Source organism: Stegodyphus dumicola, chromosome 12 (assembly GCF_044657685.1).
Source record: "Stegodyphus dumicola isolate Sdum_Otavi_A_Nest chromosome 12, ASM4465768v1".
Classification (NCBI taxonomy): Eukaryota; Metazoa; Arthropoda; class Arachnida; order Araneae; family Eresidae; genus Stegodyphus; species Stegodyphus dumicola.
This window is the reverse complement of record NC_140779.1, coordinates 9891632-9963720: the sequence shown is the minus strand read 5'-3', so window position 1 is coordinate 9963720 and position 72089 is coordinate 9891632. Positions and strand designations below refer to the sequence as shown.

At 32.3% G+C, this 72089-nt stretch overlaps 1 protein-coding gene across 1 annotated transcript; it reads left to right on the top strand.

Annotated features, from left to right (window-relative positions):
• Positions 1 to 18692: 18692 nt before the first annotated feature.
• On the top strand, positions 18693 to 50124 carry LOC146993497 (uncharacterized). Its single transcript, XM_085806917.1, has 3 exons — positions 18693 to 18990; positions 19237 to 19302; positions 49992 to 50124. Exons 1-3 carry the CDS (start codon positions 18866 to 18868, stop codon positions 50122 to 50124), a joined length of 324 nt encoding a protein of 107 aa, XP_085663043.1. The 5' UTR covers positions 18693 to 18865.
• Positions 50125 to 72089: the final 21965 nt, after the last annotated feature.

Below are 72089 nucleotides of genomic sequence, written 5' to 3'. Positions count from 1 at the left end.
ATCAACTTACAGCTTCATTATTAATTATATTCCTTTAAAGAAGCCAAATAAAGTGACAAAGTATCTAAGAAATAAGGAAAATTAAAGAAATCGTATGGCTTAGCACTCTTGGCTATCGATGCCCAAACAACCTTTCGTAAAACAACTTTTTATTTCCAGTGTACAAAAAAGCTTTGGAAACTTATCCTTAGGCTATTAGATACAAGTAAAATTCAGTATATAATCATACAGATAGATTTTATATAACAAAATTTAAAATACTATGAAAAAAGTCTCATGTGATCTCGAGCTTCCCGAAATAGAATGCAATTAAATTTTCCTATTTCTGGAGCAGAATTGAATTATGAAAAAAAAAGTAAAAGATGGTAGAACTAAAAACAAAACTATTTTATTAATTTTATAAAACTTATGCTCTTGAAAAATAATGACTATATTTAAAATTATTAACTAAAAATTAAAATTCTTGTAAATATAGAAGCTTTCAAAGATATCAAATTAGGAAAGCTAGGGTAGTCTTTTGTTACTCTCAGAAAAGAAAACGATTATCATCAAGAAACTATGCTAATTAAAGATGGAAGGTTTATAAGGTGTTTCTCCCGCCTTCTTAGCATGCCTTCGTAGTGTAGTGGTCAGCACGTTCGACGTGCATTCGAAAGGCCCGTCGTTCGAGTCCCGATGAAGACGTTGCTCATTTTTCATTTCTCCTGCTTCGAAACAACCTAATGTCTCTAATGTCTCTAGTGGCGCCTGGACTTAAAAATAAGGTTTGGAATTAAAAAAGGTGGTGAATGATAATCCTTCACCAGGGCAACTGCCTCTCAAAAAGACACTGCGAAATTACAAATTGTTCAAAATAAATATCTCAGGCTCATTACTGATGCCCACTTCTTCGTCAGCAACGACACGCTTCACAAGGATCTTAAAGTGGAAAGAGTGGAGGAGTTCTTAAATCGCACGAATTAAAAACTCTTCAGTAAAGCCCTTAACTTTAACCATCTTTCTAAGCTCCAAGTGCTTCAAGAAGACAAAAAATATCCGCTTTTGCGGCTCATCTCACCTGAGACTCTGACTTCTGTACATGACACACCTAAATCTTTGACTTGCTGTACGTTACAATTACCACCTTCTCATTCAAATGTACTCATTTTACTTTCAGAGGTATTCTCTCACTAGTTCGTCTCGTTTATATCTATAATGACGCGATTCTTTGTTATTGATCTTACGTGCTACCGTTACGCTTCGCTCTGTCCCACTATGCCTCTCCGTTGGTCTCGCGTCTCCTTGCATGTGCTACTTCATTAGCCTGGATCTCATCTGTTATGACCTTGCTACGTTACGTGACCATGTGGCTCCATCTGACTGAGAAACTTCACTTATTACTGATTACTTCAGTCTTATGATTAAATTTACGGGGATCCTAAACGCTTGCCTTGAAAATTCATATTTTCCTAAACGTTGGAAGCAAGCTAAACTTATTTCAATAGCGAAACCTGGGAAAGACCGAAGCCTGATGGATATCGCTCGATTAGTCTTTTTTAAGCGGACTTAGTAAAATTTATGAACGTGTCATACTCTACAGAATGATTCCTTGCCTGCATTTATTACCCTCTGAGCAATTCAGGTTCAGGCGTGGATTATCAGCTACGAAACAGCTGGTAAGGCTAACTGAGTTTATCGCAGCACTGTGGAGTCCGTACGAAAAATGACCGACTCCGACTCCAGAAATTTTAAATACTCCGACTCCCTCATATACACTCATGTCCATAAATTAAGGATAACGCAAAGTCAGGCAAAGGAAGAGTTAGAATCAAAACAAATTTGACTTATTTGTAAAGCTTATTTATTAAACAAAAGGTAAAGAGCAAAAAAAGATGCTATATGTTTGATATTATTAAAAAAACTAGTGATTTTTTCTCCCCGGAGCAAATTACAAAAAAAAAAAAAAAAAAAAACCTATTTACAAAAAACCAATATTACGTGGATGGTATGATTGTTAATACATTGTATGTCTCTCAGACGTCGTAATACAGTCCGTACAACGCTTAGGCATGCTCAGTATCAAATTATAGATCTGATCTTGGGGGATATTACACCACTCAAAAAGCAGTGCTCTCCGAAGTTCCGGTAGACATGTAGGAGGAGGTTGACGGGCTGCAACTCGTCGGCCAACCATGTCCCACACGTGTTCTACTGGATTCAAGTCTAGTGAGAATGCTAGCCAGTCCATACGGGTGATATCCTACGATTGAAGGCTTTCGCTTACGATGTTTGCGCGGTGAGGACGGGCGTTGTCATTCATAAACACAAATTGTGCACCATGGCGCCCCAAAACAAACGTACATGTTGTTCCAGAATGACGTCCGGATAGATTTGGCTTGTCATGGTTCCAATTTGAACATGCAGGTGAGTTCTGGAACCCAGAATAATTCCACCCCAAAGGAGAACTCCTGCACCACCGTAACGGTGTCGTTCAATGATGTTTTCTTGGTGGTGACGGGCACCTGGAGCTCTCCATATGAAAGTCCGGCGAGAATCAGACTGCAAGCTAAACCTGGACTCGTCGGAAAACATCACATAAGCCCAATGTTGCGGTGTCCACTATGCATGCTCTCTACTCCAGGCTAACCGCAGGCGACAGTGAGTTGCAGTAAGTGGAACACATCTGACAGGTCTACGAGCATATAGACCAATCTGCCCTAAGCGTCTGTACACGGTCTGCCTTGAAATTTTTCGTACCAGTGGCTGAAGAGAGCTGACGAGACAGGTCTGAGGCTGTGCTCCGCCTGTTTCTTTTGCAGTAACTGCCAAATACCGGTCCTCATTCGGCGTTGTAACTCTGGGGCGACCTGTGCTGTAACGTCTACTCACATTACCATCATCTTGGAATCGTTGCCAAAGCCTGGAGATGACACTCTGGGCAACACCAAGTTCGTCTGATACTTCCAGTTGGGTACGCCCACATTCCAGACGGCCGATAATTCTACCACTTAAAAATCATCCAAATGCTTCCTTTGTGTCATAACTATTCGGTTATTGCACTGAAATGTTTATATAGCGTCTGCGAACAATTTTACTTCTTTGCCTGTATTCCTTATATATCACTCTCCTACACTCTCGTCATTGTGACGTACCATCGGGGTCATCTGGTTACTTTCTGAAATTTGCATATGATTCTTGAAGATGTGTGTAATGATTTTACAGGCGATACATTTATTTTAGAGTTCGATTTCCGCGTGACTTCGAATTATCGTTAATTTATGGACATGAGTGTATATTAATGATTTTAAATTCCCTTAATTAAGTTTTTCTAATACTTGCGCAATAGCTTCAAAGTAAGATAATAATAATTTATTTACTAAAGAAATATTGATTATATTATTTCCTAATATAAATTTAGTAGAAGTATCAAAAAACAGGGAACACGTATGTAGGAAGTTTAATTCCGAAAATTGTGTTTTTAAGTAACTTGAATGTAAATTATGGAAAAAAGTTTTACGGGGACTTGAATTTAAACCATGAATAACAAAATTTCAAACTTTGAAAAATAAATTAAGAATTAAAAGCAAGTAATTATCGCTATTGATTCGAAAATTAGTTGACTTTTCAAAGGGAACAAACCAACTCCCGTTCAGTGAACAATAATTAATAAATGCGAAGGTTTCGTCTTTTGCTCAAGTAAGAATGATGAAAGCTCAAAGCTATATTACGCTCGGCCGTACTTTGGGCCCTTAATAGCCTCACAGTCTATTAACGTTAAGGTGGTCTACTACAGCAGCATTACAATACTAAAAATTTGTTTACACGCAGAATCGCTAATTAAGAAACTACGTTGCGTGAAATTTGGCAGAAATATAAAGCAATAGGTCAGTTTTGGAATCAAAATGTTAGAATCAGATTTGGAATGAAATTTGCTTAAATATTATATTTTAAAAAAATTAGTTTGAAATACGTAATTTTAATGTGTAGTTTGGAAAGCCATCAATAGATGGCGCTACGAGTTCAAATTTAGCATTGTAATCTTATTTCTGCAAAAATTCACGAAGTAATTGATTTTGATATCAGTTATAAATAATATTTTTTCTAAATAATATTTAGAAGCGTTTCATATATTCCTTTATACACAGTTTTCACTAAACAGTGTCAGCTGTCAGCGGAATGACGTTTACGGCAACCCTATTGCATTGCTATTCCGCACTCGTTTTGTTTACATTTATTTGTACTGTGGTCAGTTAGCAAAAAATATGCGAAAATATCAAGGACGACTGAAAAAACATCCTAGTTTTAATAAAAGATCCAGAATTTAGCGAAAACGTCGAGCTCAAGAAAAAAATATGAATAAGGCACAGCTTTAGTATTAGTCCTTTTTGGCGAGAAATTTGTTTGGCGACATTTTAGAGCGATAAATGAAAAATTATGATAACCTTGGTAACCAAAACACTGAGCTTAAAACATGCCGCCATTTCTGTCCACGCATATTTAACGAATTTGGTAGGTATCGGAGCTTTGATGGCAGGAGGGATTAATTGCATGTTTTTCTTAAAGTTACTATGTAACGAAAGTTCTATATCAAAGTCGAATCACTCATAATCCAAAAGACGAGATGCATGGCCTGGAGGGTTTTCCATAAATTTTAATTAAACTTAATATTTACATATATACAATGTAGGCTAAAATGCCTGAATCGAATATTTAATGCTCAAGAGGCAAGAAATGAATAGTTCCAGCTTAAATCGAAATCGAATTCTATTGCGTAGTGCATCGAAATTCTACCTTCAAGAAGAAGAATATTTTTTCAAGTCACGTGTTCAGAAGGGGAAAGGTCAAGTAAGCCAATAGATGGACTCCTAACGCCATCTCTTGGCGATATCAAAGAATATTCCTTAACACACTCCCCACCTGAACTCTGACAAGAGTTCATCTAACTCAGTTATACATACAATCAAGTACATAAATCACTATTCTATAAAAATATTAAAAAATACTAATTAGTCAAACACTCCAATTCCAATACAGGTATCACTTCATGTATCAAATAATAAATGTTATAACTAATAAATGAACTAAATTTTAAAATATTTTCCACTTAACTGAACAAACTTAATTAAGGATATTCAATTTAATCATTAATAGACAAAAAAAGAAAAAAGCATAACTAAATCGTTAAAGTTCAAAATATCTAAAGTTCAAGAGGATATAGATGTTGAACAGTACGTTTTAAAGTCCCATTACCAGTTTTTAATTCGAATGATCGGACTTTACCATCACGTCCAGGAATAATTTTTATGATTCTACCAAGTTTCCATAAGAGTTTGTTTTTATTATCTCCTTCGACTAAAACAACATCTCCTACTTTTAGTTCTGGTTGAAGTTGCGGATTCTTCAAGAAATGGGCAGTTCTAAGATCTAATAAATATTGTTGCTTCCATTTCCACCACAACTGTTTTAACAGCAATTCTTGATAACGCTTTCTTTTTAACAGCGTTTCTCTTGTCGTTTCGCTACCGATGATTCTAGCAAAAGTCAAAGGATACTTCAAATCAGTTTGTCCAATGTTTAAGAAGTGCATTGGAGTCAACGGTTGTGGCTCGTCATTGTCGTTGTAAACGTAACTTAGAGGTCGTGAATTAAGAACTGACTCCACTTCGACAAGTAGTATAGACATTTCTTCGAAAGTCAACAATGCTTTTCCTACGATTTTTCTTAAACATTCTTTAACAGATCTAACAAGTCTCTCATAAAACCCTCCCCACCATGGGGCTCGTTCGATTATAAATTTCCAATGGATTCTTTCTTTGGCAATGAAATTCTTGAATTTGTCATCTTTTAAAACTTTCGAAAAATTCTCAAGTTCTTTCTTTGCCCTCTTAAAGGTCTTGGCGTTGTCAGAGTAGATGATTACGCAGTTTCCTCTTCTGCTCAAAAATCTGCGAAATGCAAGTAAAAAGGATTCTGTTGACATATCTGATACAAGTTCTAAGTGTACAGCTCGGGTTACTGCACAAACGAACAAAACAATATAGGATTTTCGAATGTCTTTGGAACTCATTACGTAAACTGGTCCGGCGAAATCAATTCCACAGACTGCAAATGGAGGCGATTCTTGGATTCTATCCTTTGGTAAGGGTGCTGTCATCTGGTCTGCTGGTTTAGCTAAATATTTTTGGCAAATTGTACAACCTTTTAATGCTTTTTTGACTAACTGTCGTCCTTTAGGAATCCAGAAGCGTGATCTGACTTTAGCTAAAGTTGCAGCAATTCCTCCATGCATTATCTTCTCATGTTCTTTGCATACAATCAGAATCGTTAGTCGAGAATTTTTAGGTAAGATTATTGGATGTTTATTATCTAGTGAGAAGTCAGAAAATTCCAGTCTTCCTCTCAACCTCATGATTTCATTTTCATCAATGTAAGGAAGAAAATTATACAAAGGAGAATTTTTTCCAACCGAATTACCTTCTTTGAGGGATTTATATTCTTCGGCAAAAAACTTCTTTTGCTCTGATCTTATCCAGAAATTTTCTGCTTCTTGTAACTCTTCAGCTGTGAGAGTTCCTTGAATGTCGCTAGTTTTTCTTAATTTTCTAATGAAACGTGTTGTGCAAGCAGTGACTCTTAACACCTTCTCTAATTTGCTATATTTTGATATGTCGAAAAGATCATCTGCACTTTTTTCGATTGTACATTCAAGTTGATGTATATCACCGGATCTCTTTCGGTATTCCAGCTTGTTTTCATCTATTGTTTCTTTAATATCTAATCTTGGCCAAAGTTCGTGAGGGAGTTGAAGCCATTGGGGACCTTGCGTCCAAATGGTCTCATTTATTAACTTGGAAATCGTCGTTCCCCGAGATACGAGATCGGCAGGGTTGTCGACACCTGGGCAATAATGCCAATCTTGAGGTGAACTCAATTTTTGTATTTCTTCGACACGATTCCTGACAAAGGGTTTGAAGGCTTCAGGTTGTTTCTGGATCCAAAAATAAGTAATTGTTGAGTCTGTCCAAAAATAGCACGGAATTCTCAATTTCAGTGCTTTCAGAATATTGCTGACTAACTTAACTGATAACAATGCCCCCATTAATTCTAACCTCGGTAAAGTAAGGGATTTTAGTGGGGCTACCCTATTTTTAGAAGAGACAAAGGCCGTTTTGATTTCTTTATTTTCTGTCGTGAAACGTAAATATGCGACTGTACCATAGGCTTTGACGCTTGCATCTGAAAAGCAATGTAGTTCGAGATTTTCGACATTAATGTTCGAGTGCATGAAAAGGTAACGAGAGATGGAGAATTCAGCCATTTGAGGTAGCTCTTCACACCACCTTCTCCATTCAGAGGACAAATCTTCAGGTAACGGTTCATCCCAACCTATTTGTGACAACCAAATCTTCTGTATTAAGCACTTTATTCTAACAGTGAAAGGTCCTAAAATTCCAATCGGATCGAATATCCGACCCAACACTTGGAGAAGAAATCGTTTTGTTTCTATTGGTTTAGATGTGAAAGACAATAAGTTCCGAACATCAAAATACAATAAGTCCTTTGAATTATCCCATGCCATACCTAAGACTTTAAATGGGAAATTTTCTTTATTAAAATCTTCAGGATTTTCATCTAGAACGATACCCTTTTTTACCCACAATTCATGTAATTGTCTCGAGTTACTATGCCATTTGTGAAGCTGCATGCTTGCTTCCTTAAATATTTGGACCGATTCTAGACTCGTAGTTAATGCTTCATTGATCGTTGGTTGGCTTCCAATCACATCATCTACATATACGTTCTCATTCAAAAAGTTAACCGTTGTAGGATAAAGTTTATTATATTTTTTCAGATGATGTTTAATGGTAGCGGCTAGTAGAAATGGACTACTATTTATTCCGAATAAAACTCTAGTGAACCTATATATGTCAGGAGAAATGGTTTCATCATTAGGGAAATCGGAAAACAGAAACCTGGTTGCGTCTCGATCCTTTTCATGTATGAGAATCTGTAAAAAGGCTTGTTTTATATCTGCGGTGAAGGCTATTAGATTATACCGAAATCTTAACAATATTTCGAATATTTCAGGGTATAAATTTGGCCCAACATGTAGACAGTCATTTAAAGAAATGGATCCTGGGGCATGCGATGATGCATCATAAACAATACGTAATTTACTTGTAGCTCGATACTCGCGTATAACTTCCCTATGTGGCAAGTAAAACACGACATCCTCTTCATTTGAAATTTCTGAAACTGGTTCGATAATATTTTGTTTTAACTGATCTCTTAATACGTTCCTGTACTCGGAAAATAGATTAGGATCTTTTTTAAATCGTTTTCTAAGTCGATGAAATCTTTGTTCTGCGATTTCCCTATTATTATTTAGATTTGATGTGTCATGTTTCCAAGGCAATCTAACTTTATAGCGAGAATTTTCATATGTTATATTTGATTCGAAATATTCGACGACTTCATTTTCAGTTGAATCGAAGTTTTCCCTCTTATCAATAAGTCCTGAGTTTTCCAAGTCCCAAAATTTTGTTATTTGTTTGGAAATCAAATCTTCCCCTACAACTACATTGAAAGCTAAAGAGACATCATCATCACCTTTTCGTCCATGTAGGCACCACCCGAAAATAGTTTCCACTGCAACAAGATTTTTGCTTAAGTATTTAACGTGTCCCATTACTATGTTGTAATAATAATCTGCACCAATTAGAATGGCAATGGGTTTTTTACAGTCGGGAAAATCTGCGAGCAGCAAATTTTTTAATTGTCTGTTTTGCTTAATTTCTTCTGATTTAGGAGGTGGAATATCTGCACCTGATATATGATCAGTTACTAATAATTCAACTTCTATTCTAGAATCGGGAGAACTTCTATGTTCTAAAGTTAATTTAACTACGTCATAATTTTTTTGGATGGGAGAAGTATTCCCAAAAGTGTAGACAGTCAATTTTTCTTTTCTTATGACTTCGAGGTTTAACCTATCCGCTAACTCGCGAGCACAAAAACTTTTCATACTTCCACTATCCAAGAGAAGTCTGGCAAACACCTTTTCCTTAGCTGTTTTAACTTTTATCGTGCAAGTCTGTAAAAGAATTGTATTATTTGCATTATGTGAAACGGCCGAAACAATTTCTTCTTTCAGTTCCTTAGTTTGTGTATCATTTTTCGAAATTAATATACTATCCTTTTTATCACTTGGTGTATTTTTAACTATCGAACTGGATTTAAAACATATGGCTTCTGAATGTTTACCTTTGCAAATTTTACAAACTTTAGTTTGGCGTTGCCGGCACTGTGAGATTTTGTGTTTAGGGGCCAGGCAAAGAAGACAACGCGCTTGTTTTTTTAAAATATCTCTCTTCTCATTAACTGTAAGGCATAAACAGGACTCTGAGTCATGCTTTTGAAAACAAATAATGCAGTTTCGATTTGATGACGCGGCTGCCATAAATTCATGTGTGGTGACAGTTTGTTTATGTTTCGGCGTCGATGGATATCTGTTAATACATTTCATTTCCGGGTTTGACTTGCGTGGAAAGGATAACGAATTAATCTTTTCTCGCGATTCTATTTCTAATCGGAGAAAGTCCAGAAATTTGTTTAAATCATAGGTTGAAGGATTTTCAGTATTTGTACGATGAAATTCTAAAGTTATATCGTTCGGGACAATTTTCATCAAAATTGGAATAAACATGTTGGAATATGTTTCTGGTTTCACACCGAATGCTAAAAGGCTTCTGACTTGAACGTTAATTGTATCATAAAGTTTTCGCAATTTTGCCACTTCACTTGAACTTTGAACGGGATTTAAATTTAAGAGATTAGAAATGTGTGTATTGATAATAAGGTCACTTTGGCCGAATCTATTTTTAAGAATGTCTATAGCAGAGTCATAATTAGCCTCTGAGATTGAGAGACCTTCTATGGCTGATGCTGCGTTTCCACATAAATAAGTTCTCAAATAATTAAATTTTTCTATCTTCGAAAGTGTAACATTGTCATGAATAGTGACCTTGAATGAATTCCAAAAATTCATCCAATCGTTATAATCTCCGGAAAATTTGTGAATTAACAGTTTGGGTAATTTTACATTGCCTTCAATCTGTCTTTTGGTTTCAACTTCTGTAGATGAATTATTTAAATTCGTGTTGATATTTTGAGTATTGTATTTCCTTAAATAACGGTTGATTTTAGACTTCGCTATTATTATTTTATCGTTATATTCCATAGAAGTGTTAATATCTGAATCTAATTTTGATTCATCTTCAATCAAATTTTGTATTTTTTCATTTAAATCATGTAGTTCCGTTTCTTTACTATTTAACAATTCCAAACAATTTTCTAACTCTTCTTGTTTTTCTTCTTTTAAATACTCATCTACATTTTTAATAATTTGAGTTACAGAAACACGTATATGTGCTCGATTCTTAATTAGTGTCTTCTGTTCCATTTTAATAAATTATCAAAGGAGACTTACCGTGAGAAGTCTTCGCTTACAAAGCTAATCCAAAAGGCGAAAAACACAAATTTTCAAATTAATCAGATTCTTTTCTGGGGCCGATGCACCATTATGTAACGAAAGTTCTATATCAAAGTCGAATCACTCATAATCCAAAAGACGAGATGCATGGCCTGGAGGGTTTTCCATAAATTTTAATTAAACTTAATATTTACATATATACAATGTAGGCTAAAATGCCTGAATCGAATATTTAATGCTCAAGAGGCAAGAACTGAATAGTTCCAGCTTAAATCGAAATCGAATTCTATTGCGTAGTGCATCGAAATTCTACCTTCAAGAAGAAGAATATTTTTTCAAGTCACGTGTTCAGAAGGGGAAAGGTCAAGTAAGCCAATAGATGGACTCCTAACGCAATCTCTTGGCGATATCAAAGAATATTCCTTAACATTACTTTTGTGTTAGGAAAGCACAATATTTAAAATATTTTTTAAAAAGCCAAAATTTTAATAGTTAAAACTGGTGCTTTTAATATTACATCGCATGAGTCTTGACATTTTTTCATACGTCAACTCTGCATATTATAAACTCCCCCCCCCCCCAAGGAAAAAAAAAACACATTTTCAGTAGCATGAGGTAAACTTTTGGTGTTTCGTTTGCTAAGAAGATCAAAATTACCATGGTCTAAAAATACTTATTTGCCTCATATTACAACTATAGGGATGTGTAATTGCATGAATTCATAGGTTCAAATCAGGACCAAAATCAGGTTTCATTATTGCTTTTATAACAGACTATAAAAAATATAATGTTGCTTAGATTATGGAATATATTGCTTATAATTTAGAGTTCTCAAATTTTGTAAATCTTACAACCTAACAGCTGTATATGAATAACCTTCACTGGGTATTATTACTTTTATTAATAGTATGTTGACATAACAGTCGACTTTTTATTTTAAATTTTATGCAAATTTTCTACATTACTTAAACATTTTATCTAACAGAAATCTTCATTTTTTATAATAAAAACTCTATAATAAAAGTAAGAGTACAATTTATACATAAAAATTTGACTACATGGCAAGCACTTAGATACTGATTTCAATGTCTTTAAATGTTATTATTATAAAGTTTAGATATATTCTTATTAAGTTAGGATATACTTTTATTCTATTATAAAGTTTAGATGTACAGAACAGAAGGCACACTTTGTGCTTACGACTCAGTCAACCACTTGTGGCAAGATAACTTATGATAACAATTAAGTTCAAATGTAAAATTTAAATTCAAATAAATGTGTAGCCAAAGGCTACACAAATCAATTTAATGCAAAGTTGGTTAAAAACTTAACCAGCATGGAATTCAACTATCAGCAATTATAATGCAAGCCTGAAGACTGCAAATCTTATCTTATCTAGCAACCTAGTAATATGGCCTCGAAAGGCAAAACATGGTTTGTTTTGAAACTAAAGTAACAAACTAAAAACTTCATTTAGATTCTAGTGAGAAAACGGATGGAGGAAATTGACAGTAAAGATCCCAAGCATAAAATAACTCTGGTTACAAAAAGGAATGCTACAATATACTTTGTTCCCTGATTAATTAATTATTCACTACATGAAATAGTGTAATGCATTTTTGTTTGCATCATATACAAATTATTTATTTTATTTAAATGCTTTCCAAAACTGAACAGGTTTTTTTCAAACATATTGACCATATTTTTCGACCTATAGATGCAACACTTCTTCACTTCAGAAGTAAGATTTAGAATTAAGAAATAAGAAAATAAGAGAGAATCATGAATAGAAAATAAATACATGTGCTGGCTAGCAGAAGAAGGATACCTTCACAAAGTACTTTTTAAGAGAAACTGGCTCATATTCACATTACATGTACGGAAAACTACAAAAACTCCCATAGCCAGCCTGAACTACCACTGTTCAGTGGCTATCACTCCACCACTAGTGGATTCCAATGACTGTTCGAATTTTTCACAGAAATCATCATCATTCATGATGATTGTTGTATTATTACCATTGGTACAAAATTTACTCATTATAATAATTTAATTTTAGCTTTTAAATTATAATCATAAATTACTTCTAATAAATTAAGAGATTAAAAAATGCACACTTCTTAATATTTTTACCATTTACAAAATTTAATCATAAAAAATATTTCTAACACTGGTACAAAACTTGCCCATTATAATTTAATTTGATTTTCTTCATTTTGAAATATTTTTTTATTTTCTTTTAATAACAGAATCTAAGAAACTAAAGTAACTAAAGTAACATTAGTTTGAAATGCATTTATTAACCTTTTGTAAATTTCATTATTCATAAACATAAAAATTAACCTTTTGTAAATTTCAAATATTAGCTAAGTACTAATATAATAAAATATAAATATTAACTAACTACTTAAAATATTAATGTTTAATACATTAATATTATATTCTGTAATTTACAATATTAACCTTTTGTAAATTTCATTACTCATAACATAATAATTGCTATAAATTCATTTACAGTAGTGTTTCAAGAATTTATCATAGCAGTTCTAGAAATGTTGAAAATTAGAGAAAGACTGTTTATTCTGATTAAGAGTTTATTTTTTAGGATTGTTATTTAGTCTAGATCGGGTTTTGTTGACAATCCGCCATTTTTTTTCCGATCTTCAAAGCCGGGTCTACCTTGGCGACCAACGTTTGTCGCCAAATCAAAAAATCGCTAAAAGGACCAATACTAAAGCTGTTCCGAATAGTGCTGTAGAAGTAACGAGAAATTGTGTACCCGTATGTATTCGTTACTCGGTGAACCAGTACTCGTTACTATCGTATCGTGACTCGTTACTTTCGGTAAAATCCATCGGTATTCGTATCCTGAGCCGATTTTATCGGTATACGGCTCTAGGGATCGGTATACGGCCCTATGCGATAGGGAGTTTTACGTCGTATTTTTGGATGGAAATAATTCACCTCTTTTTGTTGTGTCACAAAAGTCAGAAGTCAGAAGCGCCTACGGAAGGCCGTCAGGAAAATAGGAAAAAATAAAATAAAAAATAAATAAATAAAATAAATATTACAATAATAACATTAATTAGTAATTAAAATACTAAAAAATTACTTAGTAAAAAACTTATTAATTAAAATAATAAAAAATAGTGATTAAAATAATGAATAATTAAAGTAACATAATAATTAGCAACTGAAATATAAAATACTTATAAGTAAAATTTAACAAAAATGTAAAGACAAATAAAAATTAAAATAATTCTTAAATTTATGATGAATAGTTAAATTATAAAGTAAAATACCAGACCTTGTCTTATTGGCTTAGTACCTTTTTGTCCTTTCTCATTTCATTCCAGCTCCAAAAAGTGTCATTTCGTTCGCTGCCTTTCCCCCACCAATTTCCTCTTTCCCGTTTTATCCGCTGTTTGAAAAATAGGTGTTTACTTTACGATAAGACGAACGTCTGTTTACTTCAATTAAAATGGCTTAGAAGAGATGACTGTTTCTACTTCGACTTAGCTTTTGATTTCTAATACTATTTATTATTTTATGCAGACGAATTATGCTGAGCAGAAGAATGAATTTCAGACGTGTTCAGAAGGTGTTGTATCTAAATTTAACAACATTTTTGTTATATTGTATCCATTTTTTTTAATTTCACACATTTCTAAAGCAACAGAACCACGGTATCACTATTTTGGCACACACACACCAAAAACATGTATAATTAACATTAATGTTACATTCTTTATTAAAAGCAATGGGTCCTCTTTAAATGCAACCATTCATGCTTTTTAGAGGATTTTACATGGCGTGGTCTTAAAAAGGTGATGTTCACTACTAGTGTTTGTTTATGTTCACAAGAATACAGATCTCTTAGAAAGTGACCTCTTAGAGATGTCGTAATTAGATGATTTGCTATAATTATTTTCTAATAGATAACGGAATTAATGTAATTTAATGTCAATAACTCGAAGAAGCAAGTTTAAATACGGTGCAACAAAACTACAGAAGTATTTTAAATGACGAAAATATTCATATTTTGTCAATGTCAAATTTTAAAAAGAATTAATTTTGGACAAATTATGAAATCTAACTTTTAATGTTGTCTTCTGGTTCCTATATTTATATCTGGCAAAGTTTTATACTCGTTATGAAAAATAAAAATACAAGAAGTTTGAGTCTCGTAGACAGAGATTGACCGGGAAATTTAATTTCAAAATTTGCAGTATTTGATGCCATTTGTAACTTGCCTTCGGGTATCGCTTAATTAAGTTAGAATAATTCGAGGAAATAAGTTTAAATGAAGTGCAGCAAAAATAAGCATAATTTAAAAAGTTATGCGGTATCCATATCAAATTTCACTATGACAATAAAACTTTCCCAAATACAAATAAAGAAACTAGGTTGGTGTTGGTGTATTTAATTATGGCAAAGCACACTAGGGCTATCTGCCTAAAGGGAGGGACGCCTTCGTGGAGGACTTTCTAAGGGAAATGGCTGATATACACTTTACACAGGGGGAAAACCACGAAAACACCCATGCAGCCAGCCCGTTCGCGGGATTCGAACCTCAGACCGAACTACCAGTGCTCAACGACGTTACCGCTGGACCGCTGGTGGGCTAAAGAAACTGGGAGGCGGCATTAAAGATTAGATTTCGTTATTTGTTGGTTATTCGTTACTTCGTTTGCTGCTTCTCTCCATTCCTTTCATCAGAACCGCTAATGACGAAAGGGTGAATTTCTAGTAAAGCATGTATATTAATGTTCATTATACATTTGTCACATTTTTGCTTTCTTTCAAAACAGCGATAATGTGTTTCTAAACAGCGATAATCTTGTTTTATAAATTAATAAAATGGACCGTATGTTATAAAAACCTAATTATATTCAGATAAACACCTTTTGCACATGTTTGAAATCCATTATTCTAATCAGAATGTCTACAGAAAATATTGAACAAATATTAGAAATCAAAAGCTAAGTGAGAATGAAGTAGTAAGAGTCATATCGTCTAACCTGTTTTAATTGAAGAAAACAGGTGCTTGCTTTATCGTAAAGTGAACACCTATTTTGCAAACAGCGAAGAGCCCATCAGCGCTCGAGTGGTAAAGTCGCTGAAAACTAATAGTGCGTTCCGGAGTTCAATTCCCGGCTAACGGCTGGCTGCACAGGCGTTTTCGTGGCTTTCCCCATGTGTAAATTGCATATAAGCAAGTTTTCTTTAAAATTCCTCCACGAAGGCATCCCTTCCCTTAGGCAATAGCTCTACTGTGCATTGCCGTAACCAAATAATCCGAAACCGAAAAAAAAAAGGGAATTGGTGGGGGGAGGCAGCGACGAAACGTCGTTTTAGAAGAATAGGCTACATAACCAAATTTCTATCTATACTCTGGTAAAATAATAAAAGCCAAGTAACTTACTTAGTGATAAATAAGTAAAATAAAAACCAAGGCTTTTATTTTCGCCTTACTTGGCTTTTATTTTATATTTATATATATATATATATGTGTACTTTACATTTAATTATAAGGATATATATATATATATATATGTATTTTACATTTAATTATAATTTCTTTAAAATATACATATTTACGTTTTGTAGTATTACCGATTGCAATAAAAAGGGAGGTGCACATCTAGATGTTATAACAGGCCCATATACAAAATTTCAACGTTCTAGAACTAATCGTTTTTGAGTTATGCGAAATGCATATATACGTACTTACACATCACGAAAAAATCCCTTTCAAGTATCAACTTAGAGTCATAATCATTAGTCATAAATATCAGCTTAGAGTAAATGGGATTACATTTAACAATCCGTTTCTGGGGGAAAAAAAAAAAAAAAAATTGTGTTTGTACGTACAGACGTCATCCAAAAAAAATAATTCACATGGATTCTGTAATCGTCAAAAATGGATATTTCCGTTGAAATATGATACCCAAAAATTTTTCTCGATTACAATACTTACTTCCTTTTTATTTCGTACAAGGAAGTAAAGAACTTATATTAACCTACATATTCTTATTTAAACAATACCTAAGTGCAGTATATAAACATTTCAACTCAATAAAATCTCCCAATGGCACGCTCAAGAAAGAAATCAATAATCATCTAAATTTTCAAATTACAAACATAATATGCACTATAAATCTAAACGTGAAAAGCAAATACAAAATAACGCTTCACGCTATCAAAATTGATCATTTTCTTAAATATCAACAACTAAACAATATTTCAGCTAAAACACATAATGTAAACAAGAGTTTGCCCGATGAGTTAACCAAAAAAATTCGAAATTATCAATGAAAAATGTGGCACACGGGTATTGTTAGCAAATGTATTATTCGTATTCGAACAGCAACCGCATCATTCGTATTCGCATAGCAACCGCATCATTCGTACTCGAATAAACCGCATCATACGACAGATGCGAGTAACGAAATGAATTTGTGAGTACCGAAACGGTACTTCGAGTCAACCGATGTACCCGTTACTCGGTAACGAATACATGCGATTTGCTCCACCTCTAGTTCCAAAATTAAATTCCCGAGATGTGGAAGATTCCGAACAAGCGGATGTTTTCAAAAGGTGAGAAATAATTTATTCTTTATATCGACTACCTCGTGTTTATGATTTCGTAGTAAGTTAATTCCGAAGTAAAATATGCGTATTTTTTTAATTGAAGGTCAGAAATTATTGATACAACTGCATCTGTGTCAAAGAAGAATCATTGCCCGGATGATTTTTTTTACAAAGTAAGGTTTTTTTTTTTTTTTTGTATGTGTATGTTTGTGTGTGTGTGTATGAGGGGATGCTAATAATTGTTCAATTCTGTTATAACAATTTATTCCTCCATTCACACTAAATTGTTGGGAAATATTGAAAGGGTAAATTCCAATTCACAAGGAATTGCTGAAATAATTGAATCTTTTCAAAAGTATGAGCATGTTCTTGCGATCTAAATTGAATTCACCGTCATTACATGGTATTATTGGAAATTTTATAGTCATATGTTTGCTACGAAATGCTTTGTCAGTTACCTATGGTATATTTTTACAGGTGTATGCACATTTCATTCATGTGCTCGCTGTTCAACTTGCTTTTTTTTATTATGTCATTTACTTGGATGTTAAAACTTTCTTTTAGCGTTGGAACATTTTGTGATCATTTAGTAAAATTTATATATAAATATATATTATTGCTTGTTTATTTATGGTTCTGTGTATTTGTCATGTATGCATGTTGTGAAGTGTAGTTTTTGAAAAATATGTCACAAATGGTAAATTCCACCAAAAGCTGAATTGAATTGATATTGGGATGCAGGTAATTGGAAAATATCTGCCGTGTATTTTGAGCGTAAACCATACTAGTGCCAAGAATGGGACCAATACGCTCAGGCTTGCTTAACCTTTTTGCCATTGTCCAAATTGAATTATCTCTAGTAGAAAAGGAGTGAATGCTTTCTCTGTATAACAATAAAATATCTGTCTGATAAATCTACCAATAAGAAACTTTTCATATGTTATGTGACAGACTTTCTGCAAACAGAAGTCCTTAGCTCTGTTCTTGTACATGTTTTTTAGTTGTGGTTCAGATGTGTACTTCTCAAAGGAATTCTTCTCATAGGAAGATTGTCTGAACATTTAAAAACTATATTCTGCTTTTAGGGGCCTAATATTTTAGGCTCCTAAAATTAATATTGAAATTTCTAAAATATTGAAAAATATGTCATCTGGATTCTGTGCAAAAAATATAATCCCTTTTTCATTTCTGCATTTGCAATTCCTGCATTTTCTTTATTCCTACATTTTTTAATTGGAAAAAATTTCATTCGCAGAGCTCTCTAATTTATTCTTACAAATCATGTAGTAATGTACCATTTTAGATAGATATAAATAACACATTTTGTAATTTTTCTAAACTGTGGTTATACAAAATGATATAATAGCTACACAAGGTATGGCGAAACAGTGTACAGCGGTATCTGTCGCACTGTCTGAGATGGGTGGTAGTCATACATAGCTTAATGCTTAAATTTATGTGTTATTTATGTGGGAGTCATCAACGTCCAATGCTGAATTAGAATACCAGGATTATGACGTCATCAGTATAGCATCACCCAGCGCAGTAAGAATCATCCCAGACAGCGCTGAGACCTGGTCGAGAGTGGAGGGCAGACGTGAGCAGACGGCTCACACGTCTTCAAGAGTTTATGAACTTTAATTGTGCTTCCGATGTTATGCCTTTACATCATTATGTTAATCCTGCATGCCGTTAACTTCATCTTTATTTACTTTTATTTCTTTCTATTAAATAAACCATTTAACTATTACTTCGTGCTCTCATGCTGTGAATTAAGTCAAATTCTACATTTATTTATTCATGTTTTTTTTTTTTAAATTATGTTATAGCAGTTTATTTCTTTCATTCTTAGGTCTGGAAGTGAAAAATTTGACTTTTCTACGCCTGAAGTTACAGCTAATGTTCCTAAGGCAGGCTTTCTTGAGGTAAGTTGGTTTATTTCTAAAATAGATATTAGCTGTGCATGATATTGAAACTCTTACAGTTACTTAATTATGGTTAACTAATTATGTATTAATTTAGAAGTCAAGCAACCAAAATCAGCGTTATATTTTCAAATAGTGAATATTTCAAAATATGATGCTGATTTTTGTTGCTTGACTTCTAAATTAATACTTGGTCAGCGTGTTATTGTATCTTAATTAAACTAATTATGGTTCTTTTCTTCTCAGTTCTGATCTGGACATTTCAGTTATTGACTCTGACGTAGAAGGTAGAAATACAAGCTCTCTTTTGGGGTAAATATGTATTTCTCTATGCCAAAATTAAAATGTCATCATTTATGTTTTTCTTTTATGGTGTTACATTATGTTGTTTACATACTGATAGCTATTAAAACTGTTAAATATAATATTGTAGCTATCAAAAAGAGGGGGATGAATTTGATTTGTACCAAATTTGGACGTTTTGCATGAAAGAACTTGAAAATAAAAGTTTTTTTTTAAAATATATACATTGAAATCAGTGAAATTTTCAGACGGGACACTGAAGCACATGAAAATATTTTGGGGTTCGATTCTTTTGATGGGAGCCTCATCAATAAGCCTACTATCTTTTTTAAATATTGCTTCTTTTTCATTGTTTTCATGATGTTTTATGTTCCCTTCATTAAAGAGATTTTTAATAATTTAAATTTTGTTAATAAAATATAACAAAATATAATATGCTGTGATTACATATAATAACAAAATATAATATCTGTGATCATGTGGCTATTATTTTTTCCATATATATTTATTTGAGGAAAGCCAAAAATTTTATTATTTTACAGAATTTTTAAGAAAAATATAAGGATAAAATTTTTGGTACTTTTCCGTTTCGCCGGCGCAAATCTCGCCAAGCAGACTTTGTTGGCGACAACATACAGTATACACATAAAAAATGGTAACAAATGTTAATTTTAAGAATTTTTATTTTGAAGGCATAAACATTTTAATATGGTTTAAAAATTTGTAAACAGCCAATAAATAAAGACAATAAATTTGTAAAAAGACATTAATTTAAGAATTTACTATGCTTTCATGGTTCAAAATCCTGATTCGCCGGTTTGTATCACGTGACCTCAAGTGATCTCATGTAAACTACGCTACAAAAATCTAATTCTCTTAGTAATTATCTACATTAATTTCAAGTTAAATCTGAATTTGGAATACAAGTTTAAATGCAAGAATTATTTCAATTCGTACGAATAGCTTACTCAGAAATTATGTAAAACCGCAGTGCTTTACTTCGCTAGTGCATTCTCATTAGAATTGATGAATTTAACCCTTAATTTTGCCTTTTCTATATTTTCGCGTTCGGATGAGCGGTGTGATTGCATTCTAATTGACTTAATTACTGCGAATTCTCTTAGGCGATAAAATTTAACTAGTTTGTAAAAATTCTATGTAATAGTATGCCAATATTGAAAGAAACAATCAATCTGATAAAAAATGGCTGCGACTTTTTTTGAAAACGAGGCGTGAAAGGTTACCCGCGAGGATATTCCGTTTGGCTTCAGTTGTACCATTATTGGCGACTTTATCGCTTGCGCCGGCAAAACGGAAAAGTACCAATTTTTTAAATAATTCTGATTACTAACTTTGCTTTCCTCTCGTAATGTGCCTCAAGTTAGAGCAATTAGACAACAAATTTAAGTCATGTGATCTTTTTTTTTCCCAAGTTTTTTTTTAGGTTTAGGAGTATAAATTGCTTATCCCCACAAGACATTGCTATCAAGGAAAAGAGTCAAATTGAGTTCCGGCGCAGAAAGGTAACGTTCCATCAAGATGATACCATACGTGTCTGCATTCACCGGCTGGCATCTGTACGGACTCGAAAGGCATCTTTCACCACACCCACCATATAACCCCTACATCGCACGTTCGGACTTCTACCTTTTTTTTTTCACACTTGCAGCTACATCTTGCTGGTCCTATCTTCACTTCTGCACAAGACGTCCGAAATGAGAGCCCACCAGCGGTCGAGTGGTAAAAGTCGCTGAACACTGGTAGTTCGGTCCGAGGTTCAAATCCCGCGAACGGGCTGGCTGCATGGGTGTTTTTGTGGTTTTCCCCATGTGTAACGTGTATACGAGCCAGTTTCCCTTAGAAAGTCCTCCATGAAGGCATCCCTCCTCTTAGGCAGATAGCCCTCGAGGCTTTGCCATAATCACACACACACGTCCGGAATGAGGTTGACCTGTGTTTGGACTCGGGCCACCAAGTTTCCGAGCCGAAGGTTTTGAAAAACTACCAAAACATTGGCAGAAAAGCATAGATTTTTGGTAGTGATTACTACCCGCACTAAAGGTACTGACTGCTTTTTTTTTTTCCTAACTTTATGAAGAACGTTCGTGTTTAAAATTTTCGTTACAACCATTAAATTTTGTAATTTATGAATTCCTTCCCACTTATGCATTTATCAGCTGTACTTTATGAACCTGATATTCCTACAATTATCAGCTGTACTTTATAAATCTGATATGTAGAAACGCAATTTGATTTTTTGCATTTCAGTATCAAGTGAAATCTTTAAACTAATCGTTCATTATAACACTTTATGTTGTTTTCATTCAAAGCTGAACTCAGATAATGTGCCGAGGTTGAACTACCAGTAATAGGCGACTTTAGCGCTCGCCCGCTAGAATTTAGAGAGGAACTAAGTGCTAGAATTGGGTTAGGCTCTTTGAATATAGCAAAGCCACGAGGTGGCAGATAGCAGATGCTTTCGTGAAGGAAGTTTCTGAAGGCTTAGTTTAGTTTATAGCAAAGCTCCCCATACACGTTACACACGGGGAAGATTATGAAAACGCCCATGTAGCCAGCCCGTTCGCCTTGATTCGAGCCCAGGTCGGAACTACCAGTGTTCAGCGATTTAACCGCTCGGGCGCGGGTGAGCCTAATTGCTGAATGAAACTGGCTCGTATTCATGTTGCACAACAGGAAAACAAACCATGCAGCCAGCTGGTTCGCCTGGGATCGAACCGAAACCAGGTCTAACTTCCAGTAATCAATATTCTTAACCACTCAGCCACTGGCGGCGCGTGGCAGAAGTAAGAGCCACAGATATTGTAGTGAGCAGCAAAAACCTCTAATACTGGCCCTGGTTACTAGTAGGATTATATATTGGTAATCATCCAATCTACAGCAATGAAATTTCGGAGCATAGTTGTGAAGTTAAATACGACACTCCGATAAACGTGATAAAGATGGGAAAATTTTAAAAAAAGGAAACTTACTATGCAAATACATGTATTCATTAGCAAACATTTTATAAAATTTATTCTTAATTTAGCGTTTATGAATTCTCAGAGAATTATCTCATCGGATTATTTTTTTCTCCTCTGGTAATCCAATATAATTGAGTAAATTTATGTGCTGTTAATATCTTTGCCTGTTATGTACACAGTTTTTTTTTCGTTCAAAGTTAGATAAAACTGAATACGTTACACTGAAATTACTTTGTCTAGAAAGTAAGCCGCTTGGATAGAAACAGATGTGGGGTTTCATTTTTAGAAGACATGAGATCACTTTCAGTAAAGTAATGTTATAAAATTTTGAATTTGAAATAATCGTACTTCGTTTTTAGTAGCACAGAATGATAAAGATTTAATGAGAATATAGCAAAGCATCTTTTTAGAAACGCTGTTATAATTTTGCTATTTTATTTTTTTATGGTAGGTCAAGGAAAAAGGCAGGCTGCTAAATACGGTAACAGCACATTGCTCTGTTTCATATATAGCGAATCCGCTCTGAAATAAGGCACGAAGCAGTAAAGTAGCTGAACACCAGTAGCTCGGTCCGACTGGCTGCGCTTTCATGGTTTTACCCTGTGTAACGTGTATAGGAGTCAATTCACCTTAGAAAGTCTTCCACGAAGGCATCCTTTTCCTTAGGCAGATAGATCGTACCGGTGTTTATGTTATCAACAGTACTGGTTATTTTCAAAAATGATCATCCTAGAAAGGTGATTGCCAAAAAGTATTCACTTCGCTTATTTATACGTTATGCATGAATATACTCTTTTTACTCAATCTAACATATATAAATTACTAATGCTTAAAACAAATTCAATTTTCAATATTCTGTTTCCTATTTGTTCCTGTTCAATGAAACAAATTCATTCACAGCAAATCCAAATGCGTCGCTACAGGAAGATGATAAATCAGCTCAGTACGTAATTACAGTTGCATCCGGAAAAGAGTACATATACATATAAATATATAATATATATATATATATACGATATACAATATATATATATAAATATTATCGTTTTTTAGGATGTATCTATAATATGTATCATTTTACTTTAGTAAAATATAATATTCAATTTTGTAATTTAGGAATTTCTTCCCCCTTATCATGTATTATCAGCTTGTACTTTACCCCTTCAATTATCAGCTGTATTTTATAAACCTGAAACATAGAAACGCAATTTGATTTTATGCATTTCAGTATCAAGTGAAATCTTGAAACTGATTGTTCATTATAACACTTTATGTAGTTTTCATTCAAAGCGGATCTCAGATAATGTGCCGTGTACTAGAAAAATTTGATAATGATTTATCCACTTTTGAAATAAAAAAATAATAGTTAGGAGTGTTATACGATTTTATAATACAAGTAAAAAAAAATATATAAAGCTCTGGAAAGTGCTAACACATATTTATGGAATATTATGGATGGTAATTTATGAAATATTATGGATGGATGAGTAAATGGAATATTATGTGCATGCTATATATGTATACACATATCATCAAGTATAAAATCATTTATAATAATTTTTATGTCGCGATGAAATTACCGAAATGCTTAAAAATCTAGTATTTTTAAAAACTGTTTTCTTCCGCAGAATAACGGCGAATTATGAAACATTACGCAACATTGAAAAGCGTGATGAACAAATTTTGCGAAAAGAAATAGGGACTGCTGCACGTATCTCACAGATATCTTTCATTCAACACAAAAGTGGAAAAGTTCTATTCCTTTTCAAAACATACCCTGCAGTCTGAGTCACAGACGGAAGAAATGATAGCAGGTCTTTTTTTCAACTGAGGGGAAGTGTTTTATGGCTTACTCACTTTCCCGCCAAACGAGTACAGTGGAAGGGAAGCTTCGTTGCCATAGTAACCAGGCTGTAGGTAGTCTTACAGATTTGAGTCTTTATCGCTCAACGTTCGTAGCGCCATCTGTTATTAAAAATCGACATGAGAAAGGGGTATTAAACGCTCTTAAGGGGCCAACTCCGCTAGAATCCTGATAACTTTGGCTATAGCTCTTTAGTTAAGATTAGTTTCAGTTTAATTCTTAGTCTCTTAAATTCAAGCCCAAGTGTCGGCTTTATTGTACACTCCAAGACGGAATTTTGTTAAATCTTACGTTGAATAATAAAGGGTTATTTTCCCTTTCCATTTTGTTGTTTCCTGTCACAGGATTCAAGCGATTATTCGCTTATCAGTTCTTAGGATTCTTAGCTTTCAATAGCAACTTAGAAATACACAGTGGAGAACACTACAACGCATTAATTTTCAAGTTTGAATTTTCACTCTTCAAATTCTCACTGTACTGACACAGCCAGCTGTTAGGTTCCCCGTCTTGCATCTGGTGGCTTGGCAAATGCGGTCAACAGCAGGAGACTGACGTTAATTACGGAAGGAGAAAGTAAACGGCTGTGTCGGGGATCATATGAGGAGATATATTTAAAAAAAAGTGTTTTTAGGTCTCATTCAGTATCAGTATATCATTAACGTAATTAATGAAAGCTATTTGAAACCAAAATAGGATTTGCATTAGTAAATTATAGTTAAGAATAATGGCTCCCATTGTTCTGATTATTATTGGAATAATTTAAAGATTAAATCCGATAGTATATTAAGATGTTTTTGCAGTTGGAAAAACAAGAATATAACTCATTTTGATTCACCTTTCTTTTCTTTATGAATGACGAATATCTGTTTGCCATACACGTGATCAAATAGGGAATAAGTGTTTAATCCGTAAGATTGTAAGTATTGATTAACATTTCATATAACTACTTCTAATTGAGGCTTTCTAAGAGCAACCCCCTTAATTTTGACTTTCAGCTTTTAATTTTAGACTAAAATATGAGCATAGAATCTACCTTTAAACAATGTGATTTTTTTTTTAAAACATTGTGGCATGAGAGTGCCTAGTAATAATAGTTTTAGCGTCGCTAAGAATCATTTTCTGGATTCTCATATTGATTTTTTTCCAAAAAGTATTAAAAGCTGCAATTGACGAGTATGAGCAATGCATAATACATACATATATGACGTAAGCATACCATAAAGAAAAATGAACCCCCAACAAAAGCTGATCGACTGCTATTGAACTCTAAAGAGGGGTTTATCAGAGGGAAAATGGCAATTAAAATCAATTAAAATTCCATTTAATTGATTTTAATTATTTATTTACTGTATCGATTTATTACTTATTGTAATGGATTGGAATATTTGAATATGAATTAGCTGAATACTTAAGAAAAATATTATGACTGCGAGAATCGAAAAAAAAAACATTTCTTGAATATTTGCTTTCTTATAGAATACAGATGAATTCATTTTTACTCAACGAAAATCAAAATTTAGTAGCTAATTAATCTGTCCTATATCGAGCACTTTAGTTCAGTGATCCGTATTAATGTGTGCTTTTTTTAAAAAAAAATTAAATGCTTCAAGAATAATTAGAAAAGGGCATAATTCTCTTCTTACCCTTAAATTCTTCAATAAAAAAACTGCATTTTCAGCTATAACCAAGTGAAATAATTTTCTAAATATAATTCAGTGTATAAAAAAATAAGATACATAAAGGTCTAGGAAATGGAATCAGCGTTGCGATTCTCTTAATGAATGAAATATGAAGCTTAGCAAAAAGTCTACGAAGTGAAGTAATTCCGTAGAATATTTTCTCTTTCTGATTAAATTGCACTCAGTTATACTTTATAAACGACATGTAAATACTACTTAATGTATATGTATGGATGTGTGTGTGTGTGGCTCACTAGCGGCTGAGCTCTAAAACCGTTGAACTCTGGCAGGTCGATCCGGGGTTCGAATCCGGATCGACGGGGATGGCTGTATTGGCGTTTTCGAGGTTTTCCCCACGTGTAACGTGCATAAGAGTCAGTTTTGCTTCGAAACTTCTCCACGAGGCAGGCACCCTTACCCTTAGGCAAATAACCGTCGAATGCTTTGCTATAATCAAAGAAACAAGACCAAACAATAGATATATAAATAAGTACCTTAAAAAACTGCTATATTTTATGTATACTTATCAAGTAGTATTTGAATATATATAATGATTAAAAGAAAGGAAAAGTCAGATCCTAACTGATTGTTCTCACTTAAAGTCGTAACCCAAAAAGAGAACAAGTAAAATTAAACTTCAGATACGTACACTACACTGAATCTAATACAAAAATACAAAATATAAAAATAAATTATATATGTACGACGAAACCTAACTAAGTATTTATATTGATATTACGTAAATATACGTATGGTAATGAACATTGTATAATAAAGATATTTTATACCTTGTTCTGTATTTGATTCCATTTATATAAACCTATACATAGATATATATAATTTAAGGATTCCATTTAAGGATTATAGTAGTAGTTAATGCTACTACATATAAAACACAAAAGTGCATCAATAATGTATTTTTCAGTATTATTTAACTTCCTTCTTAAGAATTTTCTGCAGTCTAGTTTGCGTTATTTCATTCATAAGTCTCAAATAAAAACAACTATTGTTTATATGTCATTAGAAAATTAACCAAAAAGCAGCGACCACAATGTAATTGAGAAACAGTCCTTAGCCGTGAAAAGGTTGAAAGCCATTCGGTTATGACTATTATCTCACATACTCAGCTACTTCGCATACATGGAACATAGCATTCGAAATGAAAAACTCAATATTTACTACAAATTTATTCGTGTAACAAATATCTGTCTTTCTACACCTATGGCTTTAAAAAAAGATGTTATTTATCTTATCGTTTACCGTTAAGTAATACATTTTCATTGCACAAAATTGCATTCATTTGAAGAATTCAATTTGTATTTTCCTCTGTATAAAACTGAATGTAGAGAAGTTAGATGTTTAAACGACCCCCAAGACCACGAGGAAGATTATTCCCTACTTTTCAGCCTCCCCTGTGAAAAAAGGGGTTCTAAATTTACGACCTGACCGCATATAAGGGTATTTTCTTGCTTGGTTCTTAGAGCCTTTGTGATTCATGATCACCCCCCTGTTTTCACCTTTGACTGACCTTTCTGCCACTTGTCCAGACTACCCTACGTGATCGCCCTATGGCAAAATTGTTACTGAGGTGGATACATCGCGTATTGATCTTTCATTTACGAATAGTGCGAGTCTGGAAATTTCTGAGTACGTAAGAGAATTTGGCACGTGGTAAGTCGAATATATTTTGCTTATTTTCTACTAAAATTTATTACAGATCTGAGTGGGCATTATACAGTCGCAATGTTTTTTTATTTTTTTATTTAAATTTTTTACCAACTATTACAAGCTTAGAAGTTTCTCCTTTTTCAGTTTCAAATATTTATCTGACTCTGCGTCTGTTCATAGTCATTTATCTCTACGCTTGTTTTTAGCAGATTTTAAAAATGTGTTTAATACGTGAGAATTTTTCCTTGCGAATTTCCGCGCCACATTTGAAATCATAAAGTGGTCAAAATGTTTCTTAAAATTAACTTTGTAATGCCGAATAAGTTTATAAAGATATAGATATTGGTAGATGGCTGAAAAAACGATTAGAGAAAATTTAAGAATCGGATGCAAAGAGAAAAAGGAAAAGGTGGTGGGAAAAACCGGCAAAAATAAGAAATACATCAAAGTTTACAAAATTTATAATGTGCTAATTTTTTATTTAAATTAAAACTCTATTCTACAAGTGTTGAAATGTCTTTATTCGGGAGAATGTATGTATGATACTGTAGTGAATGGCACGGACACTAAGAAGGACAGAGGAGACAAATTATTTCACACATATAGTTTATTATTATTATTATTATTTCAAACGGCCATTTAATTTAAATAACAAGTCGTACATATTTTCCTCTGACTAGAAAAATAAAATTAGAAAGAAAACTAAAGAAAAAATATTTCTGTTAACTGCACGTCGGTATTTTGTTTAGGATTAAATTACAATGGCTTATGTGTTTATTTTCCTGCTGATAATCTTCTATTCTACAAAAATGTTAGTAATTGATTGTTAAATGTGTTTTTTCAATATTTGATGATATGCCCATGTGTCTTAAGGTAAGAAATGTATTCCGGTAAAATAAGGTTTTCCAAATATGAAATTGGTTTGCTACTTCTCGCTTTTTAATCGTAACGCAGAAGTTTTTTTTAAAGGTATCCATATAAAAATGTTAACAAAAACACGTTTATTTTGAAACTCATTTTGGATGTTAAATTAAGAAATCAGATTGTTAAAAGATTGTCATTTACGTTATTGAAACGTAGTTACAGGATTAAGCATTTCAAACCCTTATATACAGAGATTTCTAAATTTGTTTTTAAGTAAATTTAATTTTTAAGCTCTCATTTGTTTTATATTTTCATTTTTCATAATTCTCTTAAACGAAAACGTTTTACTGTTCGTTTCGTCAGGCTACTTGCTAAATGAAACGATTTTACTCTCAATCAAATTTCTTAATTATTTTCGCGGATTCTTTTCCCCGAATATCCTCTAGAGAAATACAAAACAGTTCGCAATTTAGAATTTTTACTTCCTTGTACGAAGTAAAAAGGAAGTATTGTAATCGCGAAAAGTTTCAGGCAGCATATTTCAAAGAAAATATCCATTTTGACCGCTATCGAATGAAATTTAAGGAAGCACTTCCGCAGAGGATCCGTTAAATGTAAACATCGCCAAAATTGGCGATAACAGTTCAAAGTTGGTAACCCGGCGAATTCGGTGGTCGTAGGTAGCAACCTGATTCTTCAAACGCTTAGACAACGAATCTAATAATTCTCGTATGTTTAGTGCGTGCTCCGTTTTGCCGCTGGCTGGTGGTGCATCACTACCGGATGAGCAGGTGAAATTGCGGCGGAGGGGGGGGGGGCTTATTGATAATTGGTAACACGCCTGTTTAGAGTAGTATGACTGTGTTCTTAATAATTAAAAGACTAAACACTCAGAACCATAAGGTACCCGAGTCCTAAAACATGATTAACGTGGGCCGCAATAATATAAGGTTTTAAATAATTAACTAAAGTTTTTATTTTTATTACTCTTATTTTTATCTAAAATAATAGGAATTACATCATTTTTCATGCTTAAAAATTTGACATATTTTTAATGTATCTTAGCAATTACCTTTCAGAAGATGCTAGGTGTTTCGAATATTCGAATAACCTAAACTTTCCTTCAGATTATACATTGAAAGGTTATATCTGTAGTAAGCAGGACAATGATCATTCAGCTTCTATCCATGTGGAAGGAGTATATTTAAAACATGTCAGAACCATGGGATTCATAACAAAATCGACCATTAATCTTGAACATTTTATCTAGTGTGCCGTTTTTCTTACGTTATGGGTTTCACTAACAAGATATTCATACTTTTGTTCAAGTTCACAAGCAGTTCAGCAATACAGTTGCTGGATACTGGTAGTTTGACCCTAGTTTGAATTTTCAGTACTTAGTATCTTGGGCCATCACACTGTCATGGCCCCTAAAGCTATTACTGCTTGGCATAATATAAGCAAAGCATTTACGACTCATTTATGATACAACATTCTGAGAAGTGTTTCATCTGCCTTTTTCATACACCTGAATGCATCATTCAAAAGAAAATGATGTTGCTGCGTTTAATTTCATCAGGCCTGATGAAAGGTCTAGAATGCTGCAAATGCTGGTTTTTTCTCACATCTGTTTTAAGGAAAAATAATTTCAGCGATATCCTGGAACTAGAATTATCCTAGTTTACATATGAATTTGTCAACAGCATATGCTATTTCCTAAAAATCAATGAAAATATTGCTTTTTTCATTCTCATTTTGGATATTCTAAAATGCAGTAGTGTATACAGCATTGATTTACATCCATTTTAAGGTAAATTTGCTGATCATTTCTTATAAGTTTCCAAACATCTTTTTAGAGATGGACTTTCTTCTTTCCAAAGTGAAATGTGTGTCAATACAATTTATTTCAAATGACTATGGCATGACATCTAGTCTTCACTTTGGCATTCATGTTTGTTTCATTATTTTACGGAGACATTGCTATTTATTTTTAAGTGTTTTTAATATGTTATTGAAAATATTTGTAATATACACATTTACAAAACTTTGCACTGACCAGTGATATAAAGTTAGTCTTCAGTTAAAAGACTTGTTTAGGATTGTGTAAAGTTTAACAATTACTTTGTTTATATAAGTTGAATAGGAGACTGTTGTTTTATGATTTTTTTTGTAATGTTGGATAGTTTCCACAGGCTTTGGGAATTTTCTTCATTTGATTATCTCTATGTAGTTGAATAGAAAAATATTTTGAAATTATCAAACTAAATAAGTTATCTATTTTGGAGATTAATTTTGATAACCAGCATTTTGTAACAGCATCATGTTCTTAGCATATGCTAAGAATATCGTCAAAAGAAAAGAGTCAACCAACGTGTGCAGATCTGTGATAAATTTTACTACTTTTTGTTATTCCCATGTATATGTAGTTATATAATGATTTGAACAACTGTAATTTTGGAACACTGAGAAACAACTGCTTCAAGTGATTGTTAGACTGTAACTAAATTACTTCAAGTTGCAAATGTGGTCTCACGGCTTCATAGTTTATATTGCAAGGCATGCTGAAAATTTCTAGTTACATTTGAATTGCATTGAAATCTGTGTTTAAACTCAAAATCAGACTCAAAATGCAGGTTTCTTTTTCAGGCTATCTTCATAACTATTGCATTTTGACATTTAAATTGTTCATATGACAAAGAAATGTGAAAAATGCTAAGTTGAAAACCATGCTGTATCAATATAAATTAAATCCTGTGACTAATCACTTACTAGTCCTGTGAAAATTTGCAAATATGACTCTGATTTTTTGTGATTGCTTTCTAAATTAATTGATGCTATATATTTTAAAATTTCACACTTTACAGAACAATGTTTCTCATTGAAGAATGGCACAATTTCGTTAATCAGTTGCCAAACTTTCTCGAAAACACATCTTGCACTAAGCCATCTTACTTTTGTTTTGTGTAATACAGCACATGCAAGTATTCAGATTTTAAGGGCTTAAGTAAATCTCGTAATTCCCTGTGGGTACATCAACAAGATTGAATACTATTCCCAAACCTCATGGTTACATCAAGCACAGGTTTAATGTTCAATGGAAATTTAAACAGACCACTTGAAAATAGTTAAAATTTCCACATTCAAAAAAAAAAAAAAAAAGATTACCTTTCTTCATTTCGTTACATTATCAGTAATTCTCGCTTTCTGGGGAATTTTCAGTGGGAGATCTAAATCTTGTTATACTTATCTGTGTTCATGATGTAACAAAGTCGATGAGCACAGTATACATGTCGACGAAGTGAGATAACAGATATCTATGTGAACTCATGTTATGCGCAAATCACGTGATATTCCTTTATGTTTTATTTATACAAATACAGTATACATTGTATAGCCAAAACAAAAATGAATATATATTTACAATATACATTATGTATTGCATAGTAAAATCCTAAATATATTTTGATAATTTGCTGAATAGAATATCTATATAGATCTATATATATATATCTATATAGATCTATATAGAAGCTTTAAACAGGTAGTTGTTCACTGGCCATAGTTTGTCCATCCTTGAACTCAACTTTCGGATTTGATAGAGTGAGATTGTGACTACATTTTCAGTAACTTATTTGATAAAATGATGATTTGAAAATTCAAAATAGATTTAAAATCAGAAGATGAATTTAAAAGAAATACTGTGCCTAAATATATTATTAATAATAATTAATGAGCCCACCAGCGGCCGAGCAGTAAAAGCTGCTGAACACTGGTAGTTCGATCCTGGGTTCAAGTCCCGGTGAACGGGCTGGCTGCATGCGTGTTTCCGTGATTTCCCCATGTGTAACATGGATACGAGCCAGTTTCCCTTAAAAAGACCTCTACAGGGCATCCCTCCCTTTCCGTGGAGTGCCTAAGGGCGGAGCACGTAATAAGAAAAAAATAAAAATAATTAATAACAAAAAAATTAAGTAATCATATAATAAATATATGCAATATCACACTTACATGATAATTTATACAAAACTATTCCTACATGATTTTTCAATGAAATTTTTTTCTTATTCACTGATCACTCAGCATAGCTCTCCTATAACAATAACCGAAATCAGGTTAGGGTTTGAGGGTTAGTTAAGGAATATTTTGAGTTTAAAATTGCTGGTGGCATGTATCCGTTTGGTTTGGTGTGTTTTAATTATGTCAAAGCATGCAAAAAATATCTGCGTAAGAGAAGGTGTGCCTTTGAGGAGAACTTATAAGGGATTTTTGGCTTTGCATTCCTGTAACATATTGAAGCACCGTGAAAATACCCATGCAATTAGCTGTCTTTTTTTAGATTAGGACCTAAATCAAACTACCAGAATTCAGTCACAGAACATCAGTTGGAAAGTAATGAATCATAGTATGCTTGTTAGAGTTACATGCAAAAAAGTTAAATTCTGCCCTTACTGTTTCTGAGGTTAGCATGATTGTTAATAAAAATAGTGGATATGTTAGTTTTTATTTTATGACACATGCACACATAAGCACACACTTATTTATGCATGCATAAGTAAGTCAGAGCAGAATATAATTTTATTCCTATACAAAATTTATTTTTTACCTAGTCAAACAGTTGCAATAGTTTATATTTCAATGAAAACATTGTTTATTTCATTTATGTGATGAGAATTTATTTTCACTCATACTTTGGAAAGCATTTTGAAATTATGTAATGAAGGTACAAGTAGTAAAAGTGCCTTTTTGTTTCTCTTGTGTTTTGACAATTTCCCAAGAAACTGCACTGTTAAAAACAGGAATATTTTCTAATTTTATATTCTTAAAGCATATTTAAAGAAAGATATGAATTTCACTAAGTTATTTTTCAACAAATTGATAACTTTGCCATGAAAGACTCATTATTTGCTGTGATCTGCAAATATGATCTGGTTCTGTTTTAAATGGAGAAGACATGTATGTATCACCAAAATAGCTAATGAACAGTCAATTACGATTAACGCATTTCGCGGAAATTCGTTAACAGGCTGTTTTTCATTACAAACAGGAAATGGCATACTGCAAGCCAGAGGGAATATGGAGTTAGGGGATCTATGGGAACATAATATCCAGTCCTTTCATTGCTATTAACGATTTTCAGTTTACGGTTTGTATTACGGTTAATCTTTTTAAATATCTTGTAACGTAACTGTACACCGCTAAACTCATGGCCGATTAGCCGTTGACGAGCTTGGCGAGTAAATACGCTTCGCCGCCAACGGATCCTCTGCCGAAGCGCCAACGGATCCTCTCCGGAAGAAAACCCCAAACACGTATAAATATATATCCACTCTATTACCCGGCTCAGTGATCTCAGTTTCTTTATTCTTACATGTTTGTAAATTGTAATTTTTTGCTTTAAAAATGATTGAATTATGTTGTTTTTATTTTCCGGTTAAGGATTTTATGCCTTTAGTAAATCTGTGTGCAATATTTTTAGAATTATCAGCAATTTTAAAGTTGTTTAATTGCCGCTAAACCTGTTTTTAATGGCGGCCTTTGATGTTTACATTTGAAACAGGAGACTAGTGGATTTGTTGCCAATCTAGAGAAACTTAGTTTCGCTACAACAAAGATAACGCATTCATTTATTATTGCCAATTAAATCATGCTTAATTCTTTCTGGAATTTTTTCGAGGAAATAAGCATTTGAGATTTACTTCGTAATTTTTAATATAGATATTTTGAGTTTTTATGTATTTTTGCCTTCTCGCGAAGTGAGAACTGAATTAATTAAATGAGAAATAGTCTCGTCTGTGAAAAACTGTTTCTGCTTTGTTTTGTTTGCTTAATTTCTTTTATACATAGTTCTAGCTTTATTATAGTATTTGAATATAACTTGTGGCAACGATTAGATAATTCTTTGAATGATATACATTTTGTGCATTCTGAGTTATAATATGAATGAAATATAATACTGTTAAGTAAACCTAGCGCCAGAGTGTGGCTATGGTAAACAAAGTGAATTTTAAAGAATGCATTTATTCTATTGTGGTTTATGCGCTGTCGGCGAAGTAGGTTTAATTCAATCTAATAAGTTTAAATAAAATGCAAGAAAAAATGCGTATAATTTAATATTCCGTACAAGGAAGTCATGTGGTGTACACATCAGATTTTTTAAAGGGAAACGAAACTATAAAATTTATTACATTTTTTTTAAAAATTTTTATTTAAAAGCATTTTTAAATTTTCGTCTGTTTATTAAACACTTGAACTATATGGGTAACATATAATAAAGCTTAATTTTATTAAATATTAATTTCCCATTAATCCTTCTGTCCTTCTGCATTTGAGATTAACAAAGTTTTTCTTTTCATGTTACAAAGTTCAGTATTATTTATGGATGCTTCGATGTCAAATATATGTAATTTTGATATACTTCACTTTTTCTCTTTCTATACACTAATAAAAATAAAATTTCTAAACTGCGATTTAAAGATAGGTAATTGTTTGAGATATTTGATTACTTGAACAATTTTCACTTCAAATGAACTGAAAAAAATCAGTATTTAAAAGGCGTCTCTTTTATAAGCAGGTTTGCTTCAGTTTTGGACATAATTTACGCTGTTTCAGTAAACTGATGGAAGAAAATATATATTCAATATACTTTAACACTTCTCAATCATTTATTTGTGCTAAGAGTCTTACTGCTTATGCGGGCTTTCTTTTCGTAATTACATAATTCTTGATTTTAAGATGCTTCAAATGGGGCAAATATTCATGACTTAGAGTTTTTAAAATTGGAAAACTAAAGGAATTTTGCAAACATTACGAAATATAAGTATTTTGAACATTTCGCTGATGCTTATAGTCATGCTCATTCTTTACATTCAACTGAAAAATTTCGATTCTAATACGAAAAAAAAAAAAAAAAAAAAAAAAAAAAAGACCAAGATATTTAATTCTATAATTTGTAATTTTTATGGATTTCACATCACCAGAAACGTTTGGCCATACTTAAAGGGGTAAAAATTAAAATACGATATTCCGAATTACTTATGCGTAACAATCTTTAGTTTATAATTTTGTTACATTTGATACGTCGAACGCATTTTCACACAAGTCATTTGTAAATTTTCAAATACTAAAATTATACAAAAAATATTCACATGCAGTTTTGCGTCTTAAGATACGGAAGTAAAACAGAAATATTCCTAGACAAAAAAATTATATCTGATTGTTAGATTAGATTGTGTAAAATTAGAAGTATTTTTGATAATTAATTTATGCCATAATGTTTTGCCCAGGCAATGGGCCAACATTAAAGTTTGCAACTTTTATTTAGAATAAGAACCCTTTTCCTTAACATTCACCCTTTTTAAAGAATGTTTTTTCTACCAGCACCAGCCCGTTACATTTTCTCTGTAATAAAGATACAAATAATTACACGGAAAGAATTTAAAGCTAACATACAAATCGATAATATGAAATTCTCTCGGGTGACTTTAAAACCCTATACCGACAATGTTAAATTGGCCCTTTTCGATGTACCTTTTCTCAAAATCTGCTGTAGATACAAGCTTGAAATTTTTTCTGTAATTAAAGTATACCTATGTGATTATATTGAAATGAGCTTTTGAAACATTTTGAATTTTAGAGTGAATTACAGGATATTTTGTTAGGCATAGTAAAATTTAGCACTTTTCTCACACAAAAAAAATTTTAAATTTTTTTTTCTAATTTTATTACAAAAAGCTCATTTCAGTAAATATTAGGAAACCTAATAAATAAGCCATAAAAAGTTTAGATACCTGTAAGCAGTAGTTCCTGACAAAAGGTACATCGAGTATAAAAAAATCACGTTTGGAAAAAAACGCGTTTTTATGTAAAAATCCTCATTGATCAAAACAGTAGATGACAAATTAAAACTATTATTTTTTTTACAGTTCTAATTTTCATAGAGATTAAAGAATGGTATTTTTAGAAAGATAAAAGTTTAGAGAATTTGAAAATGCAAAAATCCGAAATCACAGTTTTTTGAAGATTTTGGGGTTCCAACTCTCCTTAAATAATTTTAGCGTATTTTTCCTTTATTTTTGTCACGTGATTTCTTTCTGCCTAATTGGTATAGTTTTATATCAGTAAACATCTTAATAACAATTTCATTAGAATTTTTATGTAATCAATGGGGTGTTGATCATACCGATCAACTGCTCATGCATATTCCGTTATCGACCCCCAAATCATAACCACGGAGGTAGGAAAAGGAGGAGGGGCCATTCCGCGCTAGAAGTGAAGCACTGCTTTGAAGCTTGGGTCACCAGACGTGGTGTTCTTTGTTTACATTCAGAAGCTCGCTTGACAAGATTCTGATAGTATTTCGACACACGACAGTTCCATAGAAATCGAAAAAGGGACACTCTCGCATGAAAGAAACATTCATAGTCAGTAAACTATACAAACATTTGTATAGTTTACTGACATTTACGCAAAAATCACATCTTGGTTATTTTTCGATAACTAACAACAGCGATTTTGATTATGAATTTGTTTTATAAAATTCTAAGCTGTTGCACTAAAAAATATAGATTTTAAGAAAATTGCTAAAAGAGATCTGCCAAAATTTATTTTCTAGAAGATTTGAAAAGTTTGAAACTTGATGGCTAAATGTAAATATAAAATTATGTATGTTAAAATATTTGTAATTAGGCACATAGGTCAGATTAAGTTTTTATTAAATAGAGTAACGCATGCAAGGGCTATCTGCCTAAAGAGAGAGATGCCATCGTGGAGGAATTTTGAAGAAAAACTGACCTTTGAGTGGGTATTAAAAATAATATTTATAATTTTCATTCAAATTATATTCATATATATTTTTTATGTAAAACTTTCGGGTGTATGCTAAATTAGTGTAAATTACTTTACACGAAAAATATAGTGAATGCACAGAAATTAAAGATTTGCACATGCCGGAAATGATAAATAGGAAATATGTATGGGTATTTATGCATGTGCTTGCAAAAAGCATGTATCTCCCTTTGACAAAATACTTAAATATTCATTAAATTATTTATAAATGTATTTGAAATGAAGAATTTATTCACTTATAAACAACTATGAAAGTACTGTGAAGAAATCTAATGGTTAAATGTATCTAATTTATAATGATTATAAATGTTATCTAAATATATAATAACCTTAATATTGAATTGTAAACATAAATTGAAATCCTGTTGACAAATACGTTATAAAACTATTTAAGCAAGAATTGTTCGTATTGGAAAGCAATCTGTTAAAAGGTATTGTAAAGCAAATGCTATGAGATGCGCACTTAAGAACGTAATAAAGAGTTTTGGAATATGTATTGTTGAAATGAAGGGTAAAAAAAAATCTGATAAGTATAATTAAAAGATTTATTCCCTTTACATTTTATAATAACTCAGTTACAAGTTTTAAATAATACTTAAAAAAAAAAAAGCTTATTTTATTCTCTTTCAGAAATGTTCAGAGAAAGTCAAATACTATTTAATACCTATTTAATTATTAGGAATTAGCGAAATACTTATTTAAAGTATTTCGCTAATTCCTAATAATTCTCTAATTTAAAATGAACCGAATAGAGCATTAATTATAAACTGACTTACATTTTTCGATTTAAAAGAAGCCAAAAAATCATGTCATATTTAAGAAAGTATTTTAGGAAGAAGCTCTATAAATAGAAAAGAAATAATGCATAATTTTAATATTAATAATACAATAAACTTTGATCTTAATTTTTGTACCTAACCGAATAAAATCGAATTACCTTAATCTTTTTTTTTTTCTAATGTAATTAACGAAAACTTGTGAAAATATTTCATTCAAATTAAACCATTCTGAGAAAACTGTCCTGTGAAAAGTATAGCATTTAATTCCGTTCAGAATGAAATGTTGTTTAAAAATATGTTGTTTTCACATACTTAGGACTCTGAAGTGTTGTAGAAAAAGAAAATATATACATTTATATGTATATTTGCGATGTAATTACAAAATATTTACACCCGAACGCGTCAAATCCCATAGAACTGAATGGTAAATGACCCAATGTTTTGGTCACCACGTAGGGATCGCCGGTGCTTCAGAGCAGGGTATGGAGAAACTTGTTTAGGGCGACTCCATCTTACTTCCTACCTCCATGATCATAACTGTCTCCCTTTAAAATTTCATAAGCCGCCAAGGGGTCAATACTGACGTCGTTGGTTAGCGCTTGTCCAAAAGAAAAATTTTATAACAGTCTGAATAAGATCTCGTTTTGCAAAACATTGCTTTGATCAAATATTATCATAAATCTGCATTTTAATGCTCAACATCAGGAAGGCATCAGAAAGGCAAGTGTAATCTAATTTTTAATAATAAACGAATTTCTACATCTCGCTCTATACGACCCCTGAATTTTCAGGAACATTAAGTGCAATCTGAAAATATAAAATTAAATACCTTAGCATTTGAATTTTATCTTGATCGAATCACATTTTGTGTCTTTTTTTCTGGAATGATTATAAGCTTCTATTAAAGACTATTAAGGGCCGGAAAAAGGTATAAAATTTTAGATTTACAATGCATTATCGAAACAGTTTTATAATTCAGTATCGAAAGTAACTTTCTCAAATTTAATATCTCACGTCTAGAAAATCAGTGCTATGTTTGCTTCATTTTATATATGTGAACAACTGTTTTCAACTATGAACCTTAGAAAGAATTATTTCAGAAGTAGACCGACAAATGAGCATTTAGCCTCGTTCCTTAAAATCAGTACATCTGACTTCGGACCTCAATATAAGGAACTTTTAAAAATGAAATCGCAACTTAATTCATATCATTAACATATTTAAATTGTAACACATGTATATTGTTTTCAAAATTTTAGAAAAATTTAGCTTAGCCCACAAAAACTTTGTTCTTTGTTTTTCGATTTTTGGCCAGCGACCGATCAAGCTTGCCCATCCCTACTCTAAAGAAAAGAAAACTAAAAAATACTAACAAAAAAACAGAAATCAGACATCCCTTGCATTTTACAAAATGTTTGCCTTTTTTTACTTCCTTGTACGATGTAAAAAGGAAGTATTGTAATCGCGAAAAGTTCCAGGCAGCATATTTCAACGAAAATATCCATTTTGAACGCTATCCTTTAATTTAACGATCTTTTTGCCTGATATCTGTACGTAAGGACAGAATAAAAGACTTTCCCTTCAAAAAAATTATAAAACTGCTTTAAAATGAATTCTGAAGAGAATATTTCGTGGCGTCTGTACGAAAGTATGTACGTACGTGCGTACGTACGTATCTCGCATAACTCAAAAACGAGTAGCCTCAGAACGTTGAAATTTTGTATATAGGACTGCTATAACATGTAGATGTGCACCTCGTATTTTGGTTGCAATCGGCAGCAACAAACGTATATAAAATATATATTTATATATATCCACTCTGTTACCCGGCTCAGTGATCTCAGTTTCTTTACTCTTATATGTTTGTAAATTGTACATTTTTTTATTTAAAAATGATTGAATTATATTGTTTTTATCTTCCGGTTAAGGTTTTTATGCCTTTAGTAAATCTCTGTGCAATATTTTTAGAATTATCAGCAATTTTAAAGTTGTTTAATTGCCGCTAAGCCTGTTTATAATGACGGCCATTGATGTTTACATATGAAACAGTAGACTAGTGGATTTGTTGCCATGCTAGAGAAACGTAACTTCACAACAACGCTTTCATTTATTATTGCCAATTAAATCATGCTTAATCCTTTCTGGAATTTTTTCGAGGAAATAAGTGTTTAAGATTTACTTCGTAATTTTTAATATAGATATTTTGAGTTTTTATGTATTTTTGCCTTCTCGGGAAGTGAGAACTGAATTAATTGAATGAGAAATACTCAATCGTCTGTAAAAAACTGTTTCTTTTTTGTTTTGTTTGCTTAATTTCTTTTATACATCGTTCTAGCTTTATTATAGTATTTGAATAGAACATGTGGCAACGATTAGATAATTCTATTCTTTAAATGACATAAATTTGGTGCATTATGAGTTATAATATGAACGAAATATAATACTGTTAAGTGAATCTAGCGCCAGAGTGTCGCTATGGTAAACAAATACTAGAGTGAATTTTAAAGAATGTATTTATTCTATCGTGGTTTATGCGCTGTCATCGAAGTAGATTTAATTCAATCCAATAAGTTTAAATGAAATGCAAGAAAAAATGTGTATAATTTAATATTCCGTACAAGGAAGTCATGTGGTGTACACATCAGATTTTTTTGTTTTAGCAATTAAGTATGGAAAATATTTTTCTAGTTCTTAATCGTTATACGACCTTTAAAAATAAAGTTGTTTATGTTGTCATTTTTACATGGATGCTGTTTAAAAAATTATTCATTGTTATTCATTCATATTATATTAAAAAGCGAGAAGCTGCAAACCTTTCATATTTGGAAAACCTTATTTTACCGAATAGATTTCTTACCTTAGACATATGGGCATATCATCAAATATTGAAAAAACACATTTAACAATTAATTACTAACATTTTTGTAGAATAGAAAACTATGCGTGCAATAATTTTTATGTTCTTAGTCTCCCTGTCATTCACTACAATATCATACATTCTTTTCCCCGAATAAAGATGTTTGAACACTTGTAGAAGAAAGTTTTAATTTAAATAAAGGATTACCATATTACACATTCTATAAACTTTTTGTTTATAGAATAGGTTTATGCGCTGTCGGCGAAGTAGATTTAATTCAGTCCAATAAGTTTAAATGTAATGCAAGAAAAAATGCGTATAATTTAATATTCGAATTTAATATTCCAATACAAGGAAGTCATGTGGTGTACACATCAGATTTTTTTAAATATATAAATATAAGCTGTTACACACTTTTCATTAAAAAAAACTGAATACAAATTGTCGATTGATGCACCAAAGAAATGGCCAAACTTTATTTTCGAATGTAAATTAAAACTCTTAATTAATATATGTAATTGTAAACTCTATTCAGTTTGCAAAACAAACTACAACTGTTTTGAGTATGTATTGATTTTAAGCTTATGCAGGTGTTTGCTACCAAAGTCTATTTTCATAATTATGCGGTGTTTACAAAAGGTAATATTCTATCATTCAACAATTGCATCAGCTACGAAATCATAAGGGGAGTAGTGAAGAGAAAAATTTCTTTGCATTCTTTTAGTTTCTTATCTGAAAATTAATAAAGGGCGACCTCCTAAAGGAAAGGGCCCACCAGCGGCCAAGCGGTAACGTCGCTGAACACTGGTAGTTCGGTCCGAGGTTCGAATCCGGCGAACGGGCTGGCTGCATGGGTGTTTTCGTGGTTTTTCCCATGTGTAACGTGTATACGAGCCAGTTTCCCTTAAAACGTCCTCCACGAAGGCATCCCTCTCTTAAGGCAGATAGCCCTCGAGTGCTTTGCCGTAACCTAATAAACCAAACCTAAGGGAAAGGTTTCAAAGTATTCGTTTCTCTTTACAATGACAGTTGAAATGGCGTGAAAGTGCACCTGTCTTCTTTTAACTGAAAACTTTGATACTTTGATACTTTTGATATGCCTGTTTCAGCAGGAATTATATCCCGCTATTACAGGCACCTCAAATAACCCCGGTTAGGGGAGACATAGCATACAGTGCTTCGCAGGAATACCTTAATAAGGGACTGCAGGAAGATTGTGTAGATGTGGCCCAGGCCAGTGTAAATGATGAAGTCAAACTTAGAAACTTCAAAAATTGGCTGGCAGAAGTTAGGAGTATTTATGGGGGATTCCGATAATTGTGGGCTGCATAGGGCCTTAAATTGATGTAAATTTCTAGGAGCTCGTACTTAAAATTGTCAGAATAATTTACCTCCGCGTTGGTGATAGCTTTCTTGAAAAAATTATTATTTAATTTATTGATGAATAACGCCAGATTTTGGAGTTTAAGGTCTCTGTGTAGCTGTTCATTGCGAACGAACCAGGGTGCTCCTGTGATTTTTCGTAAGTAGTTGTTTTGGAAAACATGCAATTTATTTAATACGGAAGGGGGAACAGAGCACCATGCAGGGGAGGCATATGTAAGGATGGGTCTTAATATTGATGTGTAAATGTGCTTCTTGCGAGCAAGATCCAGTGGTGAAGAGACGTCAAGAAAGTTTCGGAGCTTCCTGGAGACACCTATGGCTTTCCCGATGCTCATGGAAACGTGAGGACCCCATGTAAGCGAGCCGTTAAAACGAACTCCCAAGCATGTAGCCTCTCTGACTTTGGGCACCGTTTCATTATAGAGGGTCAGATCTGCATCAGTGTTTTTTCTTCTATGCCGTCCTATCAGTAATAATTTAGATTTTGTGGCATTAATGGACGTCCTCCATTTGCGACACCATTCCTCTATCTCGTGTGTGTGGTTTTGTATTCCGATGATGGCATGTCGTGGATTAAGTGAACTAGAAAGAATGGCGGTGTCGTCCGCGTAGCAGGCGGTGATGCAGTTTGTATTTTCAATCATAGGGAAGTCCTTAACATATATAAGATACAGGATATGCCCAAGGATGCTTCCCTGGGGGACGCCGGCTTTAATTAATGTGTTTTCAGAATAAACATCGCCCTGCCTGACACAGAAGGATCGATCACTTAGAAAGGAGTGAGGAATCAAAATCGTTTCCCTGGGGAGATCAAGGGAAGCAAGCTTGTAGATAAGTCCGTTATGCCAGACGCGGTCAAAGGCTTTTGCCACGTCCAGCGTAAGGAAAGCAGTTGTCTGGTGCTTATGAATAGCTGCGCTTAAAAACTCAACGGTTCTGACTGTCTGCATTGTGGTAGATAATCCTTTACGGAATCCAAACTGCTGGTTTGGAAGTGCGTTTAGGGCTGGCTGTAATCTTTTGCAGATAATTCTCTCTAGGATCTTTCCCAGTGCAGGAAGCAAGTTGATTGGGCGAAACCCATCCATTCTTGTATTATCTTTTCCCGGTTTGGGAATTAAGATGACAACCGCTTGTTTCCACTCAGCTGGGAAATAGTATAGGTACAGGCAGGCGTTGTAAATGCTACAGAGTTTGTTAATGAAATTACCAGGCAAATGTTTAATCATTGTATTAGAGATTTTGTCCTTCCCAGGTGCTCTTCTATTATGAAGTTTAGCTATAATAGAGCTAACTTCTGTGGGAGAGGTAAAAACAGGGAGATTTTTGACACTGGGCTGGTTCATCCAATTATCGACAAACATGTTAATGTGACTAATGAAATTTCGGTTTGAAGGGGTCTCATTTGGAGTGAACTTGGCGAAGTGGGTGGCAAAGTCTTTAGCTTTGTCTTCGTTGCTGAATTTGAATCCAATGTCGTCCTGTAGAGGTTTGTTGCTTGTTATTGTCGACTTCATTAAACGGAGGGACTTCCAGAATTCTCCGTCTTCAGATTTGAATTTTTTAATTTTGTTATTCCAAAGTTTAGTCTGGTGGGAGTCAATTAACTTTTTAATATTGCGATTAAGCTTATTAATTTGCGATTTAATTGCTGGGTCACGTGAATAGGCGAAGATCTTGCGGAGTCTATTTCGTGTTTGGCTAATTAATTTAATTTCTTGCGGAAGTTTGAAGTGATGTTTTTTATTAAGAATTTCTGTAGTAGAATATTGCAATGCCGTATCAATGCAGGTGGTGATACTTGTGATAGCCTGGTAGATATCATGCGTATTTTTTAATTGCTCTGTTTTGGGGAGGTGATTGTTAATTTCAGATTTGAATTTTTCCCAATCAGTAATTTTGTAAGTGGTGCTTGCTTCAGGCCTGCCGATACCAAGGTGTGCCAGAACTGGCACGTGATCTGAAGAAAGATCATTGATTACTTCCGTAGTGATCGGTAAGTTATCAGATGTGAGGAAAAGATTCAGTATGTCTGGATACTGTCTTGGGTGAGTAAGCCGGAAAGTAAAATCTTCTGGAGGGTAAATGTAGTATGGGTAATTGAACAGGAAGTTTTGAAGGATATCACCGTTTTTATTTGTTTTGCGGCACCCCCAGCTAACATGCTTAGCATTAAGATCACCTCCAATTATGGTGGGAAAGGGGTTATTTAGCAAATTCTGTAAGTGATGATCTTGTAGCCTGAGATCTGGAGTGTTGTAAAGGGCGCATACAAGCATATTTCCCCAATTAGGGATTCGAACGACTACCCTAACTTCTTCAAACCCGTGAGAATTGTCAGAAGCGTAGAAGCAGGAATCCAAACTCCGCTTAACATAGATTACGGCACCTCGGCCTCTATGTCTGATCCTATCACAGCGATAACTGCGATAGTTAGCAATACTCAATACTGAGACACACGCTGGCGTAGCGTGTGTCTCAGTGATTAGTGCAATGTCGATGTTGTAGTGTGTGAGAAATTCCTGCAGTTCGCAAATTTTGGTGATAATGTTCTGCGCATTCCATGTCATGATCGTCACTGGGGTCATTTTTACTAAGGACCTACGATCCATAATTTATCTTAGTATCGGGCCTCACTGTAGTTTGCTTTTCTGCCATGGCAGTTGTATTGTGTAGAAGCGCTATAAGATCAGCAAGGTTCTTCATGACCTGCTGAGCGTCCGCTACATCTTTCTGAATTTTCCCCTTCGAAAATATCAGATTGAACAACCTGGGCGTAGGATTTATTGACAATGACCCTTTCATCAAACTTGGGGGCATTAGGTTTCTGCTTTGGAAAAGCCTCGCAACCCCTCCAGTTGCTGGTATGCTTCCCGAGACAGTTACAACATTTCGGCTCAGAATCTTTAGGTTCCGGGCAATCCCGGCTTTCATGAGGGCCTGCACACTTACAGCAGCGAGGCGGGTGGTGACACGCCGCCTGCGCGTGATGGTACCTTTGACATCGAAAGCATTGTGTCGGCCCACGCCGACCACGATATCTTTCTACTTTAATGTGCAAGTACATTAGATATTTCAGATGATATTGTTTTTAGGTGTACATGTAATAGTCTAAATAATACCAACTCTCAATACTTTTGGTCTCTTCTTTTTACTCACAATAATTTCTGCGAACTTTATTTCTATTCAGATATGCTTAGACAAAATCAAAAGCTGGTCAGTTTAATAAGGAAGGCCATTTTAATGTGAAAGAGGAGCTAAAGTCAAAACTACTCTTATCTTGATTACCAAGTTGGATTCCCATTTTATGAGGCCCACCAGCGGCCGAGCGGTAAAGTCGCTGAACACTGGTAGTTCGGTCCGAGGTTCGAATCCCGCGAACGGGCTGGCTGCATGGGTGTTTTCGTGGTTTTCCCCATGTGTAACGTGTATACGAGCCAGTTTCCCTTAGAAAGTCCTCCACGGAAGGCATCCCTCCTCTTAGGCAGATAGCCCTAGTGTGCTTTGCCATAATTAAATACACCACACCACCACCCATTTTATGTATTATACAAGTTTACAAAGACACTGTATTGACAAGTAACATAATAAATATTAAAATCAAAACAAAGTTTTTATAATTATTCAGTTATGTTTTTACTTCTTTGTACGAAGTAAAGGAAGTAGTGTAATCGCGAAAATTTTCGGGTGTCATATTTCAAGGAAAATATCTATTTTTTTACCCCTATCGAATGCGATTTAACGATGTCTTTGAGTGATACCTGTACGTGCGGACAAGATAAATGACTCTTTTTCCCCAAACGGGATTTAAAATGGATTCAGAAGAGATTTTTTCCCGACGTCTGTACGTTAAGTATGTACCTATGTATCTCGCTTAGCTCAAAACCCAGTAGTCTCAGAACGTTGAAATTTTGTATATAGGAGTGTTATAACATGTAGTTGTGTGCATCTTATTTTGGTTCCGATCGGCCGCACCAAATGCATACTCACTCTCCTACTTGGTTTCGTGAGTTCAATTTTTTTAATTCTTATATGTTCGTAAATTGTGCATTTTTTGCTTTAAAAATTATTGAAATATGTTGTTTTTTTTCTTCCAATTGAGGTTTTTATGAATAGTTACTCTGCATGCAATACCTGTAGATTTATCAAGAATTTAAAAGTTGTTTGAGTGCGGCTAGACCTATTTTTTTTTTTTTTTTTTTTTTTTTTTTTTTTTTTTTACAAAACAGCCATATTTTTTCACATTTGAAAATTAGCAAAATAGTGAGTAAAGTTATTCTGCATCTTCAGTGTTTTTGACGACTGGTACCAAAAGCACTCTCAGTTTTGTGCATCGAAAAATCTGACTTCTTGCCCCCTTACCAAATTGTTTGTTTTTTTAGGAACTCTAATTTTAATTTCATATTTTTTTTTCAGATTGTTTTAAATATATTCAATGTTTTTTAATTTTTCTATAATTTTCAATTTTTAATAAAGTTATTTTGAGGTTTTTTGTATATTTGGCTTGCCGCGAAGAGAGGACTGAATTAATTGCATGAGAAATATATCTAGCGAAATTCGAGGAAATAAGTTGAAATGAAATGCATCAAAAACTGAGTATAATTTCATATTCTGTGCAAGGAAGTCATGTGGTATCATCATCAGAGTTTTGCATCATCAGAAGGATCAATCACTTAGAAAGGAATGAAGAATCAAAATCGTTTCCCTGGGGAGATCAAGGGAAGCAAGCTTGTAGATAAGTCTGTTATGCCAGACGCGGTCAAAGGCATTGCGTTAACATACTTTTGTATTAACATTTTTATAAAATTGAACGCTTTTTAACTTTTCACTTTAGTTTAATTTTTAAGAAAACATGCCAGGCTTCTGGTGCCTCTGGAACACAATAATGGAGTAAAAAAAAAAAAAAAAAAAAAAAAAAAAAAAAAGCCATAAGGTGTCCTTATTGTCCATAAGGATTTAGGCTCTGCAACACCGCTGGTAACGGGACAACTTCCGTACTAAGGCTGCCAGTAAGCGCCAATCAGAATTAAGTGCCGTTCCGCCACACATGATGAATCTACAATGTTGCGACCCGACAGAGCAAGGGCAGACAAGGCAAGGCTCTGCCACAGGACCACTGTTGCCTCTGTTGGCAATCTTTCATTTATATTGTAAGCAAAGAAAATATTGGTTCTCGAAATAACATCCATGATTCGCAGCTGCCACAATTTAATTTCTTCTTCTCTCCATTCTTTTCCTAATATTCGAAAGATTTATTTGGTTTATCTGATTATGGCAAAATGCCGATTGCCATAATCAGGTAAATCAAACCATAGTACTTTATATCCACTCAGAGATTCAGAATTATGTATCTACTCTAGGCTTAACCATTCAGCTCGAGAGTGCTTTTTACTATTCTCTGAACGCTTTAATGATCTGAATGAAAGAGTTAATAAGTGTTTCCTTTATTTTACATTTTATTGTATTAAAACCTTTGCAAGACTTCAGCACTATTAGAGTTGTCAACCAGAATTGGATGTTGCTAGATTTTCAACAGCTGCATTATTTTCGTATACCTGATTGTGTAATTAATCTCTATTTTACTTAGAAAGAACGTGGTAATAATGATGAATCAATAAATAGAATTAATCTAAAGTTTTACAGTATACAGTTCCATGAAAGAAAGGATCTTTCAAATATGTCCAATGAACGAATATTTAAGTTCCTTTTCTTCAAAACCTCATTAAAAATTTCAAAACTGTAGTAAAAGTATAACATAATTTCTCAAAAATCTGTAATAGATTTGCAGTTCTCTTCTTTTTTTAGCTTTTTTCTTTAGGTTTCTATCACCTTGTAGGGTTTATATTTATTTTAACTAACATTTATTTTAAGTTTAAACTATCTTTCCTGTCAAGACTTTTCCCTGGAATTGCCAATGCTAGAGTATGTAAATTTTAGTAGAACGCGCAAAGTATTCAGATTTTCAGCGAAAGTAAATTTGAGTTAAATAGAAGGGAAACGAGTTCGTAAGTGTGCTTTCTTGCTTCACGAGCGTGAAGGTGGCTAGGTAGAAATTGAAGAACCGCGCGTTTCGGCCTGTGTGCTTATCAGGTTCAGTGTTCCTCCTTACTTGCTTGGAGAACATTCAATGACCTGACTCGGAACAGGGAGCTTACTAAAGCTATGTTCAATAAATGTGGGAAGTAGACAAGATACACAGGAAGGGTATACAAAACCCTTTATTTTTCTCTCTTTACAAAGATTTCCGGACTTCGGAATACAGAGACCAACCACTTGTGGTCTGAACGTAAGAATATAAAAATATTCACTAAATTCTAACTAAAGTAACTTTGGATTAATAAACAAGTGTCTACTCGAAGATTGGAAGTATATTAACAGAAAGGCCATATGTAGTACAGAGAACTGTTAACACTACGATACGTTTAAAATTATCAAGAGGATTAAACCTCTGGCCTTGAAGGCAACCAGCAACCGAATAAAACTGCTAAGGCAAGCGACTTGCTTCTACTAACTCCTTCCTCTCTCTTGCTTGGCAAAAAGCCACAACTTAAGTACTTGGCGTTCGCAAGACAAATTTGCATAAATAATTTAAAGCTTTTAATTCTGGCCGGAAGTAGAAAATAAGAAGTGATAGTAAAGATTTAAAATAAAATAAACGTTAGTAAAACTTAAGATCCTTACATGCTTGCCTCGGCAGATAGTTGAATCTTTCAACTTAATATTCAGAAGTTTGCTGAAATATTAGCGGTATCTTAGAACGCGGTTAGGTTAGTTACGTTTAGAGAGCCTCGTAGGTAGTAACTTGTTATTATTCATTTTTAGTTTCTTATTTTTATTTTACCGCCGGGTCGGCGTAGTTTGTGAGCGTCAAGTGCACGCATCTGTAACTTCTAAAGTAGAATAAAAAGGGAGTTAAACCCTTCTTAAGAGTTTTGTGTACTTTCCAGTTCATAGCAGTCACTATTATTGTTGCGTGCAGGTTGGGGCCACGCAACACCACAACCTATCTCTGATAACTTAATATTAAGCCTGATTATTTACAAATTACATATTGTGTTAAAATTTTTTAAATCATATTGGAAAAGAAATGAATTCATTCATTACCCATTGTACAACTATGTCTTCAAACAATTAACCCTAATATTATTCGTTAAAAAATAATGCTTTACTGAGATCTTTCTGCTTTGATAACTGATAGATAAACTGGGACATTTCTGCCGTAATATTCCCTCTGTCAACGCCTTTTACATACAACCTAGGATATTTTTTGGCACGTCCTTACCAAAGTACACGTGCATCTTGAAGCATATACTAGAAACCAATTTCTTGGACATTCTTAAAGCAATATATTAAAAGTACATAAATCAAGGTATAACACACCAGGGGCATTTTGGCATTAAAAAGAAGATAAAATGAGAAAGATTCCTTCAGTAGCGTTTACCTAGGAGAGGAATGAGGACAGAGACGAATCAGTGCCATGAGAAGACGAACGGAAAATTTTAAAACTAAAAACTTATGAGCTGGAAAAGACAAACAAAATTTCGTACATTTTGATTAAAATGTGTCATCTAACCAAAAGAATGCCAATTAGAAAACCTAAATTATTGGATTACTTTCTCAAAATGGAACTACGAGCCAACGATTTATTCAGACATGATTTGTTCCCCTGTTTGTCTGCATTGAAATCATGTAATTATTGTATCAGTAAAGAACTGCTGTTGAATTAAATTATTTATTTAAGAGGAATTGTTAAATGTAACGTAACTTTTTTTGCAGGACAAAGAAATATTCAACAAAGAATTTCAGAAGTGCTCCGGCTTTGTCGTCGAATACGCTGAAAATTTACTCAAGGAATTATCAGACGGATCTGTTCACCAAAGTATTACAGAACAAGAAAAATGAATTTTAGTAAGCCAGATATTCTAGAACGCTTAATAGAAGGTTACATAAAGACGCCAACGTCTTTGGAGGAACAGACATTTGATAACGTGGCTTTAAGAATATGTCACAACTGGAAGTTTAAACAACATATTTTTTCCCTTAAACTGGAACTGTCAGAATGCTTCTCTACTCAGAAGCTAACACTCAAATGGGAGAAATATATTTTAAAAGAATCCACACGAGTTTGCAAGACATTTTCCCTGCCAGTTGTAATGGAGCAACATTTAATTTCTCATATTCGAAAGATAGCAGTACAGCTATTAATTTGGAGCGGCATGTGGAAAACACTATTTGATATTTCCTGCGATCTGACGTCTGATCTCTGGATGCCAAAAGATTGGAAAGACGGGCGTCTAAATGAGAGGAAAATTGCCGAGCGCATTATACGAGACAAGAGAATTTCAAATTATCAGCGGTACAAGTTAAGTTGTTTTTATTGTTTAGAGGAATCAGTTCCTCTTTTGTGGAATAAACTATCATTGAACGAGAGGCATTGGCTAGTACGTGGTGATCAGGGGGATTTTGGAAATTCAACCATAATCAGAATGTGGTCTTTCTATATGGCAAATCTTGAAGAGTTTTCAGATAACGAGACTTTATATATAAATCTTTTTTACAGAGGTTTGGAAGAAAAATGCGTCGTGCCAGTGATCTTTTCCTGGGAAAAATTAAGTAGCATAACTAAACACAATCTGCTCGCAAAGCCTCTATTCTTTTCTCATATTATCCAATTCGAAGATGAGAAATTTGACGAAATTGAAGTTGATGGGGATGACAACATTAATAGATTTGTGATGCTGTTTTTTACCGTAGCTGCTTTCATTCACAGACGAAAGAAAGTGAACTCATATCCGTTCATGGACACCTGTGTGATACAGCTCCCTCTAAGAAGAGACCTCATAGATATTGTTTGCTTTATTCTATCAGAAATCCGTGAGCTCAGGTTTACAGAATATGAAGCACAGTTTGAGACATGCCAACACATCATAGATGGTTTTCAAATGTGGCCTTATAATGATCTCCAATTTACAAAACTTCCTCCTCGGACAAGTCAACTCATTCGGAAGAATGTTTTCAAGTGGCAGTTTTCGTCTTTATTATCAACTTATTATCAAACGTCAAAGGTAAGACGTTTTAGGGAAAACGATTTTTTTATTATCCCTATGAACCTTTAGACGCCGTATTAGGATCAAACATAGTATAAAAACATTTAAGTACGTGTATTTCCTTAATAAGATTATTTTAATAAAATAGAATTTAACATCAAGTTTTTAAGCTTTGTGATGTTATTTTTTGAGTCACATGAAAGTTAAAAATGAAAATACCAAAAGTGTAAGATATTAGCTTTTTCAACTACATATCAAATATAAAAGTGTGGAATTTTTCTCGATTTCTGAATTGAAAACTCTTTGTTTACAAAATAAGGAAGTTTTCCCATAACAGAATGACAATATTCATCTCACATCGTACTCATTAGGTAAAAGACAAAACAGTCGTTTTTCGGGGGAAAAAAAGTGAAACTGAACAAGAGAAAATATTCATAAAATAATTTATGTATTTGTGAAATTTAACCATGTTTTTCTGTCAGCTTGGTATAGTTATGTCACAGATGTGAATTTATCTAAAAAAACATAAGAGTAATTTTCTTCGTAGTTAAAGAAAAGGGATTTCAACTGAATTTAAAATACTGCATATAACATAGCAACCCTCCCTCTCTGTGAAACCGAGAGATTCCCGGGTTTTCAACGCATCTCCCGTACATAATCAAATTTCCTGGGTTTTAATTTTTCGCCTTTGTCAAAGAAAATGCTTTTCAGCCTTAAAATTCAAGTGACAAAATTGAATTTCCACAGTTCAAGTTTCATTGTTGAATTAATAAAGCTTAATTTGCGCTGTTTCGTTTTCTCATCCCTAGTGACCTTCAGCATAATTTTTTGATATGAATTATACTTTATTTGATCTGAATTGTCGTAATCTAGTTTACACATTTATAGAACTTTATGTGAAGACTCAATCTTTAATTAGCAATTATGGGTATTTAATTGTATTTTAATTAACAGGTAGAGTCATTTCGGAACAGAAAACAAAAAATATGCAATACCTTCGCCGGGATTCTGATTGCTAGTAAAAATGGAGGTAGGAAGTAAGATGGAGTGGCCCTAAACAGGTTTCTCCCGTACCTTGCTCTGAAGCACCGGCGATCCCTACGTGGTGACCAAAACATTGGGTCATTTACCATTGAGTTTTATGGGATTTGACGCGATCGGATGTAAATATTTTGTAATTACGTCGTAAATATACATATAAATGTATATATTTTCTTTTTCTACAACACTTCAGAGTCCTAAGTATATGAAAACAACATATTTTTAAACAACATTTCATTCTGAACGGAATTAAATGCTATAATTTTCACAGAACAGTTTTCTCAGAATGGTTTAATTTGAATGAAATATTATCTCAAGTTTTCGTTAATTACATTAGGAAAAAAAATTAAGGTAATTCGATTTTATTCGGTTAAGGTACAAAAATTAAGATCAAAGTTTATTGTATTATTCATATTAAAATTATGCATTATTTCTTTTCTATTTATAGAGCTTCTTCCTAAAATACTTTCTTAAATATGACACGATTTTTTGGCTTCTGAGGCATCTTTTAAATCGAAAAATATAAGTCAATTTATAATTAATGCTCTATTCGGTTCATTTTAAATTAGAGAATTATTAGAAATTAGCGAAATACTTTAAATAGTACTTAACTTTCTCTGAACATTTCTGAAAGGGAATAAAATAAGGATTTTCTAAAATTATTATTTAAAACTTGTAACTGAGTTATTATAAAATGTAAGGGGAATAATTCTTTTAATTATACTTATCAGATTTTTTTTTACCCTTAATTTCAACAATACATATTCCAAAACTCTTTATTACTTTACTACAAATATGTGGTTCCAAATCAAGGGAAAGCTAACTTATTGGCATATCTGCGTGTATATTTATTAATTTTGACGAGGATTGCAGCATTTGATGGTAATTTTATTTTTAATTAACCCAAATAAGTACAATGTGTAAGCCCAAAGTGATTATTTTTCAGATATATAAAATTAAACCGATGGGTTTAAAATGAGCAGCAGTAAAGCTTCTCCTGTAAAAAATTTTAAAAGGTACATATTACAATAATATATGGATGTGAAAAAAGTTTATTTTACTTAAAACATTTTGGCGTTTGGAACATAAAATAAAAGTATCGAATACTCTATCAAGGGTATCGAAAGACGTATACAATTTTAAAGGTACCGTAAGATATTTTTCAGTCTTTAAGCCTAACATTTTTTGTTAAATCTATATTTTTGTAGTGCAACAGCTTATAATTTTATAAAACAAATTCATAATCAAAATCGCTGTTGTTAATTATCGAAAAATAACCAAGATGTGATTTTTGCGTAAATGTCACTAAACAATACAAATTACTATTATCCATCACACTATGAATGTTTCTTTCATGCGAAAGTGTCCCTTTTTCGATTCGTATGGAACTGTCGTGTGTCGAAATACTATCAGAAGACCGTCAAGCGAGCTTCTGAATGTAAACAAAGAACACCCCATCTGGTGACCGAAGCTTCGAAGCAGTGCTTCACTTCAAGCGCCGGTTGGCCACTCCTTCCTTTCTTACCTCCATGCTAGTAACACTAGTGTCCAATTACGGCACCAGTTTAAGTCCAGTTACCAGATTCTAAGTAGTTACGAATCATCATCCAATGCATGTTAATTTGTGCCAATGTACGGAGAATTTTTAAAAATTTTTAGAAGCAGACGATGTACATGTAAAATGTCCTCGCTGGAATTTGAGCTCCGCATCTTCTGATTCCTCGAAGAATATTAGAAATACATATTATATTTCTAAATTTAATCGCACATTAGCATGCACATTAATCATTTATTTTATTTTTACCTTTTTTATGGTCCAGGATAAACAAAGTTCAATGCTGTCTGGTATTATTACGCAGTGTGAAACTACCCTGTATTTCTAAACATGTTCATATGTTAAGACAAACATGCCTGGAAACAAATGAACTTCAACTGAATGTAATTTTTGATTGCCGCCCACTATCCTAAAGATATTTCTGTTCTAGCACTAAAACATAAAGATGTCTGCTAGGCATACGCAGGTTCAAAATATAACATGCTTTACCTAATAAAACCTTCTTTCACTGATTCACTATTTCACTTATTATTAGAATGCCAATCAAAAAACCTAAATTATTGGATTACTCTCTCAAAACGGAACTATGAGCCTACGATTTATACAGACACCATATTTCCCCTTATTTTTCTATATTTAAAGAGACATATGACATAAACATTTTGAAGTTTTCAATTTTGGACTAAAAATTAAAGTAAACTGAGACGATTCTAAAAATATAAAATTTATGCAGGTTTCGAAATTTTAAACGACCGTTACAAAATGTAAACAAGCACTAATGAGTCCACCAGTTTAGAACGAATAGATGCCTGGTGTGGCTACAATAAAGCGATTATCATCTGAAAAATGTATGTTTATAAACATTCTTTGCCAGAACCTGTTTTATTAGTTGTTAAAAGTGTATTTGTAAGTCTCTCTGCAAAAAACAACTGTCAAATTGCATTCATGGAAGAATTCAAAACCCGAATGAAAGTTTCAACAATTGCATCCGAGCATGCATACCAAAAACTGTTTTTGTGAGTGTCATGACATTAAAATTAGGTTTGTTAGGGGTGATAATATGTTTAAATGATAGTGTACAAAGCCACAGTACAGTAATGAAATTATTAGGAATACAACCAGGATTTTGTATGGTAAAGTCTTTGCGAAAAATAGGTTGTTATAGAGATCGTGAGCTACCAAAAGCTTTCTAAAATGCCTAGAAAGATATATAAATTAATAAAACAAGAACAACTTGATGTCGAAATGTCAGTTCAAGATGACTATTGTGTAGGAAAATATTAAAATAATTTTATAAATTATTAGTGTTCAAATGTTTTTTTTTTTTTTTTTCCAGTTTTTCTCAAAATGTGTTTTTTTAATTTCAGTACACCATTTTTAAACTTATTCAGCCTGGAAGGTTTACACTTTTCACAGTTCTTTATCTTAACCATTTCTTTGAAACTATACAGGATATAAAATTTACGATCATTAGTTTTGGATATATTAAAAATTTAATACCGTTTATTCTATGATTTTTAAAACATTTTACTCATTTATTTTTGATATTTTTCTCTTTTTACGTAAAATGTAAAATAGTACTTATTATACTTAAGTAATACATTTTTAACCATCATACAACATTTAAAGGAGTTTGGTGCAGTATTCTTTAAGAAAAGTGTACCAAATTAGCACACTGTAAAAAGTAAGAGTAAATACCGTCAAAGGTAAGAGAAATTAAATAACTGGTTTTTAAAACCATAAGGCTTTAACTTAAATTTTATGTGTTTTATATAATGTACAATATGTCTATTTTAAATGGAAAAAAGAATCTAGAGTTTATTTTGAGAAAAGTTGTACCCTAATAACTTGTCTCGAAATAGTTGCATTTCACCAGTCGAGATGGCGGTGGCTTTGCAAATGCGGTCAAGAGCAGGAGACTGACGTTAATTACGAAAGGGCAAAGTAAACGGCTGTGTCAGGGATCATAAGGGGAGATATATTTTAAAAGAAAAGTGTTTTTAGGTCTCATTTAGTATCAGTATATCAGGAACACATATCGCGCGCTGTAGATAAAAATGTTTTTTTTCGTACAGTGTTGCCATTGCTCGCTTTGAAATCGCTGAGTTTGTTAATCAAAAATTCATTGAAGTGTTATAAAATATGAAATCGATAATAAAATAAATTTTAAATTGAAATTAGGGCTTCCACACGCCGATATTCTATGGAAGATAACGTTATTCAAATTTTGATGGCTCTAGGTACCGTCGTTTTATCAAAACATACATACATTCATGCAGACTCTTCATTATTTAATTTCTTTAAATATAATACAGGGCGATAATATTTGGTGGCAACAATTTGAAAAGTGATTCGCCGTTTATAGTTTTCAACGCAAAATGCCAAAATGAAATTAATAATCCTTCTGGGCAAATTGCCCCTTTGAACTAATAATGTATTCTAAGAGCGATGGGCTGATGCCTAGCAGTAAGGGTTTGGAATCAAGAATATATTTCGCAGAACCATTATATTACTTGCAAGTATTTCATTAACTGATATCGTTAAATTTTGAAATTTCATATAAACTAGAAAAGGGATATAAAAATTAGGAAATATTTTATTTTTAAATAAACATTCAATTTATGTGTAGATAGATAGCTGCAAATATTTTACTCAGTTGTAATTTTATTGGGGGAAAAACTAGGAAATTCCACTGGTTAAGTAATGGATAATCGAGAAATTTTTGCGATCGGGGAGCAAAACGCTTATTTCTGGAAGTGGGAGTCTATACCAGAAACGAAGCAATAACACAGATAACTAGCATGTAACTAAATAAAATATTATACATTTTTTTAAATTACAAATTTACATTTATTAATCAATTCAAGAAATGCATACAAAAGCATTAAAGTCAAGATTACTGTTTAATTTGACGGTATTTTTAGACCTTATGCTGTACATAAAACGGCTTTTCTTCTTCGTTTTTAAAAAGGTACCCCTTTTCATCGAAATCGTCGGCACTGATACGAAATGAAGGGCGATTTATACTATACCTCAATTTCCTGGCCTGTAAGACGGGCAGTGATTTATCAGGTTAAAACTTGGGAAAAATACTTAGACAGAAAACAATTAAGTACCTATTTTAATGATAACACTTTATACAACGAAAACGGAACTGTTGCATTAAAAACTTAGCAAATACATCAGCGTTTCTTAGAATTCCATAAATTCGCGATCGCTGTTGCTAAAATCATAGTTATTTTCACTTAGGTTGTCTCTGTAACTAGATTTGCCGCTTTTTCTAAAACACAATGTCGTCCTTATTTCCACCTAGTGCACTGCTAATTCCACACTTTTTAAAAGATTTGTTGTAGGATAAATATATTTTCCAGTATTAACTTCCTTCTTAAGAATTTTCTGCAGTCTATTTTGCGTTATTTTATTCATAAGTCTCAAATTGAAAACAATTTAATGTTTATATGTTATTAGAAAATTAACCAAAAAGCAGCGACCACAATGAAATTGAAAAACAGTCCTTAGACGTGAAAAGGTTGAAAGCCATTTGGGTTAAGACTATTTTCTCAGATACTCAGCTACTTCGCATACATGGAACATAGAACTCAAAATGAAAAATTCAATATTTACTACAAATTCATTGGTGTAACAAATATCTGTCTTTCTACTCCTACTTTAAAAAAAATGATATTTGCCTTACAGTTTATAGTTCACTAATACATTTTCATTGTACAAAATTGCATTCCTTCGAAGAATTCAATTTGTATTTTCCTCTGTATAAAAACTGAATGTAGAGAAGTTAGATGTTTAAACGACTCCCACATTTTCTCAAGACCACGAGCAGGGACAGGGAAAAGTGGACGGAGCACCAGAACTTCGTCAGTGACTTTTACAGGTGTTGCTCCGCCGCACTACTGTACCCCGCTGGGCTTTTAGTTGGCCCGCATCGGATGCTAGCCTACCAAGACATTTACATAGTAATTTTACATTAATATTAGACTTACGTATTGAATATACAATTACAAAGACATAGTATACAATTATTGCAAAGAAATTAACCTATCAACAAAAGTTGGATTATGGCAGATTGAAATAACATAATTACTTCGAACATACATACAAACTTTCATTGTACATTGTACTTCATACAAACAATATATTTACATTAGTATATCTAGTTACATCTAATTAAAATAAACATTTTAAGGAGCTAATTGAAGTCTACACTGAGATTATTCATAAAGAACTTCTCAACGCAACTACTTATCAATCAGCCAACCTTACAGAAACATCTATAATAAACAGGATTAAAACTTTTCATAAGAAACTCAATATTACTTTCAATGCAAACTACAACAGATTTACTAATCTTTATGCGATTCCCAAATTCCATAAAACACCATTAAAATTTAGATTTATAGCTAATGGAACTAATAATTACAAGAAAAATATAGACTATTATTTTTCAATTCAACTAAATAAAATCTGTAAATTTATTTTCAATGATTGTAACACTAATCATAACTATTGCTGGATCATTCATAATAACACTCCTGTCATTAATACCATTAACATCCAAAACATTAACTGCTATGATTTTGAAAACTTATATACCTCACTTCCTCTAGAAGAAATCTATACCAGTCTACTTGATCTACCAAAACTTTTCCCTAATATACTCAATATCATGACTCTTGACAAATGGAAAACTTACCTAAAATGCACACTTTTTCATAACTACATCAAGTTTCAAAATCAACTTTTTAAACAAGTCAGAGGATTGCCAATGGGCTTACATTCCAGCACCTCGATCTGTAATATCTTTTTATTTGTCAAAGAATTTAACTTCCAAAAAAATCTACAACCACAAGAGTTAAATTACTACAAACACACCTACAGATTTATTGATGACCTTATTACAATTAATAATTTTGGTAAAATTGAAAACTCCGACATTTATCCGAATTGTCTTAAACTTAATAAAACTAATAATTCACAAAATAGCATAGACTTTCTAGATCTTCAAATCATTAACTACAAAAAAATTTTACTTTTTGACAAAACAAGAAACTTCAATTTCAATACTAACAAATTAATAAATTGGAACTCCAACATATCCAAAAAAGTAATTAACAATACTATAATTAATCAAATACAACGAATTAAAACTATATGCACAGATACAATAGATTTACAACGCGAAATTTTGATCCTTATCAAAATTCTCAAAAATAATCTAATTCCCTTTCAATTTATCAACCATTGCCTTAAAAGAGCAGGCGTTAAATACTCACTCTAAATCATTTAACTGATAGGGTTATGATAATTTATTCCTAAACCTGAGAAGGCGGTATAAGTTGGATGACTGTCAGTTGAAAGATTTGTATATATTGTAAAAAGCTAATTGTCTTCAGACATATACTGTTACTAAAAAAATGGGCCTATTTCCTGCCTTTAGACTGTCTACTAGCTCTTGGATAGCGAAAATGCCTTTTTCCTTTCTTAAATTCTTAATCATTGCGACACGACAATTAGCCAGAAATTAATTAATTTCCATTCACTAGTATTTTTAAAAAAATCTTAACAGACGGTCTCTCTCAGATAAGAACTCCACAAAATACATCCCTCAAGAATTCCAAGTCCCACCCACTACCATAAATTTCTTCACCCAAGTCTTGCCGACTGATATAATTCAAAGCCCCTACTGCCGCTAAGAATTTTCGGACACCCTACACTTCTGAGTCAGACACGAAGAGAACACACTGCCAACTCCCCCACTAGAAAGAATGTAAGTTACTTAATACCTTTCTGGCCTTTATATCTTCATGTACATTCACTGATCTTATTTATATATTTTTTCTATTTTATTTTTATATTATTTTTATGTTCTCTTTGATTTGTTTTTGCAAAGTTTGCATTATTTATCTTTTTTATAATCTTCTATGTTTATTTCAACTTTACTTTGATTTCGATTTCATAATGACAATTTCCAATGTTTAATTTCTACAAATAATATAGTACTCAAATACATAAAGATGATAGTGTCGGGGACGATTACTCGAGTTTTACAAGATTTCTCTACAGTAATTGATTTTTACTCCAAATTGAATTGACTAAAATGCTTCATGAGAATCAGTTCTTTGAGTAACAACTATTCGCGGAAATATTTGGCCTGACTAGAATTGCCGGTTTGGCTTTAATTTATAACTCGAGTAAAGACGAAACACTTTCATATTTACGTATTTCTATCAATTATTGATCATTGAACGGGAGTTGGTTTGTTCCCCTTGAAAAGTCAACTAATTTCCGATCAATGACAATAATTACATGTTTTAATTTTTACTTTTACAATTGTAATATTATTCTTCGTGATGATTTAACTCCAGTCCCCGTTAAAACATTATTAACATTTTGCTTTCAAATTACTTCAAAACATCTTTCAAAATATAACTTACCAGTATGGATGCACACTTTTAAAATAATTCTACTTTAATTAAACTTAAGAGATAATATAATCAATTAATCAATACGGTTTAGGAAATAAATTATTATTAACTAACTTTGCAGCAATTGCGCAAGTAATAATAACTTGTATTCGCACTAAATGGATTTAAGTTCATACAACATTTGATATGCTAAATAGCAGCTATTAGCGCTATTTATCTCTTACCTAATGTACCCACTTTATATATTATCTCCAACCTTTTTAAGTTTTAAAGTTCTTATACAAAAACTTTACTGTATTGAAGGTTAGCAGCCTCCTTACTTTTATATCTTGCTAGTTTAACTCATATTGAAATCACTAAATGTCATTCCACTAGATGACAAACTTGAAAATTTAACGCCATGCCTGCTACAGGTAAACCCAAAAAACAATTTCTATGAAAAACATTTAACTGTATTTACATGATTACATGCGGTACTTGACATATTAAATATATAGGACAGACTAAAAACAATCTTAACTTTCGAATCAATAACCATAGAGCTCAAATCAAAAAATTCAACGCACAAAAAAATAACATTAAAATAAGTACACCATCACAACTTAATACAGCAGAATTAGAAAACTTTAAACACCATGACTTCAACTCTATTCAACTTCAGATACTAGATATAATACCCAATCACAAAACACGAATTTTTCAGGAATCTCTCTATATACTAAAACAACGTTCACTTTATCCATATGGACTTAACACTTATGTACATAGTCATAGAGATACTTCTAAGAAGTCTATTTTCAGCCAATTTAAACTCTACAGCATCAAAACGCAGAGAGGAAAAAGAGGAAGCAAAATAAAAAATAATGCGAGATTTTTATCCACTTTGGATACACTTGCATTGAAAAAACAATTGAAATGTTTTTTTGACTCAGACTGTTTTCCCAAGAAACTTCTCAACTGGTTACACTCCTGTACTCATAAATTCCTTATTAAACTAAAAAAATTCATTCAAGAAAGCTACGACGACATACAAATCATTAAAGACCTGATTCTTGATTTTAGTCTTTTCAGACTCTCTAATAGTCTCACTCAACGCAAAATTTATTTTAAAGTCAATTTTCTGCATCCGCAGTTTGACAATATTCATTTCTCAAGAATCATCAGAGATTGTAAAGATTACTTCCCCGCAGTTGACACTATACCAATGATTGCATTTAAATATCAAAGGACCTTAAGCAACTTGCTTACTAACCACCATGAAATAGATGAAACTGCAGAATGACATTGTAAGACACCAATTTACAGCAATTACGTAGATTCTCATCACCAGCACATAATTACTGGCAACCTGAATATCATACAAAACCACCAACTAAAAACACTAATGAGTTATGGTACAAAATTTAGACCAGTCAGAAACATGACCACAAATTACTGTTACAAGACTTTCGAAAACAACATCAACGAATTTATAGTTAAAGCAAGCTATCAACTGAATTTTCCCATAGATACCTTTTTAAAATGGAAAGCTAAAATTCTTCAACGCATATCCACAGAAATCAGTCACCTCAAATTTAAAAGTACACTGAACTGGTCGCAACTTACATCTGATATTAGCAAATTAAAACAGCTTTTTACTATTACAAAAATAGATAAAGCAACTAATAACTTTAGCATTATATGAAAACAATTCTACACTGAGATTATTCATAAAGAACTTCTCAACGCAACTACTTATCAATCAGCCAACCTTACAGAAACATCTATAATAAACAGGATTAAAACTTTTCATAAGAAACTCAATATTACTTTCAATGCAAACTACAACAGATTTACTAATCTTTATGCGATTCTCAAATTCCATAAAACACCATTAAAATTTAGATTTATAGCTAATGGAGCTAATAATTACAAGAAAAATATAGACTATTATTTTTCAATTCAACTTAATAAAATCTGTAAATTTATTTTCAATGATTGTAACACTAATCATAACTATTGCTGGATCATTCATAATAACACTCCTGTCATTAATACCATTCATACCATTAACATCCAAAACATTAACTGCTATGATTTTGAAAACTTATATACCTCACTTCCTCTAGAAGAAATCTATACCAGTCTACTTGATCTACCAAAACTTTTCCCTAATATACTCAATATCATGACTCTTGACAAATGGAAAACCTACCTAAAATGCACACTTTTTCATAACTACATCAAGTTTCAAAATCAACTTTTTTAACAAGTCAGAGGATTGCCAATGGGCTTACATTCCAGCACCTCGATCTGTAATATCTTTTTATTTGTCAAAGAATTTAACTTCCAAAAAAATCTACAACCACAAGAGTTAAATTACTACAAACAGATTTATTGATGACCTTATTACAATTAATAATTTTGGTAAAATTGAAAACTCCGACATTTATCCGAATTGTCTTAAACTTAATAAAACTAATAATTCACAAAATAGCATAGACTTTCTAGATCTTCAAATCATTAACTACAAAAAAATTTTACTTTTTGACAAAACAAGAAACTTCAATTTCAATACTAACAAATTAATAAATTGGAACTCCAACATATCCAAAAAAGTAATTAACAATACTATAATTAATCAAATACAACGAATTAAAACTATATGCACAGATACAATAGATTTACAACGCGAAATTTTGATCCTTATCAAAATTCTCAAAAATAATCTAATTCCCTTTCAATTTATCAACCATTGCCTTAAAAGAGCAGGCGTTAAATACTCACTCTAAATCATTTAACTGATAGGGTTATGATAATTTATTCCTAAACCTGAGAAGGCGGTATAAGTTGGATGACTGTCAGTTGAAAGATTTGTATATATTGTAAAAAGCTAATTGTCTTCAGACATATACTGTTACTATACTGTTACTAAAAAAATGGGCCTATTTCCTGCCTTTAGACTGTCTACTAGCTCTTGGATAGCGAAAATGCCTTTTTCCTTTCTTAAATTCTTAATCATTGCGACACGACAATTAGCCAGAAATTAATTAATTTCCATTCACTAGTATTTTTAAAAAAATCTTAACAGACGGTCTCTCTCAGATAAGAACTCCACAAAATACATCCCTCAAGAATTCCAAGTCCCACCCACTACCATAAATTTCTTCACCCAAGTCTTGCCGACTGATATAATTCAAAGCCCCTACTGCCGCTAAGAATTTTCGGACACCCTACACTTCTGAGTCAGACACGAAGAGAACACACTGCCAACTCCCCCACTAGAAAGAATGTAAGTTACTTAATACCTTTCTGGCCTTTATATCTTCATGTACATTCACTGATCTTATTTATATATTTTTTCTATTTTATTTTTATATTATTTTTATGTTCTCTTTGATTTGTTTTTGCAAAGTTTGCATTATTTATCTTTTTTATAATCTTCTATGTTTATTTCAACTTTACTTTGATTTCGATTTCATAATGACAATTTCCAATGTTTAATTTCTACAAATAATATAGTACTCAAATACATAAAGATGATAGTGTCGGGGACGATTACTCGAGTTTTACAAGATTTCTCTACAGTAATTGATTTTTAGTCCAAATTGAATTGACTAAAATGCTTCATGAGAATCAGTTCTTTGAGTAACAACTATTCGCGGAAATATTTGGCCTGACTAGAATTGCCGGTTTGGCTTTAATTTATAACTCGAGTAAAGACGAAACACTTTCATATTTACGTATTTCTATCAATTATTGATCATTGAACGGGAGTTGGTTTGTTCCCCTTGAAAAGTCAACTAATTTCCGATCAATGACAATAATTACATGTTTTAATTTTTACTTTTACAATTGTAATATTATTCTTCGTGATGATTTAACTCCAGTCCCCGTTAAAACATTATTAACATTTTGCTTTCAAATTACTTCAAAACATCTTTCAAAATATAACTTACCAGTATGGATGCACACTTTTAAAATAATTCTACTTTAATTAAACTTAAGAGATAATATAATCAATTAATCAATACGGTTTAGGAAATAAATTATTATTAACTAACTTTGCAGCAATTGCGCAAGTAATAATAACTTGTATTCGCACTAAATGGATTTAAGTTCATACAACATTTGATATGCTAAATAGCAGCTATTAGCGCTATTTATCTCTTACCTAATGTACCCACTTTATATATTATCTCCAACCTTTTTAAGTTTTAAAGTTCTTATACAAAAACTTTACTGTATTGAAGGTTAGCAGCCTCCTTACTTTTATATCTTGCTAGTTTAACTCATATTGAAATCACTAAATGTCATTCCACTAGATGACAAACTTGAAAATTTAACGCCATGCCTGCTACAGGTAAACCCAAAAAACAATTTCTATGAAAAACATTTAACTGTATTTACATGATTACATGCGGTACTTGACATATTAAATATATAGGACAGACTAAAAACAATCTTAACTTTCGAATCAATAACCATAGAGCTCAAATCAAAAAATTCAACGCACAAAAAAATAACATTAAAATAAGTACACCATCACAACTTAATACAGCAGAATTAGAAAACTTTAAACACCATGACTTCAACTCTATTCAACTTCAGATACTAGATATAATACCCAATCACAAAACACGAATTTTTCAGGAATCTCTCTATATACTAAAACAACGTTCACTTTATCCATATGGACTTAACACTTATATACATAGTCATAGAGATACTTCTAAGAAGTCTATTTTCAGCCAATTTAAACTCTACAGCATCAAAACGCAGAGAGGAAAAAGAGGAAGCAAAATAAAAAATAATGCGAGATTTTTATCCACTTTGGATACACTTGCATTGAAAAAACAATTGAAATGTTTTTTTGACTCAGACTGTTTTCCCAAGAAACTTCTCAACTGGTTACACTCCTGTACTAATAAATTCCTTATTAAACTAAAAAAATTCATTCAAGAAAGCTACGACGACATACAAATCATTAAAGACCTGATTCTTGATTTTAGTCTTTTCAGACTCTCTAATAGTCTCACTCAACGCAAAATTTATTTTAAAGTCAATTTTCTGCATCCGCAGTTTGACAATATTCATTTCTCAAGAATCATCAGAGATTGTAAAGATTACTTCCCCGCAGTTGACACTATACCAATGATTGCATTTAAATATCAAAGGACCTTAAGCAACTTGCTTACTAACCACCATGAAATAGATGAAACTGCAGAATGACATTGTAAGACACCAATTTACAGCAATTACGTAGATTCTCATCACCAGCACATAATTACTGGCAACCTGAATATCATACAAAACCACCAACTAAAAACACTAATGAGTTATGGTACAAAATTTAGACCAGTCAGAAACATGACCACAAATTACTGTTACAAGACTTTCGAAAACAACATCAACGAATTTATAGTTAAAGCAAGCTATCAACTGAATTTTCCCATAGATACCTTTTTAAAATGGAAAGCTAAAATTCTTCAACGCATATCCACAGAAATCAGTCACCTCAAATTTAAAAGTACACTGAACTGGTCGCAACTTACATCTGATATTAGCAAATTAAAACAGCTTTTTACTATTACAAAAATAGATAAAGCAACTAATAACTTTAGCATTATATGAAAACAATTCTACACTGAGATTATTCATAAAGAACTTCTCAACGCAACTACTTATCAATCAGCCAACCTTACAGAAACATCTATAATAAACAGGATTAAAACTTTTCATAAGAAACTCAATATTACTTTCAATGCAAACTACAACAGATTTACTAATCTTTATGCGATTCTCAAATTCCATAAAACACCATTAAAATTTAGATTTATAGCTAATGGAACTAATAATTACAAGAAAAATATAGACTATTATTTTTCAATTCAACTTAATAAAATCTGTAAATTTATTTTCAATGATTGTAACACTAATCATAACTATTGCTGGATCATTCATAATAACACTCCTGTCATTAATACCATTCATACCATTAACATCCAAAACATTAACTGCTATGATTTTGAAAACTTATATACCTCACTTCCTCTAGAAGAAATCTATACCAGTCTACTTGATCTACCAAAACTTTTCCCTAATATACTCAATATCATGACTCTTGACAAATGGAAAACCTACCTAAAATGCACACTTTTTCATAACTACATCAAGTTTCAAAATCAACTTTTTTAACAAGTCAGAGGATTGCCAATGGGCTTACATTCCAGCACCTCGATCTGTAATATCTTTTTATTTGTCAAAGAATTTAACTTCCAAAAAAATCTACAACCACAAGAGTTAAATTACTACAAACAGATTTATTGATGACCTTATTACAATTAATAATTTTGGTAAAATTGAAAACTCCGACATTTATCCGAATTGTCTTAAACTTAATAAAACTAATAATTCACAAAATAGCATAGACTTTCTAGATCTTCAAATCATTAACTACAAAAAAATTTTACTTTTTGACAAAACAAGAAACTTCAATTTCAATACTAACAAATTAATAAATTGGAACTCCAACATATCCAAAAAAGTAATTAACAATACTATAATTAATCAAATACAACGAATTAAAACTATATGCACAGATACAATAGATTTACAACGCGAAATTTTGATCCTTATCAAAATTCTCAAAAATAATCTAATTCCCTTTCAATTTATCAACCATTGCCTTAAAAGAGCAGGCGTTAAATACTCACTCTAAATCATTTAACTGATAGGGTTATGATAATTTATTCCTAAACCTGAGAAGGCGGTATAAGTTGGATGACTGTCAGTTGAAAGATTTGTATATATTGTAAAAAGCTAATTGTCTTCAGACATATACTGTTACTATACTGTTACTAAAAAAATGGGCCTATTTCCTGCCTTTAGACTGTCTACTAGCTCTTGGATAGCGAAAATGCCTTTTTCCTTTCTTAAATTCTTAATCATTGCGACACGACAATTAGCCAGAAATTAATTAATTTCCATTCACTAGTATTTTTAAAAAAATCTTAACAGACGGTCTCTCTCAGATAAGAACTCCACAAAATACATCCCTCAAGAATTCCAAGTCCCACCCACTACCATAAATTTCTTCACCCAAGTCTTGCCGACTGATATAATTCAAAGCCCCTACTGCCGCTAAGAATTTTCGGACACCCTACACTTCTGAGTCAGACACGAAGAGAACACACTGCCAACTCCCCCACTAGAAAGAATGTAAGTTACTTAATACCTTTCTGGCCTTTATATCTTCATGTACATTCACTGATCTTATTTATATATTTTTTCTATTTTATTTTTATATTATTTTTATATTATTTTTATGTTCTCTTTGATTTGTTTTTGCAAAGTTTGCATTATTTATCTTTTTTATAATCTTCTATGTTTATTTCAACTTTACTTTGATTTCGATTTCATAATGACAATTTCCAATGTTTAATTTCTACAAATAATATAGTACTCAAATACATAAAGATGATAGTGTCGGGGACGATTACTCGAGTTTTACAAGATTTCTCTACAGTAATTGATTTTTACTCCAAATTGAATTGACTAAAATGCTTCATGAGAATCAGTTCTTTGAGTAACAACTATTCGCGGAAATATTTGGCCTGACTAGAATTGCCGGTTTGGCTTTAATTTATAACTCGAGTAAAGACGAAACACTTTCATATTTACGTATTTCTATCAATTATTGATCATTGAACGGGAGTTGGTTTGTTCCCCTTGAAAAGTCAACTAATTTCCGATCAATGACAATAATTACATGTTTTAATTTTTACTTTTACAATTGTAATATTATTCTTCGTGATGATTTAACTCCAGTCCCCGTTAAAACATTATTAACATTTTGCTTTCAAATTACTTCAAAACATCTTTCAAAATATAACTTACCAGTATGGATGCACACTTTTAAAATAATTCTACTTTAATTAAACTTAAGAGATAATATAATCAATTAATCAATACGGTTTAGGAAATAAATTATTATTAACTAACTTTGCAGCAATTGCGCAAGTAATAATAACTTGTATTCGCACTAAATGGATTTAAGTTCATACAACATTTGATATGCTAAATAGCAGCTATTAGCGCTATTTATCTCTTACCTAATGTACCCACTTTATATATTATCTCCAACCTTTTTAAGTTTTAAAGTTCTTATACAAAAACTTTACTGTATTGAAGGTTAGCAGCCTCCTTACTTTTATATCTTGCTAGTTTAACTCATATTGAAATCACTAAATGTCATTCCACTAGATGACAAACTTGAAAATTTAACGCCATGCCTGCTACAGGTAAACCCAAAAAACAATTTCTATGAAAAACATTTAACTGTATTTACATGATTACATGCGGTACTTGACATATTAAATATATAGGACAGACTAAAAACAATCTTAACTTTCGAATCAATAACCATAGAGCTCAAATCAAAAAATTCAACGCACAAAAAAATAACATTAAAATAAGTACACCATCACAACTTAATACAGCAGAATTAGAAAACTTTAAACACCATGACTTCAACTCTATTCAACTTCAGATACTAGATATAATACCCAATCACAAAACACGAATTTTTCAGGAATCTCTCTATATACTAAAACAACGTTCACTTTATCCATATGGACTTAACACTTATATACATAGTCATAGAGATACTTCTAAGAAGTCTATTTTCAGCCAATTTAAACTCTACAGCATCAAAACGCAGAGAGGAAAAAGAGGAAGCAAAATAAAAAATAATGCGAGATTTTTATCCACTTTGGATACACTTGCATTGAAAAAACAATTGAAATGTTTTTTTGACTCAGACTGTTTTCCCAAGAAACTTCTCAACTGGTTACACTCCTGTACTCATAAATTCCTTATTAAACTAAAAAAATTCATTCAAGAAAGCTACGACGACATACAAATCATTAAAGACCTGATTCTTGATTTTAGTCTTTTCAGACTCTCTAATAGTCTCACTCAACGCAAAATTTATTTTAAAGTCAATTTTCTGCATCCGCAGTTTGACAATATTCATTTCTCAAGAATCATCAGAGATTGTAAAGATTACTTCCCCGCAGTTGACACTATACCAATGATTGCATTTAAATATCAAAGGACCTTAAGCAACTTGCTTACTAACCACCATGAAATAGATGAAACTGCAGAATGACATTGTAAGACACCAATTTACAGCAATTACGTAGATTCTCATCACCAGCACATAATTACTGGCAACCTGAATATCATACAAAACCACCAACTAAAAACACTAATGAGTTATGGTACAAAATTTAGACCAGTCAGAAACATGACCACAAATTACTGTTACAAGACTTTCGAAAACAACATCAACGAATTTATAGTTAAAGCAAGCTATCAACTGAATTTTCCCATAGATACCTTTTTAAAATGGAAAGCTAAAATTCTTCAACGCATATCCACAGAAATCAGTCACCTCAAATTTAAAAGTACACTGAACTGGTCGCAACTTACATCTGATATTAGCAAATTAAAACAGCTTTTTACTATTACAAAAATAGATAAAGCAACTAATAACTTTAGCATTATATGAAAACAATTCTACACTGAGATTATTCATAAAGAACTTCTCAACGCAACTACTTATCAATCAGCCAACCTTACAGAAACATCTATAATAAACAGGATTAAAACTTTTCATAAGAAACTCAATATTACTTTCAATGCAAACTACAACAGATTTACTAATCTTTATGCGATTCTCAAATTCCATAAAACACCATTAAAATTTAGATTTATAGCTAATGGAACTAATAATTACAAGAAAAATATAGACTATTATTTTTCAATTCAACTTAATAAAATCTGTAAATTTATTTTCAATGATTGTAACACTAATCATAACTATTGCTGGATCATTCATAATAACACTCCTGTCATTAATACCATTCATACCATTAACATCCAAAACATTAACTGCTATGATTTTGAAAACTTATATACCTCACTTCCTCTAGAAGAAATCTATACCAGTCTACTTGATCTACCAAAACTTTTCCCTAATATACTCAATATCATGACTCTTGACAAATGGAAAACCTACCTAAAATGCACACTTTTTCATAACTACATCAAGTTTCAAAATCAACTTTTTTAACAAGTCAGAGGATTGCCAATGGGCTTACATTCCAGCACCTCGATCTGTAATATCTTTTTATTTGTCAAAGAATTTAACTTCCAAAAAAATCTACAACCACAAGAGTTAAATTACTACAAACAGATTTATTGATGACCTTATTACAATTAATAATTTTGGTAAAATTGAAAACTCCGACATTTATCCGAATTGTCTTAAACTTAATAAAACTAATAATTCACAAAATAGCATAGACTTTCTAGATCTTCAAATCATTAACTACAAAAAAATTTTACTTTTTGACAAAACAAGAAACTTCAATTTCAATACTAACAAATTAATAAATTGGAACTCCAACATATCCAAAAAAGTAATTAACAATACTATAATTAATCAAATACAACGAATTAAAACTATATGCACAGATACAATAGATTTACAACGCGAAATTTTGATCCTTATCAAAATTCTCAAAAATAATCTAATTCCCTTTCAATTTATCAACCATTGCCTTAAAAGAGCAGGCGTTAAATACTCACTCTAAATCATTTAACTGATAGGGTTATGATAATTTATTCCTAAACCTGAGAAGGCGGTATAAGTTGGATGACTGTCAGTTGAAAGATTTGTATATATTGTAAAAAGCTAATTGTCTTCAGACATATACTGTTACTATACTGTTACTAAAAAAATGGGCCTATTTCCTGCCTTTAGACTGTCTACTAGCTCTTGGATAGCGAAAATGCCTTTTTCCTTTCTTAAATTCTTAATCATTGCGACACGACAATTAGCCAGAAATTAATTAATTTCCATTCACTAGTATTTTTAAAAAAATCTTAACAGACGGTCTCTCTCAGATAAGAACTCCACAAAATACATCCCTCAAGAATTCCAAGTCCCACCCACTACCATAAATTTCTTCACCCAAGTCTTGCCGACTGATATAATTCAAAGCCCCTACTGCCGCTAAGAATTTTCGGACACCCTACACTTCTGAGTCAGACACGAAGAGAACACACTGCCAACTCCCCCACTAGAAAGAATGTAAGTTACTTAATACCTTTCTGGCCTTTATATCTTCATGTACATTCACTGATCTTATTTATATATTTTTTCTATTTTATTTTTATATTATTTTTATGTTCTCTTTGATTTGTTTTTGCAAAGTTTGCATTATTTATCTTTTTTATAATCTTCTATGTTTATTTCAACTTTACTTTGATTTCGATTTCATAATGACAATTTCCAATGTTTAATTTCTACAAATAATATAGTACTCAAATACATAAAGATGATAGTGTCGGGGACGATTACTCGAGTTTTACAAGATTTCTCTACAGTAATTGATTTTTACTCCAAATTGAATTGACTAAAATGCTTCATGAGAATCAGTTCTTTGAGTAACAACTATTCGCGGAAATATTTGGCCTGACTAGAATTGCCGGTTTGGCTTTAATTTATAACTCGAGTAAAGACGAAACACTTTCATATTTACGTATTTCTATCAATTATTGATCATTGAACGGGAGTTGGTTTGTTCCCCTTGAAAAGTCAACTAATTTCCGATCAATGACAATAATTACATGTTTTAATTTTTACTTTTACAATTGTAATATTATTCTTCGTGATGATTTAACTCCAGTCCCCGTTAAAACATTATTAACATTTTGCTTTCAAATTACTTCAAAACATCTT

What these genes read in the sequence shown, in the direction of transcription:
- LOC146993497 (XM_085806917.1), top strand. Translation starts at nt 18,866, where the DNA reads ATGTTTTTTTTTTTTAAATTATGTTATAGCAGTTTATTTCTTTCATTC. An exon ending in CTAAGGCAGGCTTTCTTGAG is followed by an intron (nt 18,991 to 19,236) that starts GTAAGTTGGTTT and finishes TTTTCTTCTCAG; the next exon opens with TTCTGATCTGGACATTTCAG. An exon ending in AATACAAGCTCTCTTTTGGG is followed by an intron (nt 19,303 to 49,991) that starts GTAAATATGTAT and finishes CTTTTTTTGCAG; the next exon opens with GACAAAGAAATATTCAACAA.